General features: G+C 46.8%; 2 long non-coding RNA genes and 1 pseudogene across 2 annotated transcripts; all 3 read right to left on the reverse strand.

Moving 5' to 3' along the window:
• Positions 1 to 43011: 43011 nt before the first annotated feature.
• Positions 43012 to 44601, reverse strand: LOC124668676. The gene is made up of 3 exons (XR_006991788.1): positions 44253 to 44601; positions 43556 to 43598; positions 43012 to 43084 (listed from the first exon to the last, which is right to left on the reverse strand). It is a non-coding gene; the product is annotated as an uncharacterized LOC124668676 (long non-coding RNA).
• Positions 44602 to 45395: 794 nt separating this feature from the next.
• LOC124668672 lies at positions 45396 to 46767 on the reverse strand. The gene is made up of 3 exons (XR_006991784.1): positions 46389 to 46767; positions 45944 to 46074; positions 45396 to 45509 (listed from the first exon to the last, which is right to left on the reverse strand). It is a non-coding gene; the product is annotated as an uncharacterized LOC124668672 (long non-coding RNA).
• Positions 46768 to 46975: 208 nt separating this feature from the next.
• On the reverse strand, positions 46976 to 48613 carry LOC124662207 (annotated as a pseudogene).
• Between the last annotated feature and the right edge of the window lie 12954 nt (positions 48614 to 61567).

Genomic DNA, 61567 nt, shown 5'->3' on the forward strand with positions numbered 1-61567 from the left:
AAACAATCCTCAGATTTAGACAATAGCTTAAAACCTGGCCATGGTGCTTTGTGCCTCTAAAGTCGATGACTACGCATCGGCTGTTTTTTTTATTCTAAAGTCGATGTCTGTACATCGGCTGTTTCCCAAAAATCCCAAGAACTTAAATTTTTTTTTACTGGCCAAATTCATGTATCGGCCTCCATATCTTACTACTCATCATCCCACATGCTTGGGAAGTACTTCTTGAGATGCTGGCCATTTACAGCCACTGGGAACTTCACACCATCCAACTGTTCTAGCATGTATGCATTACCCTTTAAAACTTGGTCGACTTTGTACGGGCCATGCCAATTTGGAGACCATTTTCCATACATTTTATCCTTAGTCCCCAACGGCAATACAGCTTCCCATACCGGATCACCAACTCTGGAACTCCTTTGGCTTCAATTTCTTATTATATGCCCGAGCCACCTTGGCTTTATTCTCCTTGATTTTCTCAAGTGACCAAAGTCTAAGTTCCGTTGCATCCTCAATACTGTCGCTCATCAGGGCTGCATATTCTTCAGTAGTTAGATCATTCTGAAATGTAACCCTTCTCGACCCAGCTTTGATTTCCCAGGGTAACACAGCTTCTTGTCCATAGACCAGATGGTACGGCGAGGTTTTTATTGCTCCATGACACGACATGCGATAAGCCCACAAAGCTTCTGACAACACCTCGTGCCAACGTCTAGGATTCTCGTCGATCTTCCTCTTAATCAGCTTGATCAAACTTTTGTTGGACGCTTCAGCCTGTCCATTTGCTTGGGCGTAGTATGGGGATGATCTGATCGACTTGATTCCCATATCCTCGCAGAATTTTCTAAACTCCTTAGAAACAAAAACCGAACCTCCATCGGTCGTAATAGTCTGGGGAATTCCAAATCTGTGGATAACATGCTCCTTCACAAAATCGACAACATCTGACGCGTTTACTGCTTTCATAGGGACGGCTGACAAAGGATTAACTTGTCAATGCCTACAGATTGTAGACTAGGGTTTTGCTAGAAGTAGAGGGCAAGTAGATCTCGAAGGTTTAGGCGAAAAGTACTCGGCGATTATGAAAACTAGGGTTATGTTGACGGTAGATTCGATCCTTTCTTTGTCCCTCGACTCCCCCTTATATAGGAGGTGGAGCCGAGGGTTTCGTTTTGTACAAGTTACGAGTCCGGGACGGTTTCTAACTCATCCCGCCAGATTACAAATAACTCTTCCTATTACAACTCTAGCTTTCCTTAATATATCTTGGACTCTCGAATCTTCTTAGTCTTCGGGTAGTGGGCCTTCAGTAAACTCCGGGTACTATCTTCGGCAGGCCCATTTGGGATGCCTATGTCAGTAGCCCCCGAGATTTTGCTTGAATCGTAGAGTCAAGGGAAATCTCATCTGTTTATATTTTTTCGAGAGCTCTTATTTATGCTTCTTCACATAAAATTCTATATTGTACAGGGATAACGGTAGTTGGGGCTAGTTCATCTGACGGATCAGGTACTAGTTAACTGCTCTAGTGGCAATCCGCAAAAACCTACTTCAAGATCACGTCCCTGGACATGATCTCGGGATACTTGGTGTAAACTTCGACGGGTGCCGCTTAAGGTCTTACCATTCTGTCGAGTCCCGAGTCAAATTTATCGGGTACCTAACGCGTCCGTTAGGATTTTCTTCGTATCTGTTGATACGGATAAAAGTAGCGGAGCGCAGTCTTTGGCGATGCCACGCCCGGCGAACGGATGCGGGGTCTTACCTTCGCAAATTTGCGGCATTCAGAAATTGATCGCAACTTTGGCGTTACGAGAATATATTGTCGAGTGCTTTTCGCCTTTGGAATAGCACATTTTATTGAGTCATATTTGATGACTTTATTTTGTCTTCCCGATGGGAGTATATGTAGAGTTATACGGGTAACTCGAAATATACTCACTTCGTTTCTCTATTTTTGAAAAAATTCATCGGGCACGCGAACAGCGTTCCCGATGGGAGTAACTCCGAGGCTACAGCCAAGAACTTGTGCTTGGGTGTAGGCTCCACGAGATTAGTATCCTTTGCCGCTATATTTATAATCCTTCTCGATATTTTTATATTTATCGGGTGCGCGACCAGCGCTCCCGATGGGAGTAACCCCGAGGCTATGATCAAATGCTTGTATTTGGTCATAGGCTCTCGCCTTTTCTATCTTGTCATACTCGAAGTTTTCCATTTTTTCAAAGTAGCCCCCGAGCCTTTGGGCAAAAACTTGTATTTGATCAAAGGCTCCAAAAGTATTCAAATGATTTAACCTGTCGCCGTTCTCTTTTTATTTTTCTTGCCGACATATTCTCCTTTGTCAAATTCTCTTCATCTCTATCAATAATTGGGATTTTTTCGCCTTGTGGGTCCATTGTTCCCACCACGTTGACACGTCGTGCAAGTGGGGGACACATGTTCTCCCTTTTTCCTGGCGCACGTTACGTAACCTCGTCAATGTTAAAATACCATTGTGCCCTTGTATCCACGTGGTGATCATCTACTGCGTTCTTTTTTCATCCGACGGTTCCGTCGCTTCACCGCACCTGTATATAAGGTCCCCTTCTTCTTCCTCGAACACTTCCGCTCACGCCGTTCCTCTGATTTCCTCTGCCAAATTTCTTCCTGCGCTCCGCATCTCCCCAAGCTCTTCTCTTTGTAGCTGCCCCTTTCCGCCATTGTTGATGCCACCGCGTCGATTGACCGAGGCACGGCACACCTGACTCGTCGATGGCTGCCGCGGATCTAGGAGCGGCGGAGTGGGAGAGGTCCAAGATCACGAGCCGGGACCTCAACTCTGATGAAGAAGCGGGGATTACCAAGAAGCCTAAAGCGGTTTGCTTTCCCAGCGAAGAGAGCTACCCATCCCCTCCAATGGGGTATCGGGTAAGTTTTGTTGATCATCTCATCCGCGGTCTTTCCGCCCCCATTCACCCTTTTCTTCGGGGACTTCTTTATGTTTATGGTCTCCAACTTCACCACCTCACACCCAACTCTATCCTTCACATTTCTATCTTTATCACCCTCTGCGAAGCCTTCCTTGGTGTCCAGACCTAGCGGGCATTATGGAAGCGCATTTTCTTTTGTCGCCGTAATGGCTGCTGCCAATGTCGCCTATAATATAGGCGGCGTTGTTATTTCCGTTCGCTCCTCTGTCAACTACTTCGACGTCAAACTCCCTGACTCCGTTCAAGGATGGCGCAAGAAGTGGTTGTACATCCGTGAAGAAAACAATGGCTGCGCCGAAGACAACATTCCTCCTTTTGACGGTGTCGAGAAAATCTTTCGCCGCCGTTCCTGGGACGCGAAGCTACCGAGGAAGAAAGAACTTCGACGAGAGGCCTTGATGACTCGCATCCATGAGTTGCAAAATACTCGTGGAAAAGAATTATCGAGGCATCCGGATTACGGCGTACTTCCTTAGGACTAGGGTGCGGCCTCTTCGGGCTCGCAAAAACCCTTTACGGAATTATGCTGGCGATGAAGACACGGATCGCTCTGTCGACGAATTTGGAAGTCAAGGATTTAGATAGACTTATCCGTAGGATTTCATCTCTCAAGAAGAAAGACTCCATCCCTTCCACTTGTCGCGTAAAACCATACAGCGCCGCCCATGCGCTTCCCAAGGTAAACATTGTCGTGTAATTTGTCTATTGCCTTGATATTTATGTTGTTTCTTCTTTACGATATTCTGCCTTCTTTTATACGGGACCACCCAAATCTTGTCTCACTTCCCCTCTTCCTGAAGGTGGGGAAGTCGAAGAAAGGGCTGTTATCTCCGACGATAACGAAGATGCTCCGTCTTTTGCAAATGAACCCGCGAGTCTCGAAAATCTGCGGGATCCGACGAAAGGACGATGCCTCCGAAGCCACTACGTCGGCTCAATCTCCTCCTCCTGCTTGTTTCTCCAAAAAACAAAAGGAAAAGGAAAAGCGCCGAAAGTTCCGGCACCTCCAAGGCCGATGAAGCTGTTCCTTCGCACCAGAAGGCAGGCTATGATCCATACCTTGAAGCTCTCATCAGTTCGTAAGTGCTCTTTCTCTTGTTTACTTGTGCTCGCAGATTCTTGTCTATCTTCTTTTTTATATTGTCGACGCTTTCTCGTAGTGATGATGAAGAAGAGATACCCACTGCTGATGTGGCTGCTAGAACGAGCACGTCACATACTTTAGTCGCTTCGGAAACGCCAGTCGAAGGAGAAGAAACGTCGCCTCCTCGACAAAATGTTGGCGCTACTACTCCTCCGGCAAGCCCCCTTGTCCCTGCACCAAAAAGGGCAAGGGTTGAAATAAATCCAGAGCTCACTCTTCAATCGAGTAGCTCTTCTAATCCTCTCTTGGATGATGTAAGTTGCTAACACTCCTGTCGTTGTTTATATTTCCTCTGGTTGCTCTATATGTCGCCATTTTTCTCATGCCAACATTTTCTTTCTTTGTCTCTCCTTAACAGCCGATGATCAAAGAGCTTCTTCGCATCGGTGCCCAATTCGTTGGGTACCGTGATTACGCCAGCAAGACTGAAGGTAATGCTCGACTATTTTTTGCTTCCTTTCTGCATGACTTGTCGACGTTTATAGCTAATCTTGTCTTCCTTTTTTCAGAGAAATTGATAGAAGCCAACGAACGTGCTGACACGCTTGCTCTAAAGTTAGAGCAATGTGAAGAGGCTCGTAAGAAGGCCGAATCAGATGCAGTTGAAGCTAGGCAAGAAGCTGACAAGGCTAAGGCTGATGCCGCTGGTGTCGAGGATCTTCGGAAACGTCTGCATGACGCCGAGACTTCGCTAAGCGATCACATAACTGCGCAATCCTTTGGATTTTCCTTTTTTGCACTTGTTTGTTGACAAAAATTTCTATTTTTATGTTGTCAGGTAGGACCTCGCAAGAATTTGAACTTGAGGATCCCGACAACGATGCTCTTCTTGATGCCGTTTCATTCCTTGAGTTTCATGGGGCGGAAGCGCGTGAAGGCATGGATGAAGCCAAAGCGGGATTGTCGAAGCTTTTCCCTTACTTCTTCCCGAAGAAAGAGGAGCCCGCAACTTTCCTAGGCCTTGCCAAGTGCTTTAATCCTCCCGAGGATCTTGGGTTGAAGATGCGCCATGAGAACATGAAGGTTGCCGTGGAAAGCAACTTGTTGCCCTAGTTGTCGACGGTCGGCGGACTATTGAGCTGGGCTAAAGTCGGCGACACGGAGCGAGATAGAACAAGTCAAATGGCGATCCTTGATCAAGGCGGCAAAGCTTAACACGAAGAAGATCTTGGCCTATCTCGGAATCAAGCCATCTTCTACTCCTAGCTCTTCAAGACCGGAGGTCTAGTTTTTGCTTTCTTTATTTCCTTTGCTATTGTCGCCATTCTAGTCTTGGCGACAAATTCCCTGCCAGTCCCTTAGGAGAACTTCTTTTGTAATGGCCATGTAAATTTTCTGCAATCAATGAAATTTCTTTTGGTTCTATCTTTGATTCGGAGATTTTCTTTTCCAGTTGATATTTGATAATTACTCGACGAATCCTTCTTCTCCTGATGCCGTCCCCGCGTCTTCCTTGTCGAAGAAAATAAAAACCGATGACAATTTTCTTGAAGGTTCTTCCGGCACACCCTTGTCGGAGGATTTACAAGAACTTCGACAACGACTTCGATCCACGAAGAAACAAACTGCGGCAATGATGGAACAATCTCGGAAAGCATACGAACAGGGAACAACTTGCTCGTCGACAAGCCGAAGAAGCTATGGCTGCTAAGGAAGCTGCTGTGTTGGAAGCAAAAGGAGCTAGTGACCAGTGAAAATAGTATGCTTGAGCTGATGATGGAAGCTAGCTCGGATATGCTTTGGGTATGTGTCTCAATTTTCCAATGCCTTTTCTTTATTTTGCTTGTCTTGTCTTCAAAGTTTATCGCCTTTTTGTCTTAATAGGCTCAGTTATTGATGCTTGCGGCCGAAGATGCGAGAGTGAATGAGAGAACAAATCTTCTTGTCAACCTTTCTCTAAATCATGGCTGTTTATTTTGGGCCACTCCCGAACGAACTCAGCGAGTTGTCAGGTTTCAAGATCGTGCCTGCCAAGTACGCGAATATCTTGACTTCTGCACCAAGACCCTGTCTATGGTCTATAACTCTATGTTTCCTCGGAATATTCAACCGAAAACTCTTCCCGAGTTAATGGAGAAGTTTAAAGATGCTCATAGGGTCCATAACTTTGTCAGAGCTCAATTGGTGGCTGGCGCCCGATTTGCCCTTATCATGCTTCGGATCTGTCACTCGAAGCTTGATCTAAACCAAGTTGTTGAGAAGGTGCACGAGAAAGTACGGCGCCGAAGAGTTGGTATCGACCGCATCAACACGAAGGTTTCACCCGTAGCCGAGGAAATGATTGAAGACCTTCTTCGGATGGATGCCGACTTTTTTGCGGATGGTCATTATGCTGATTTTCTTGGCGCTGCTCTGAAGAAAACGAGTTACTCTTGACGATATATTGAATCGAACTGATTATTTTCCTTACGTAAATAATTCTCCTTTGTAAATCATGATTATGATTCTATTGTGAAGCAAACGAGCATATTTCTATATTTGTCTAGCCCCGAGTATTTTCGGTGGTTATTCGCTGTATTTGTATAATGCGAGGTTTTTAAACCAAGGCAAGATAATATACACTACTATTTTTGTTGGTGCAAGCCCCCGAGCTTTTTGTTGATCACTATTTTGTCTATATCTCTTTTTGTTTTGGCGAGGTATCTTTACCAAGGCAGGATGCTTCTTTTGCATTTGTCGACACTGTGTTTATATATATATATTGTATCATGTAGGGGAAAACCCCTGATCTTGTCGAGAAGAAGATATATATTTCCACTATCTTTATTATATTGCGGCACCGCGAGCCCGCCTCATTAAAAACCTTCTCCGGCCCCACTCGGTGCCCCGAAAAAGGAAAAGAGTGCGTCTGAAAACTCGCGGCCGTTTCAGTAAATTGTAGCTTTACAAAGGAGGACTATATTTCGACATCTAGGCGTAGAAACGCCTGAGATGTGCCACGTTCCAGGGATTTGGCTCGTCAATCCCTGTCTTCTTGTCTTTGATTCTGTATGCTCCTCCTTCTATTACTTCTTGACGATGTATGGTCCTAGCCACGGTGACTCGAGTTTTTCATGGCTTTTTTGATTGAGTCGTAAAACCAGGTCACCAACTTGGAAAGATCTTGGCCGCAATCGTCGGCGTGGTAGTTTTTCAGGTCCTGCTGATATTTGGCGACTCGTGACAGGACTTCATCTCGAGCTTCGTCGAGTGCGTCGACATCATCCTCCAAAGCTTTTCTTGAAGTTTCTTCGTCATATTCTGCGACTCGTGGAGAATCGTGCTCTATTTCTATCGGCAAAACTGCTTCAGCTCCGTGGACCAAAAAGAACGGCGTTTCCTGCGTCGCTGTATTTGGTGTTGTTCGAATACTCCACAAAACACTTTGTAGCTCCTCTGGCCAAGTATGCCTAGCTTTTTCCAAAGGTCCTAGCAGGCGCTTCTTGATGCCGTTGCAGATGATGCCATTGGCCTTTTCGACTTGTCCATTAGTCTGAGGATGCGCAACAGACGCAAAACTCAATTTAATGCCCACTTCTGCGCAGTATGCTTTGAACTCCTTGGACGTAAAATTGCTGCCGTTGTCTGTCACAATGCTGTGAGGAACTCCAAATCTGAAGACTATGCTCTTTACGAATTTGATTGCCGACGCGCCGTCTGGTGAATTTATCGGCTTTGCTTCTATCCACTTAGTAAATTTGTCGACAGACCACCGGCAAGTATTCATATCCTCCTGGCGAAGCTTTGTGCAATTTACCCACCATGTCGAGACCCCATTGAGCAAAGGGCCAAGACAGTGGGATTGGCATAAGTTCCGCTGCTGGTGAGTGAGGTCTTGCCGCAAATCTTTGACACGCGTCGCAAGTGCGCACTATTTCCTTTGCATCTTCGATTGCTGTAAGCCAATAAAATCCTGCTCTGAAAGCCTTAGCCGCGATAGCTCTGCTACTCGCGTGGTGCCCGCATATTCCTTCATGCACGTCCTTTAGGATGATTCTTCCTTCTTCGGGTGTAACACACCGTTGTAGCACACCCGAGATGCTGCGTTTGTATAGCTCCCCTTTTACCACGAGTAAAAGCTTTTGATCGTCTAATTATTCGCCTTGCTTCGATCTGGATCGTCGGGTATGGTTTTCCTTAGGATATATGATATATAAGCTTGCATCCATGGAATTTGCACCATCATGACTAGCTCTTGCTCTTCTTCTTCTTCTGCTGTGTCTTTGGCGATACTCGAGGGTTTCTCTTTTTTCTCCTTCTTTGTTTTTGCTGGCTTTGTTGATCTCTCGCTAATCTCTTCCCAGAACACTCCTGGAGGAATCGCGAGGCATTGTGACCCGATGTTTGCGAGAACGTCGGCTTCATCGTTGCTCATCCTGCTGATGTGGTTTACCTCGCAACCATCGAATAACTTCTCCGGCTCATTGTACACCTCTTTGTATGCTATCATACTTTCATTGACTGCATCGCATTGGTTCATGACTTGCTTGTGCTACCAACTCGTGAGTCGCCGAAAATTTTCGGTCGGGTTGCACCGCAAGCTTTCGCCATCTTCATCCCGTGTATGAGAGCTTCATATTCTGCTTCATTGTTAGATGCGTTTGGGAACGTCATCCGCAGAACATACTTCAACTTGTCGCCTTCAGGTGATACTAATATCACGCCTGCTCCAGCACCTTCCAATCTTTTGGACCCGTCGAAGTTCATGGTCCAAGTTCTCGATAAATCTGGAGGTCCCGTATTTTGTAGCTCCATCCACTCTGCAATGAAATCTGGTAAGACCTGCGATTTTATTGCTTTTCTTTTTTCATACGTGATGTCCCGAGGGGAAAGTTCTATTCCCCAAAGGGAGACACGACCCGTAGCTTCTGGGTTGTTTAGTATATTTGATAAGGGAGCCTCGTTGACCACTATTATCGGGTGTGCCGAAAAATAGTGTCGCAATTTTCTTGCTGTCGTGAATACTCCATATGCTAGCTTTTGATATTGCGGGTACCGCTGTTTTGACGGCGACAGTACTTCGCTGATGAAATATACTGGCCTTTGAACTCCATGAAGCTTGCCTTCTTCTTCCCTTTCGACTACTAGGGCCGTGCTGACCACCTGAGGTGTAGCTGCAATATACAAGAGGAGAGGTTCTTTCTCTTTTGGCGCCACCAATATCGGTGGTGTCGAGATTGCTCGCTTGAGATTCTCGAAAGCTCTGTCTGCTTCCTCGTTCCATTGAAATTTTTCCCCTTGCTTGATCAATGCATAGAACGGCAGCGCTTTTTCTCCTAGCCTGGCGACGAATCTGCTTAAAGCTGCGACTCGCCCCGTTAGCTGTTGTATTTCTTTCAACTTTGTTGGCTTTCTCATAGTAACGATGGCCTGTATTTTTTCGGGATTAGCTTCAATCCCCCTTGCTGATACTAAAAACCCGAGAAGTTCTCCGGCGGGAACTCCGAAAGAGCACTTTGTCGGGTTCAGCTTGAGGCAGAACTTGTCGAGGTTGTCGAAGGTTTCCTTCAAATCTTCGATCAAGGTTGACCCCTTTTTTGATGTTATTACGACATCGTCGATGTAGACTTGTACATTTTTTCCAATCTGTGTTGCTAGGCACTTCTGCATCATCCGTTGATATGTTGCTCCCGCGTTTTTCAGACCAAAGGGCATTGTTTTGTAGCAAAACACGCCATAAGGTGTGATGAACGCTGTTTTGGCTTCATCTTCTTCTTTTAGTCTGATCTGGTTATAACCAGAATATGCGTCCAAAAAGGAAAGACGTTCGCATCCTGCCGTGGAGTCGATGATTTGATCGATCCTTGGGAGGGGAAAGTGATCCTTGGGACAATGTTTATTGAGACACGTGAAGTCGACGCACATGCGAAGGACTATTGTGTGTTTTTTCGGCACCATCACTGGGTTAGCTACCCATGTGGCTTCTGTCGATATTTCTCTGATGAACCCCGCATCTTTGAGTCGATCTATTTCGATAACATAGCTTTGCGACTAGGCTCCGAAAAACGCCGCAAAGGTTGCTTTGCCTGGTCTTGCGAGAGGATCCAAATTGAGGTGGTGCTCGGCAAGTTCCCCGGGTACTCCTGGCATGTCAGCTGGACACCATGCGAAGATTTTCCAGGTGCTCACGGAGGAACTCGACGAGCGCGCTTTCCTATGCGACATCCATGTTTGCGGCAATGGACGTCGTTTTCTTTGGATTTGTCGGGTGGATCTGTACCTCCTTTGAATCCTTGGCTGTGTTGAAAGTTGGCTCCTTAGAAGATCTTCCTACCTCTGGCAGTACATCATAATCAGTGAACCGTGGTGCCGCATATTCTGCTTGCATCCCGAAAGTTTCTGATAGTCGATGAAAATCCTTGTCGCATTTATCAGATAACGCGAAACTTCCTTTGATTGTGATAGGTCCGTTGGGCCCAGGCAACCTCCACAACGGATATGTATAATGCGGCACCGCCATGAACACTGGCGTACGCTGGTCGTCCCAACAAAGCATGATACGCGTGACGGGAAATCGACGACTTCAAACTCCAAATTCTCTATCCTGTAGTTTTCTCGGGTTCCAAACTGAACGTCGAGGTTGATCTTGCCCAATGGGTAACTTGGCTTCTCTGGTGTGATCCCATGAAAACGTGTTTCAGTTGGTTTCAAATTTGCTAGAGATATGTTCATCTTCCTCAATGTATCTGCATACATGAGGTTTAAGCTGCTGCCGCCATCTATGAAAACTCTCGATACGTCAAATCCAGCGATTCATCGCGGGTAAGATAAGTGCTGATTGTCCTGGTCGCGGAACTTGCTGCGGATGGTCTGCGATTGTGAAGCCGATGTCCTGCCCCGACCAATTTAAGTACTCGACTGTTGGTGGGGGCATCTTCTCTGCCATGAACACTTGTCGCGAAATTACCTTCTGCGCCCTGTTTGATGGCCTAGCCTTCTGAATCATCGAAACCGCACCATTAGAGTTGGGGTCAACATATGGAGGTGGGTGTGGTGCTGCCGCTATTCTGAGCTGGTGTCTATTTTCTTCGGTAATTGCGGGAGGGGGAGGAAGGTGGATTTCGCTCCTTGGTTCCCGAGGATTTCTGTTATTTGCTTGGGCATTTGCGATTCCTGCGGCTCGCAGCATTGCCTGAAAATTGCGGCAGTCTTTCTGGAGATGTCCTGACTGTCTCTTTCCATTGTTGTCGAGGTAAAAGTGCATTTGGCACGGACCGTTCATCATCTCTTCGGGAGACACATAAGGTCTTTGAATCCTTGGTCCACTATTTTGCCTGTTGCCGCGAAAATCACCTCTATTGTCGCCTTGTTGCTCGTTGCTCCTTTGATAATCATCTCGACTATTTCCTCCGGGATTTCCCCGAAAACCAGCCGATATATGGCCGGGAGCGTCGTTGTTGTAGAACTGGCGAGAAAATCGCCTTCTATTTTGATAATTTCGACCACGATCCTCTTCTGGCGACCTATGTCGCTTGTTGTATATTGCGTCTTCTCCATCTGCCCATTTATTTGCTATCTCCATGAGTGCTGATATGGTCTTAGGGTTAGTTCTTCCTAAGTCCTCGACGAAATCTCCTCGCCTGATTCCTGCCACAAACGCATCTATTGCCCTCTCGTCAGATATATCTTCTGCTGAGTTCTTTATGATGTTCCACCGTTGTATGTATTTCCTCATCGACTCGTCGTGTTTTTGTCGACACGCTCTCAACTCCTCCAATGACGCAGGTTTTTGCGGAGTGGATCGGAAGTTTTTCACGAAGATATCCTCAAAGGTCTCCCAGCTGTCGATGGAACTTGGGGGAGTTTCTTTATCCAAGATCTCGCGGCACCGCTCGAGATGAACTTGGATACTTTGCATAGACTGTTGCTCTGGTTCCTCCTACCAGCTTCACCATCTCGAGATAATCCACGAGCCAATCCTCAGGATCTTGCAGGCCGTCGAATTTCTTGAAATTTTCGGGTAGCTTGAACCCTTTTGGGACTCGGGTTTTTCGAACTCTTCTCGTAAAACACGGGAGCCCACACATATCTTCGTCGGCAACTTCTGGTGAGTGCCGACGCTCCCTTCTTTCTTGTCGTGCTCTGTCCACCCTTACTTGGACTCGCTGTGTCTCGAGCTCCACTTGTTCTTGGGGGGTCTTGAACTGCTGTATTTGGTCGTGGACTATTTTGCCACGGGATTTTCTTCGGGAGGCGTTGTTGCAAACGCTGTTCCCATAACTCCTACTCCAGCCATCGCCATATTGAACAATGGTTCTCTCGGGTCCCCAGGAGGTGGTCTGGACGCGAGGATGTATGCCTGTGTTGCCATGTAACCTGCTTCTGGTGTTTTTGGGATGATATTTCCCCTTTCATCGATCGTCATGAAGGACATGTCGAGATTTTGGATTAGGTTTCCCCTTTCTCCTTCGGGTATATTTTGTAGCCGAGATCTTGCTCTCCTTCGAGCCTCTCTGTGACTATCTCCCGATGTTCCCGAAAGGCGACTTAGCTCTGCTCGGCGTCTGCTTGATGCGGAGTCGCTTCTTTCCTCCTGTTCGGGGATGCTGTCTCGTTTTTCCAACTCTCGCTTACTCGAGCAAGTCTATATTGATATGCTTGTAACTCTTGTACGGTAGCAGTAGTATTCATTGGTTACGATCCATCCATGGCTCTCGCAGCCCTATCCCACGCAGCTTGCGGGAGTTGGACTTTTGCACGAGTTGAAGATCCGGCATATTTAGTGCCTAGACCTGTCCCGAGATCGGCGGGATCGACGTATGGGTTTCCCAAATCGTCGAAAGCCTCGACGTTTGTGGTTCCGATGTACCCGTTTCTTCTATTGCACGGATCCGGTGGTATTTTGCGTATTGATTTTTGTCGGGGTTGGTGACACCATCGGACAGAGTGGTGAAGACCTTCCCGATGGCGACGGATTTGTCGATGAAGTTGAAGCTGCCGACGCTTTCGAGTCGCTGCTTATAAAGGAGTCCGCGGACGACTCGAAGGATGTGTTGCTGAAGATCTTGGCGAGCTTTCCGCTTGCCTTGCTCGTCGACGAAGTATGGCGACGAAAACTCCTCGTCACTCGACGAAAAGTTAGAATCGACCGCTGAAAATTCCGACGAGATCGGATCTTCGAGACGGTAGGATCCTTCCTTGTTGACGCCAAATCGAAATTCTCCGAACGTCATGATGATGGGCTCCTCCAGATAGGCACATGCATCCATACGGGAGGGCGGGTGAGGAATAAGATTGAATAGATCAGTTTTTCCCTTGTTACCTCGATCCATCGCGCTGCTTGCTCTTGACGATGTCGAAGATCTGGAACGTGCCATCGAGATCAGCTCCTTGCAACCTCTAATTCCCACAGACGGCGCCAATTGACAAAGGATTAACTTGTCAATGCCTACAGATTGTAGACTAGGGTTTTGCTAGAAGTAGAGGGCAAGTAGATCTCGAAGGTTTAGGCGAAAAGTACTCGGCGATTATGAAAACTAGGGTTATGTTGACGAGTAGATTCGATCCTTTCTTTGTCCCTCGACTCCCCCTTATATAGGAGGTGGAGCCGAGGGTTTCGTTTTGTACAAGTTACAGAGTCCGGGACGGTTTCTAACTCATCCCGCCAGATTACAAATAACTCTTCCTATTACAACTCTAGCTTTCCTTAATATATCTTGGACTCTCGAATCTTCTTAGTCTTCGGGTAGTGGGCCTTCAGTAAACTTCGGGTACTATCTTCGGCAGGCCCATTTGGGATGCCTATGTCAACGGCCTCTACCCATTTGGTAAAATAATCTGTAATGGCCAGAACCCATACATGACCTTTGCTTGAAGGAGGATGTATCTTGCCGATCATATCCATGCCCCACCCCCGGAATGGCCACGGCTTGATAATAGGATTCATTGCTGATGCAGGCACCATCTGGATACTCCCAAACTTTTGACATGCTTGGCACCCTTTATAGTATTGGAAACAATCTTCAAGCATAGTGGGCCAATAAAATCCCGATCGCCTGATCAACCACTTCATTTTATGAGCCGATTGGTGAGTTCCACAGGCACCCTCATGTACCTCATGCAAGAGCCGATTGGACTCGGCTGGTCCCAAACACTTGAGAAGTAACCCTTCCAAAGTCCTGTAGAACATGTCATCACCAATCAGGACGTACTTCATGGCCCTGTATCTTATCCGTTTAGGTGCCCCCCGAGCCGGATCTTTCAAGTAATTGAAGATATCGGCTCTCCAATCATCGGGCTCCATGAGCTGCACCTGAAAATCGGCTTCCTCGACCACGTCTTTGTATCCTGACGCCGTCTGTGCAAGGTCGTTTGCCTCGGTATTTTGCGTCCTTGGGATCCAATGGAAGTTGATATACCTGAACTGGGCCATCAGCTCACGGTATTTCATCCATAATGGGAAAAGTGACTCGCTCTCACACTTGTATTCCTCCGTGAGTTGAGAAATCACCAATTTGGAATCCCCAAAGATTTCCACTGCCTCCGCCCCGGCGTCCAATAGCAACTCCATTCCCTTGCATATCGCTTCATATTCAGCAACATTGTTAGTGCAAGGTGTAGATAACCTGATGGAGAAGGAGTATGTTGCCCCCCGAGGCGACACGAGTAGCATGCCGATGCCACATCCATCTTCACAGACCGATCCATCGAAGAACATGGTCCATGCACGCACGGATAGTGCCGCTACGTCCGTGTTTATTTGCTCAGCAATAAGATCGGCCAGCGCTTGTCCCTTGACTGCTTTCGCAGGTTGATACCGGATATCGAATTCCGATAGAGCAAACATCCATTTGCCGAGTCGGCCTTTCAATACAGGAGCCGACAGCATGTGCTTGATGACATCCGATTTGCATATGACGATGATTTCTGCTTTCAGTAAGATGTGCTGAATCTTGGTGCAGGTAAAGAACAGGCAGATCACAACTTCTCGATATCGAGGTACCTTGTTTCCGCATCTAACATCCTTCTGCTGAGGTAGAAAACCACTTTTTCCAGACCATCATAAACCTGCACCACCACTGACGCGATAGAGGTATCAGCTACTGATAAGTAAATGTAGAAGGGTCTGTCTTGCTGTGGTGGAACCAACACAGGTGGCTTCGTCAAGTATTCCTTAATATCGTCAAATGCTTTCTGTTGCTCTGCCCCCAGCGAAACTCCTCGTCAGACTTGATTTTGACCAGTCCCATGAACGGCTCGATTCGTCCCGACAGGTTGGAGATAAACCTTCTGACGAAATTGATTTTGCCGATGAGACAATGGAGCTCCTTCTTCGTGGTGGGTGGCTTCATTGTTCGCACCGCCTCTTGACTTTTCAGGCCGATCTCAATTCCGCGTTCATGAACCAAGAAACCCAAGAACTGACCGGCCGTCACACCAAAGGCACATTTTTTTGGATTCATTCTTAGTCCGAACTTCCTAGTTCGGTCCAGGACGCGCCGTAAATCTTCCAAGTGTCCGTCCACCGAAACAGACTTGACCACCACGTCATCGATGTAAATCTCGACCAATTTGCCGATCAAATCGTGAAAGATGTAATTCATGGCTCTTTGGTATGTCGCGCCAGCATTCTTCAGTCCAAATGTCATGACTACATATTCAAACAAGCCCACCGAGCCTGGCACTCTGAATGCAGTATTGTTTATATCTTCTGGAGCCATAAAGATCTGGTTGTAGCCGGCGTTGCCATCCATGAAGCTTAAAAATTTATGACCAGCAGCTGCATTGATCAAAGTCTCTGCTACTGGCATTGGATATTCGTCCTTTGGGGTGGCACTGTTGAGATTCCGAAAATCTATGGCGACGCGCCATCGGCCATCCTTTTCTCCACAGGTACGACATTGGAAATCCATTCAGCATACCTGCATGGCCTGATGAACCCGGCGTCTAACATCTTCTGGATCTCTTTCTTGACTTCCACCAAGATTTCGGCCTTCATCTGTCGTGCACGCTGCTGGAACGGCCGAAATCCTTTCTTCAGAGGGAGCCGATGCTCGATAATGCTCCTGTCTAACCCAGGCATCTCTGTATAATCCCATGCGAAACAATCTGGGTACTCTTTCAACAGGGCTATCAACTGGCTCCTCAGCTGTGGATCCAACTTTTTGCTGATAAATGTCGGTCGTGGCTTATCCCCAGGACCAATGTCAATCTCTTCTAGTTCATCAGCCGATGTAAACCCATACCCCAGCTTTCCGTCTCCTGCTAAATCAATGCTGAGCGCAGGCAGAAGGCATGTTGAGGCTAGCTTTAGCCGATCGCTAGGATCGGCCTCCTTTTTCATCGCAATGCTTACCGAGGGTTCACAACTTTTTATTTTTTGGGGCCAATCATGTGGACTGGCCTCCTCCTCATCTTTGCCACGGGAGCGACTGCTCTCTGGCTTATCCTCGCCATGGCGATCTGCAAGCCCTGCCATGTTGATATCAAAAGAGAAACCTGGCTCGCGTCTTATGCACTGGCTGAGATCCACCATGTTGACGTCCGGAAACGGCTGCGTGTCAACTCTCAGAGCAAACTGACCGAAGAGTAATCGGCCTTGCTCTATCGCCATTTGAATCTGTCCGCGCAAGACTTTGCAGTCGTTGGTGGCATGGGTGAACGTGTGATGCCATTTGCAGTATGGCCTGCCGTTCATCTCTTGTAACGTGGGGATTTTGTGGCCTTCGGGTAACTTCAGCTGTTTTTCCTTCAGTAGCAAATCAAAAATTTGCTCCGTTTTGCTCAAATCAAAGTAAAACCCTTTTGCAGGCCCTGGTTGTTTCACCCACTTGCAGGACACGGGCTTTGCCCCCCCAGTCCATTCAGCTACAGCGACTTCCTGATCTCCTACAGAATCCTCATCTTCTTCCATCTCGATCAGGGCGACGCGCTTGAACTTGTCCTGGTACAATTCTGGGTGGCGCTGTTCATACGATGTCAATTTCTGAACCATATGCGCCAATGAACCGTAGTCCGCTTGGAAGGTCACGTCTTTGAGCGGCGCCGACAGCTCGCTATCGCCAGCTCGACCGCTTCCTTCTCGGATAAACGAACCGAATAACATCGGTTTCGACGGTCCTGAAGCGCCGAATGTATTCGGACACCGTCTCTCCTCGCCTCCGCCGAACTCCGGGTCAGATCGGCAATGCCGGCTTCGGTAGCTTCCGAATGGTATTGTACGTGGAATTTTTCCTCCAGCTCGCTTCCACGTCCGAACCGAATCTGGTGGCAACGAGGTGTACCATCCAAAGGCCGGACCCGTGAGAGATTGTGAGAAGAACCTCACACGCAGCTCGTCTGAAGCTGAGACCATGCCCAACTGTGCCAAATATCGGCTCACATGCTCAATTGAGCTGGTTCCCTCTGATCCACTGAATTTTGTGAATTCAGGGAGCCGATACTTAGGCGGTAGTGGGATTAGGTCATAATCGTTGGGATACGACTTGGAATAGCCGATCATTCTTTTTTTCGGCAGGATGCCGAACTGATCTCTCATGATCGCGGTGATCTCATCCACCGTAGGAGCTGCAGGAGTTGAGCGTTCATGACTTGTACCGGTGGCATATTTAGTTAGCCACGCCTGTTTCTTAGCATCTGCTCCAGAACTGCTTCCTGCTCCAGCAACTACTCCTGTTCCGGCGATCCCTCCTGCCGTGGCAGTCCTTCCTGCTGTAACCTGGGTCATCCAGCTTGTTGCGATCCGGCACGTATGTGCACACGTATCCATGTGGAATCTCCTTGGGCGGCTCATACAGGAATTGGTAATCGCCAGGATCACCTCCAACCTTGTACACGACGTATGCCGGTGAACCTTGTTGCTGTGGAGCTGCCATCGTGTACGGCAGTGGTGGCCTAGTATAGAGCGGATCTCCCCCTGGTGAGTCCCTAGGGCAGGTCCTGACGGAGAGTACTTGTGCTTCATGATTTCTTGCACCACATTGAGCGCGACACGCTCCAGAGTGTTCACCAGGCTCTCAGAATGCCGATGTAGTGAGTGAGCAACGGCATAGTTAATCTCCTGTCGAAGGGCTCTGGTACGTTCGTCCGAAGGGAGAGATAGATCCAGTCCCTCTAGCGCACCTTCGGGTTGGAACCCTTTGAACTTGATCCCGTGCGAACGGGTTTTCTCAAAAGCGCCGATGAGATCGGCTTCAAAGATGGCCTTGAGATCATCATATTTCTTCTTATGCTCAGGAGGCAGATCTTCATACTTGACCGGTTCTTCTGCCATCTCGGATGTTGACGTGGTTGTTGCAGAAGATTGTCCCACCGGGCGTGCCAGAATGTGTTGCCTGCCAAAACCCACCGGCGAGCAGTGGTTAAGCAACACGAAGAGCCGGGAGGCTTCCAATACTGCAGGGGGCCCTGGTCCCTCGACGTCGTCCCGCAAATGTTCCGGCACACGTCCTAGCGGTTGCAAGGGCGTGCCACCTGACCTATACCTGGCCAGGAAGGTGTTGGATTGCTTCGATTAGTTTCCTGCATGGCAGACACGTAAACATTAAATACGAGCCCGTGATGACCCACAAGTATAGGGGGTGTATCGTAGTATCTTCGATAAGTAAGAATGTCGATCCCAACGAGGAGCAGAAGGTGTTGACAAGCAGTTTCGATGAAGGATTCACTATAAATGCTCACAGACAAGTATTCAAGGGGTTTTGATATTGAAGATAAATAAAGTACAAGTAAATAAAATGCAAGAGAAATAATTGCAGCGAGTGGCCCAATCCTTTTTAGCACAAAGGACAAGCCGGTCTGTTTACTTATAATGACCAAACGTTCTTGAGGACACACGGGGATTTTAGTCTAGTGCTTTCGCTTCATACAGCTAATTAATCTTCATTGTTTTGATAAGTGTTGTGTGGGTGAACCTATGCTAATGCACCGCCCTTCCTAGGACTAATACATACTTGTGATTATACCCCTTGCAAGCATCCGCAACTACAAGAAAGTAATTAAGATAAATCTAACCACAGCCTTAAACTCCGAGATCCTCGCGATCCCTCTTGCATCGATATACCAACGGGGGCTCGGGTTTCGTCACTCCGGCAACCCCGCAATCAGCAACCGAATACAAGATGCACTCCCCTAGGCCCATAAATGGTGAAGTATCGTGTAGTCGACGTTCACACGACACCACTAGAAGAATGACACCACAACTTAAATATCATAACATTGAATATTACTCAACCATAGTTCACTACTAACATTTAGACTTCACCCATGTCCTCGAGAACTAAACGAACTACTCACGAGACATCATATGGAATGCAATCAGAGGTGCTATGATGATGAATAACAATCTGAACATAAACCTTGGTTCAACGGTTTCACTCAATAGCATCAATAACAAGTAGAAATCAACACCGGGAGAGTTTCCCCTATCAAACAATCAAGATCCAACCCAAATCGTTACAGCGGTGACGAGGTGCAGCGGTGATGATGGCGGTGTAGATGGTGGAGATGATGATGATGATGATGATGGAGATGATGTCCAGCTCGATGACGATGGCGATGGCGTCGATTTCCCCTCCGGGAGGGAATTTCCCCGGCGGATTCCTGCCCGCCGGAGAGCTCTTTTCTCTCTGGTGTTCTCCGCCCCGCAGAGGCGGCTGTAACTCTTCGTGAGGTACCCTCTGTGGCTTAGGTCTTCGGGACGAAGGAGTACGCGAAGAAAAGGAGGCGAAAGGGGCTTGATACGTCTCAAACGTATCTATAATTTCTTATGTTCCATGCCACATTATTGATGATATCTACATGTTTTATGCACACTTTATGTCATATTCGTGCATTTTCTGGAACTAACCTATTAACAAGATGCCGAAGTGCCGGTTCTCGTTTTCTGCTGTTTTTGGTTTCGTAAATCCTAGTAACGAAATATTCTCGGAATCGGACGAAATCAACGCCCAGGTTCCTATTTTTCCCGGAACCATCCAGAACACCCGAGAGCCGCCAGAGGGAAGCCCTGGGGGCCCCACACCACACCCTGGCACGGCCAGAGGGGGGGCCGCGCCGCCCTATGGTGTGGTGGCCCCAGGCCCCCTCCGAGGCTGCCCTTCCGCCTATTTAAAGCCTCCGTCGCGAAAACCCTATGGCGGAGGACGAAACCCACAGAAACCTTCCAGAGCCGCCGCCATCGCGAAGCCAAGATCTGGGGGACAGGAGTCTCTGTTCCGGCACCCTGCTGGAGCGGGGAAGTGCCCCTGGAAGGCTTCTCCATCGACACCGCTGCCATCTCCACCTCCATCTTCATCAACGCTGCTGCTCCCATGAGGAGGGAGTAGTTCTCCATCGAGGCTCGGGGCTGTACCGGTAGTTATGTGGTTAATCTCTCTCCTATGTACTTCAATACAATGATCTCATGAGCTGCTTTACATGATTGAGATCCATATGATGAGCTTTGTATCGCTACTAGTTATGTGCTACTCATGTGATGTTATTAAAATAGTCTATTCCTCCTGCATGGTGTAAAGGTGACTAGTGTGTGCACCGTGTGGTTCTTGTCGTAGGCTATGATCATGATCTCTTGTAGATTGTGGAGTTAATTGTCATTATGATAGTATTGATGTGATCTATTCCTCTTTCATAGTGTAATGTGGACAGTGTGTGCGCTATGTTAGTTCTTGGTTTATTTTGCAATGATCTATTATGCTCTAAGGTTACTTAAACATGAATATCGAATGTTGTGGAGCTTGTTAACTCCGGCATTGAGGGTTCGTGTAATCCTACGCAACGAATGGTGTTCATTATCAAACAAGAGTATATGTAGCACAAATGAGAGAAGTTATTATTTATTATGCGATCAATGTTGAGAGTGTCCACTAGTGAAAGTATGATCCCTAGGCCTTGTTTCCAATACTGCAAACACCGTTTATTTACTGTTCTGTTGCATGTTTACTTGCTTCCATATTTTATTCAGATTGCTATTGCCACTCATATACATCCATACTACATGTATTTCACTATCTCTTCGCCGAACTAGTGCACCTATACATCTGACAAGTGTATTTGGTGTGTTGGGGACACAAGAGACTTCTTGCTTTGTGATTGCAGGGTTGCTTGAGAGGGATATCTTTGACCTCTTCCTCCCTGAGTTCGATAAACCTTGGGTAATCCACTTAAGGGAAACTTGCTGCTGTTCTACAAACCTCTGCTCTTGGAGGCCCAACACTGTCTACAAGAATAGAAGCACCCGTAGACATCAGGACTGTGGGGCCCCCACACCACAAGGTGGCGCGGCCAGGCCATGGGCCGCGCCGCCCTGTTGTCTGGGCCCACCTTGGGTCCAGCTGGCTCCCCCTTCTGGCTTCCTTCGACATCTGGAAAAAATAGGAATTTACGTGTAATTTCCTTCCACAGTTGATCTTCCGAAATATTGCGTTCTGACGGTGCTTTTTCCAGCAGAATCCTGGCTCCGGTGCTTGATCATCCAATAATGATGAAACATGCAAAATAGATGAAATAACATAAGTATTGTGTCCAAATATGAAATATATCAATGAATAACAGCAAATTATGATACAAAATAGTGATGCAAATTGGACGTATCAGCCCGATCGGCTCTCAGGTTGCCTTGTGGATCGGCTGACAAAGCCGATCGCCCCATGGTTCACGTCAGGTTAACGATGACATGGGGCTCCTGCTTGATCAGTATAAAGTTAAACCAATCTACGACAGTTTAGGGTTTTCACTGTATGATCGGAACATCCTACGCGTAGTTGAGCCTAATAGACACGAAAGATAATGGAAAACGAACCCTAAAAGAGGTCTAAAAACCAACACTAAGTTAATTCCCGGAACATCCCTCTTAGTACTAACAAACCATACCTAACGCCCTACCAGATCGTTCAACCCGTTTGCAAGGCCTAACCATACGGATATTAAACCAATCCTTGAAGAATCAAGGAGCAACTATAACGGATCGGATCTAGTAAACAACGAACAAGCAAGACGCTGCCCTTACACCTGGATAGGTGTAAGGGTAGCTAGATATCAAGGGACGGCATAGCTAAGCAGATATGCGTAAGAAAAGCATCTATGCAAGCCCCAAAACATCTACGATAAGTAGTTCTACTCGCCATCAACAACGCTTCAGCACGAGCAGCACAAGGTAAACGAATAAACGTGTGCTGCCTAGATCGCAAGATGCGATCTAGGCAGACATGATGCTTACCCGGGAGAAACCCTCGAAAGAAGGGGTGGCGATGCGCCTGATTTGTGTTTGTTGTGAACGTGATTTTCCTCCTTTTCTGATAACCCTAGATACATATTTATAGTCCAAGGGACTTTCTAATTCGGGCGTGCACCTAACCATGCACGGGTCAAACTCTATCTTTTAATTCTAAACTAAGATGCGATCTACTACATTACAGATACATGGGTAATTAAGCCCAAACTCTTCGCGCAAGGCCGCTTCAAAGACGCTCCACGTGTATATCTTTCAAGCCCATCTTCACCTACGGCCCATCTCCTGATTTGGCCAAAATCTGGTGATAACATCAGCTTACTTCATGAACCTCATGAATAAGATCTTCATGAACTTTTTAGATAAGTTTGTCGTTGTTTTCATCGATAACCTACTTATCTACTCCAAAACCGAAGAGGAACATGAGCAAAATTTGGAAATCATCCTAGAAACCCTTAGGCAGCACAAGTTGTATGCCAAGTTCAGCAAATGCGAGTTTTGGTTGAAGGAAGTAGGATTGCTGGGACATATCTTGTCTGCAGGAGGAATAGCCTTAGATCCCGCTGATGCGCGTAGATGTACACGTCCGTTGGGAACCCCAAGAGGAAGGTATGATGCGCACAGTGGCAAGTTTCCCTCAGTAAGAAACCAAGGTTTAATCGGACCAGTAGGAGTCAAGAAGCACGTTGAAGGTTGATGGCGGCAAAATGTGATGCGGCGCAACACCAGGGATTCCGGCGCCAACGTGGAACCTGCACAACACAACCAAAGTACTTTTCCCCAACGAAACAGTGAGGTTGTCAATCTCACTGGCTTGCTGTAACAAAGGATTAACCGTATTGTGTGGAAGATGATTGTTTGCGAAGAAAACAGTAAAGAAAGTATTGCAGTAGATTGTATGCGATGTAGAGAATAGGACCGGGGTCCACAGTTCACTAGAGGTGTCTCTCCCATAATATAAAAGCATGTTGGGTGAACAAATTACAGTCGGGCAATTGAAAAATAGAAAAGGGCATAACAATGCATATACATGATATGATAAATATAGTGAGATTTAATTGGGCATTACGACAAAGTACATAGACCGCCATCCAGCATGCATCTATGCCTAAAAAGTCCACCTTCAGGTTATCATCCGAACCCCTTCCAGTATTAAGTTGCAAGCAACAGACAATTGCATTAAGTATGATGCGTAATGTAATCAACAACTACATCCTTAGACATAGCATCAATGTTTTATCCCTAGTGGCAACAGCACATCCACAACCTTAGAACTTTCTATCACTGTCCCAGATATCAATGGAGGCATGAACCCACTATCGAGCATAAATACTCCCTCTTGGAGTTAAGAGCAAAAACTTGGCCAGAGCCTCTACTAATAACGGAGAGCATGCAAGATCTTAAACAACACATAAGTAATAAATTGATAATCACCATAACATAGTATTCTCTATCCATCGGATCCCGACAAACACAACATATAGTATTACAGATAGATGATCTTGATCATGTTAGGCAGCTCACAAGATCCAACAATGAAGCACATAAGGAGAAGACGACCATCTAGCTATCGCTATGGACCCATAGTCCAGGGGTGAACTACTCACTCATCACTCCGGAGGCGATCATGGCGATGAAGAGTCCTCCGGGAGATGATTCCCCTCTCCGGCAGGGTGCCGGAGGCGATCTCCTGAATCCCCCGAGATGGGATTCGCGACGGCGGCGCCTCTGGAAGGTTTTCCGTATCTTGGCTCTCGGTACTGGGGGTTTCGCGACGGAGGCTTTAAGTAGGCGGAAGGGCAGGTAAAGAGGCGGCACGAGGGGCCCACACCATAGGTCGGCGCGGCCAGGGCCAGGGCCGCGCCGCCCTGGTGTTTCGCCACCTCGTGGCCCCACTTCGACTCTCCTTCGGTCTTCTGGAAGCTTCGTGCAAAAATAGGACCCTGGGCGTTGGTTTCGTCCAATTCCAAGAATATTTCCTTACTAGGATTTCTGAAACCAAAAACAGCAGAAAACAACAACTGGCTCGTCGGCATCTTGTTAATAGGTTCACTACTAGGAAAAGGGCAATCAGTGGCGCACCACTTTTACCCATCAGTGGCGCACTAGTGGTGCGCCACTGCTATCACGCCACTGCTAACTTTTAGTAGTGGCGCACTAGTGGTGCGCCATTGCTATTTGGCTTAGTAGTGGCGCACCGGTAGTGCGCCACTACTAGCTTCATGGTGCGCCACTCCTAAACGTCTGAGGTGCGCCATCGGATAGAAAAAAGGTGCGCCACTACTAAAATTTGAAATTTCTAGATCTGGATCTGGATCGGGATCTGGATCTGGATCTGGATCTGGCACATTTTGTTTCGATTTTTTTGGCTCGTTATTTTTTCTCGTTCTTGTTGCTAGAATTATTTGTGCAATGTTCATTCTCATTTTTCTTAGCCTAGCCGCCGGTGATGATGGATGAGGGACGTAGGAGAGGTGAAGAGAGGTGAGGAGATGTAGGAGAGAATGAACAAGAGGACGAAGGCCAGAGGTAATGGAGGCTAGAGGGTCGCCGGAGGGTCATCGGAGAGTAAGGTCACCGGAGGTCACCATAGTGGAGGAGCTCGCCGGAAAGTAAGGTCACCGGAGCTCGACATAGTGGAGGAGGTCGCCGGAGTGAAAGGAGGAGAGGAGAGGAGGAGGTCGCCGGAGTGAAAGGAGGAGAGGAGAGGAGGAGGTCGCCGGAGTGAAAGGAGGAGAGGAGAGGAGGAGAGCAGGTGAATATGTGGAGGAGGAGGGAGGAGGGAGGAGGGAGGAGGGGGTTAAGTGGCCGGCTCCTCCCATTTTGAAATTCGTGGGCGGGAAGCTTAGCAGTGGCGCACCAAGGCATGGGTGCGCCACCGCTAATTTTTTTCTATTTTTTGCCCAAAATCTAAAACCTGAAAAAAGTCCTGTTTCTGTTTTCCAATTGAGGAATCCATTTTTTGTCCAAACGGCCGTAGATAGATTTTGATATAAAAAAGTTTTTCATCGGAGGCCGTATGCAACCAGAAAACCCGTTTTACCGAAAGATGACGCCATTTTGCATAATATATCAAAATTCATTTTTTTTTAAATTTCACTAAACCTAGATGACATATTACATGGGCATCTCCAAGGATTTTATTTTTTGAAATTTCTATCTATTTCTTGGGCATATTACATGGGCCACTATTAAAAATGTAGTAGTGGCGCACCTCTTCTGTGGTGCGCCACTACTAAGTGATGCCCAAACATGTCCATCATCCCCTTTACATAGCAATGGCGCACCATGTAGAGGTGCGCCATCGCTACATAAAATAGCTGTGGCGCACCTCTACATGGTGCGCCATTGCTATGTATAAGGCTGGGTCAAACCCATGGTCAAACTTAGTGGTGGCGCACCACGTAAGAGGTGCGCCACTACTACATTTTTAATAGTGGCCCACCACTTTCCGGTGCGCCACTGCTAAGTAGTAGTGGCGCACTGCCCTCCTGGTGCGCCACTAACACCCATCTTACGGCTAGGCCTTTTCCTAGTAGTGGTTAGTGCCGGAAAATGCGTAAATACGACATATAATGTGTATAAAACATGTAGATATCATCAATAATGTAGCATGGAACATAAGAAATTATCGATACGTCAGAGACGTATCAGCATCCCCAAGCTTAGTTATGCTCGTCCCGAGCAGGTAAACGATAACAAGGATAATTTCTGGAGTGACATGCCATCATAACCTTGATCATACTATTGTAAACATATGTAATGAATGCAGCGATCAAAACAATGGTAATGACATGAGTAAACAAATGAATCATAAAGCAAAGACTTTTCATGAATAGTACTTCAAGACAAGCTTCAATAAGTCTTGCATAAGAGTTAACTCATAAAGCAATAAATCAAAGTAAAGGTATAGAAGCAACACAAAGGAAGATTAAGTTTCAGCGGTTGCTTTCAACTTATAACATGTATATCTCATGGATAGTGTCAATGTAAAGTAATATAACAAGTGCAATATGCAAGTATGTAGGAATCAATGCACAGTTCACACAAGTGTTTGCTTCTTGAGGTGGAGAGAGATAGGTAAACTGACTCAACAATAAAAGTAAAAGAATGGCCCTTCAAAGAGGAAAGCATCGATTGTTGTATTTGTGCTAGAGCTTTTATTTTGAAAACATGAAACAATTTTGTCAACGGTAGTAATAAAGCATATGAGTTATGTAAATTATATCTTACAAGTTGCAAGCCTCATGCATAGTATACTAATAGTGCCCGCACCTTGTCCTAATCAGCTTGGACTACCGGATCATCGCAATACACATGTTTCAACCAAGTGTCACAAAGGGGTACCTCCATGCCGCATGTACAAAGGTCTAAGGAGAAAGCTCGCATTTTGGATTTCTCGCTTTTGATTATTCTCAACTTAGACATCCATACCGGGACAACATGGACAACAGATAATGGACTCCTCTTTAATGCATAAGCATGTGGCAACAATTAATGTTCTCATATGAGATTGAGGATATATGTCCAAAACTGAAACTTCCACCATGATTCATGGCTTTAGTTAGCGGCCCAATGTTCTTCTCTAACAATATGCATGCTCCAACCATTAAGGTGGTAGATCTCTCTTACTTCGGACAAGAAGGACATGCATAGCAACTCACATGATATTCAACAAAGAGTAGTTGATGGCGTCCCCGAAGCATGGTTATCGCACAACAAGCAACTTAATAAGAGATAAAGTGCATAAGTACATATTCAATACCACAATAGTTTTTAAGGCTATTTTGTCCCATGAGCTATATATTGCAAAGGTGAATGATGGAATTTTAAAGGTAGCACTCAAGCAATTTACTTTGGAATGGCGGAGAAATACCATGTAGTAGGTAGGTATGGTGGAAACAAATGGCATAGTGGTTGGCTCAAGGATTTTGGATGCATGAGAAGTATTCCCTCTCGATACAAGGTTTAGGCTAGCAAGGTTATTTGAAGCAAACTCAAGGATGAACCGGTGCAGCAAAACTCACATAAAAGACATATTGTAAACATTATAAGACTCTACACCGTCTTCCTTGTTGTTCAAAACTCAATACTAGAAATTATCTAGACCTTAGAGAGACCAAATATGCAAACCAAATTTTAGCAAGCTCTATGTATTTCTTCATTAATGGGTGCAAAGTATATGATGCAAGAGCTTAAACATGAGCACAACAATTGAAAAGTATCACATTATCCAAGACATTTTAGAATTACTACATGTAGCATTTCCCGATTCCAACCATATAACAATTTAATGAAGAAGTTTCAACCTTCGCCTTGAACATTATGAGTAAAGCCTAAGGACATATTTGTCCATATGCAACAGCGGAGCGTGTCTCTCTCCCACACAGTGAATGCTAGGATCCATTTTATTCGAACAAAAACAAAAACAAAACAAACCGACGCTCCAAGTAAAGAACACAAGATGTGACTGAATAAAAATATAGTTTCAGGGGAGGAACCTGATGATGTTGTCGATGAAGAAGGGGATGCCTTGGGCATCCCCAAGCTTAGACGCTTGAGTCTTCTTAAAATATGCAGGGATGAACCACGGGGCATCCCCAAGCTTAGAGCTTTCACTCCTCTTGATCATAGTATATCATACTCCTCTCTTGACCCTTGAAAACTTCCTTCACACCAAACTTCAAGCAAACTCATTAGAGGATTAGTGCACAATTAAAATTCACATATTCAGAGGTGACACAATCATTCTTAACACTTCTGGACATTGCACAAAGCTACTGGACATTAATGGATCAAAGGAATTCATCCAACATAGCAAATACGGCAATGCGAAATAAAAGGTAGAATCTGTCAAAAACGAACAGTCCGTAAAGACGAACCTGAAAGGGGCACTAGACTTGCTCAAATGGAAAAACTCAAAACTAATGAAAGTTGCGTACATATCTGAGGATCACGCTCGTAATTTTGCAGATTTTTTCGAATTTTCTACAGAGACTTATGCCAGAATTAGTGACAGACAGCAATGCTGTTTCTGCGCAGCGATCCCAAATATAACATCAACTTTAACATAGAAACTTTACTTGGCACAAAAACATGATAAGGAGAGGTTGCTACAGTAGTAAACAACTTCCAAGACTCAAATATAAAACAAAGTACTGTAGTAAAAACATGGGTTGTCTCCCATAAGCGCTTTTCTTTAACGCCTTTCAGCTAGGCGCAGAAAGTGTAATTCAAGTATTATCAAGAGTAGAAGCATCAACATTATTTTTCCTGCAAACACAACTTGTTGCAGAGGGTACTTTAGGTGCTCCATTATCTAAATTTTCTATGGTGGTGCTAGGGGTTTTAGCAATTTTAGGCCTATAATAATTCTTTTGTTTAGGCACTTTAGAGGCATACATGAATTTTTGCTCTCTACCCACATAAGCTTTCTCCTTATAGTTGAGAGAAGAAAAGGTTGAACCCAAGGTTCCCATAACTTTTTCAAGTTCATCAATCCTATTGGTTTGATTATCATGGACAACACAAGTTCCTAGGATACTAATTCTTTCATCAATTCCTTCTAAGGATTTATCAAGTTCATCAGTTTTATCAAATAACATTTCCAATTTAGTTTCAACACTTGAAAAAAATTTCTCTATGGTTTCCAATTTTTTCATAACATCTTCAAGAGAGATTTCAATTTTAACTCCATTAACAGGTGGTATTCCAACTAGACTCTCAATGACGCAGCTAGCTTCTAAAGCAGGAGTACCTAGGAAATTACCTCCTGAAAGAGTATCAAGAACATACCTATTCCAACTAGATAAACCAACATAAAAGTTCCTAAGAAGGATAGTGGTGGAGTGTTTCTTAATGCACCTATGATGAGCATTACTAATTCTGTACCAAGCATCTTTAAAACTTTCTCCCCCTTGTTGCTTAAAAGAACGAACTTCAACTTCAGGATTACTCATTATAACGATAGTAAAGGTAAACTAGGCAAATAAAGACAAGTAACTAATTTTTTTTTGTGTTTTTGATATAGAGAGCAAGACAGTAAATAAAGTAAAACTAGCAACTAATTTTTTTGTGTGTTTTGTTTAGGTGCAGCAAACAAAGTAGTAAATAAAATAAAGCAAGACAAAAACAAAGTAAAGAGATTGGGAAGTGGAGACTCCCCTTGCAGCGTGTCTTGATCTCCCCGGCAACGGCGCCAGAAATTTGCTTGATGCGCGTAGATGTACACGTCCGTTGGGAACCCCAAGAGGAAGGTATGATGCGCACAGTGGCAAGTTTCCCTCAGTAAGAAACCAAGGTTTAATCGGACCAGTAGAAGTCAAGAAGCACGTTGAAGGTTGATGGCGGCGAAATGTGATGCGGCGCAACACCAGGGATTCCGGCGCCAACGTGGAACCTGCACAACACAACCAAAGTACTTTTCCCCAACGAAACAGTGAGGTTTTCAATCTCACCGGCTTGCTGTAACAAAGAATTAACCGTATTGTGTGGAAGATGATTGTTTGCGAAGAAAACAGTAAAGAAAGTATTGCAGTAGATTGTATGCGATGTAAAGAATAGGACCGGGGTCCACAGTTCACTAGAGGTGTCTCTCCCATAAGATAAAAGCATGTTGGGTGAACAAATTACAGTCGGGCAATTGACAAATAGAAAAGGGCATAACAATGCATATACATGATATGATAAATATAGTGAGATTTAATTGGTCATTACGACAAAGTACATAGACCGCCATCCAGCATGCATCTATGCCTAAAAAGTCCACCTTCAGAGTTATCATCCGAACCCCTTCCAGTATTAAGTTGCAAGCAACGTGACAATTGCATTAAGTATGGTGCGTAATGTAATCAACAACTACATCCTTAGATATAGCATCAATGTTTTATCCCTAGTGGCAACAAGCACATCCACAACCTTAGAACTTTCGTCACTCGTCCCTGATATCAATGGAGGCATGAACCCACTATCGAGCATAAATACTCCCTCTTGGAGTTAAGAGCAAAAACTTGGCCAGAGCCTCTACTAATAACGGAGAGCATGCAAGATCTTAAACAACACATAAGTAATAAATTGATAATCACCATAACATAGTATTCTCTATCCATCGGATCCTGACAAACACAACATATACTATTACAGATAGATGATCTTGATCATGTTAGGCAGCTCACAAGATCCAACAATGAAGCACATAAGGAGAAGACGACCATTTAGCTACTGCTGTGGACCCATAGTCCAGGGGTGAACTACTCACTCATCAATCCGGAGGCGATCATGGCGATGAAGAGTCCTCCGGGAGATGATTCCCCTCTCCGGCAGGGTGCCGGAGGCGATCTCCTGAATCCCCCGAGATGGGATTCGCGGCGGCGGCGTCTCTGGAAGGTTTTCCGTATCGTGGCTCTCGGTACTGGGGGTTTCGCGATGGAGGCTTTAAGTAGGCGGAAGGGCAGGTAAGAGGCGGCACGAGGGGCCCACACCATAGGTCGGCGCGGCCAGGGCCAGGGCCGCGCCGCCCTGGTGTTTCGCCACCTCGTGGCCCCACTTCGACTCTCCTTCGGTCTTCTGGAAGCTTCGTGCAAAAATAGGACCCTGGGCGTTGGTTTCGTCTAATTCCGAGAATATTTCCTTACTAGGATTTCTGAAACCAAAAACAGCAGAAAACAGCAACTGGCTCTTCGGCATCTTTTTAATACATTAGTGCCGGAAAATGCGTAAATACGACATATAATGTGTATAAAACATGTAGATATCATCAATAATGTAGCATGGAACATAAGAAATTATCGATACGTCGGAGACGTATCACCCGCCAAGATCAAAACAGTTGAAGAATGGAAAGCCCCAACCACTCAGACTGAAGTCCGTGCCTTTCTCGGATTGGCCGGATACTACCGTAGGTTTGTTGAAGGATTTTCCAGCATAGCCCGACCAATGACTCAACTGTTGAAGAAGGACAAGTAGTTTGAATGGACGGAGAAATGTGAAGAGAGCTTTCAGACACTGAAAACAAGACTGACCACAACCCCAATCCTCATCATGCCAGATATCACCAAACCATTCGATGTCTACTGTGATGCATCCAAGATTGGTCTTGGATGTGTGTTGATGCAAGAAGGCAAGGTGATATCTTATCTGTCTCGGCAACTGAAGCAACATGAGCAGAACTACCCAACCCATGACCTTGAGCTTGCAGCCGTAGTCCTAGCCTTAAAAGTATGGCGTCATTACCTCATGGGTAATCGATGCGAGATCTATTCTGACCACAAGAGCATGAAGTACATTTTCACCCAGAAGGAACTAAACATGAGGCAGAGAAGATGGTTAGATTTGATAAAAGATTATGATATGGAAATCCATTACCACCCTGGCAAAGCCAACGTAGTGGCAGAAGCCCTGAGTAGACTGCCTTGTCAGTTGAACTCCATGATAGCAGCAGAACAACCTAGCCTACACCAAGAGTTTGAGCAGTTCAGAATGGAACTAGTTAGTGAAGGATTCCTAGCCAACATAGAGCTTCAGCCCACTCTGATTGGTCAGATCAAAGAACCACAGAAGGGAAATGCCAGCATCGACGGAATCAAGAATCAGATAGCTGCAGGGAAAGCACCAGGATTCACCGAAGATGAGGAAGGAGTTCCTTGGTACAAAGGACGCCTGCGCGTACCATCGAACTCAGAGTTGAAGCAAGTTATTCTGCAGGAAGCCCACGATACCCTTTATTCTATCCACCCCGGAGGTACCAAGATGTACCAAGACTTGAAGGAGCAATTTTGGTGGCATGGAATGAAGAGGGAGATTGGAAGCTACATTACCAAGTGTGACATCTGTCAGAGAGTCAAGGCAGAACATCAACGACCCACAGGATTGCTGCAGCCACTGCAGATTCCAGAATGGAAGTGGGATTCAGTAGGAATGGACTTTATCACAGGTCTGCCCAAATCCAGCAAAGGAAATGATTCCATATGTGTAGTTGTCGATAGACTGACCAAGGTAGCCCATTTCCTCCCCGTCAAAACCACCTACCAAGGCCCAAAGTTAGCTGAGCTGTATATCTCCAGAATAGTCACCCTGCACGGAACCCCGAAGTCAATAGTGTCAGATAGAGGATCACAATTCACCTCAAGATTCTGGCAGAAAGTGCATGAAGGACTCGGAACCCGGCTGAATTTCAGCACCGCCTATCACCCGCAGACCGATGGACAGACTGAAAGAGTCAACCAGATACTAGAGGATATGTTGAGAGCCTGTGTGCTGGAGTATGGATCTAAGTGGGAAGACTGCCTGCCTTACGCAGAATTCTCATACAACAACAGTTACCAAGCCAGCTTACAGATGGCCCCCTTTGAAGCCTTGTACGGAACGAAATGCCGTACCCCTCTGAACTGGTCGGAAGTCGGAGAAAGCCAAGTCTTTGGACCAGATGTTCTTCGAGAAGCCGAAGAGAAAGTGCACAAGATCCGAGATTACCTCAAGACTGCTCAGTCAAGACAGAAGAGTTACGCCGACAAGAGACGCCGAGAGATGACCTTTGAGATCGGAGATTTTGTCTACCTCAAGGTGTCACCGCTTAAAGGAATGCAGAGATTTCAACTGAAAGGAAAGCTTGCACCCCGATATGTCGGACCCTTCAAAGTTCTCAGCCGCCGAGGTGAAGTATCTTATCAACTGGAGCTACCAGAAGAAATGGCGGCTGTGCACGACGTGTTTCACATCTCACTCCTCCGGAAGTGCCTAGAAGTCCCCGAGAAGACCGAAGTGTTCAAGAACATCGATCACCGATCGGTGGATATCAACACGGACTTGACATACCGTGAAGTACCGATTCGCATCCTGGAGGAAGCTTACAGAACCACCCGCACCCGAAGTATCAAGTTCCCGAAGATACAGTGGAGTAACCATACTGAAGACGAAGCCACTTGGGAGCGGGAGCAAGATATGAAGAAAGAATACCCAGATCTCTTTAGTATCTAATTTTCTTTTAGATCTCGGGACGAGATGTTTTGTAAGGGGGAAGGGTTTGTAACATCCCAAATTTCAACAAAAGAAAATTAGAAGATTTCCAGAGATTCAAAATTCAGAGCCAACAAAAACTTTTATTTGCATATAGTGCCATGCATAGGACTTGTGCATTTGAGTGATATGCCATGATGTTTGTTATTGTGTTATTGTGCAAAACCCTAAAACCCTAATGTGATCAAGTGAAGATCATGAACCAAATAAAATAAAAGAGAAAGAAATCAAATAAGAAAACCCAAATACCCTCACATATGGTTTATGCCATTTTTATAAATCTTGACCCTAGACCATTTTGGTCTTCACCATTAGTTGGAGTATGTTACTAAACACTTATTACAACTTTTGGAAGCATAGAAACACAAATCAAATCAAAATCAAACTCAAATGGTGATCACATATGATGATGGTCAAATCTGCCAATTATATTCTGGTCACTACTTTGAGCCCTTGCAATTCATTTTTTCCAAACTAAACTTTCCCAATTCTTTGCACCCCATCCAAGAGCACATCAAGTTGAACAACTTTTGTAAAGACCACCATGCCAAATTCACTTTGGATCAAAATCTATGCTCATGTAAAGTTAGGACTTTTTGTTATGTGGAACAATCTCACACTTAGCAAATCTTGCCATTCTTTGAATTGGAAAATTCCACCACCACCTCTCATTCTCTCTGGTCATTTGCAAATCCCTCAAACACACCACTTCCAAATCTTGCCACCTTTTGAACCCATTCGAATTTGAGCAAATATTGCAATTTACAAATATGGTTAAATTCAACACTATTTCAAATAGTGTTCTACCCAACCCTACTCCCTATTCTCACTCCAGCATGTCCCCTGGTCCCCTTTCTCTCTCACCCAGCACAGGAGCCCTAGGAGAAACCCTAAGGAGGCAAAGACATGGCCATGCCGGCCATGTCACACACCATGCCGGCCATGCCGAGCCTCCCCTCTCTCCCTTCCTCCCCAGCACTGGCCCTGGTGCCCTAGCTCGCCACCGCACTCCTCTACCTCACCTAGCAACGGCCATGTCGACGTAGACGTCATAGCCTCGCCGGAGGACGCGCGCCCAAAACGCGCCAGGATGCCGCTCGCGTCGCGAGTGTGCACGCCGCGGACACCCCCTGGCCACGCGCCACCCCACCAGCACACGCTCGCCTTGGCCCCTCCCTCGACGAGTTGAGCATCGCAGCGCCACCACGACCCCGCCAGACACGCTCACGACCGCGACCCTAGACCGCCGCCGCCGGAGACGACGACAAAATCCCGTAGCCGCCGCGACAGACATGGAAGCAATGCGACCAAGTTTGGCACCGCCTAAGCTAGCTGTCGCCGCCAATATCTTCGCCTGGACATGCTGAACAGCGCCGCGCCATTGCCTAGCCCTCTAGCTCGCCGGAGACGCCGCGCGCATGTCGACCTCACCTCTGCCCCGCAGCACCCAAGCTTCTCTATAAATAGGGCGTTCCCTGGACGCCATTGAGCACACCAATCCCTTCTCCTCCCATCCCTGACTCTCCACCACTACTCCATTCACCAAATTTTCGCCGGAGCAAGCTCAATCGAGCGATCGGAGCCACGGAAGCCCTGGTGCAATCGTCGTTGATCCAGGCCTCCTCGAGCGACGCCACTGCTACAGGCTTCTTCCCCTTCATCGACAACCTCGCCTCGACCACCGCCGCCACTCGCTGGACCACTGGTTAGCTCTCTGACCCCCTAGGCTCTCCGGAGAAGCCACGGCATCTCGTCGGAGACGACGATGCGCGTGAGCCGTCCGATCCTGTTCTAATCCAACGCCCCACACGCCCTGTACCGCTTCGCGTAGTAAATAGAGGCTGACGGGTGGAGCCCCCCAGTCAGGCAGCCCGCGCGTGCGTGGACGCGTGGTGGGCTGGCCTTGGGCCGTTTTAATCCAATTCAGCCCACTTAGTTTTCCCGCTGGCCCTTTAATTCAAATTTGGTTTAATCAATTCAATTCAATTTCAATACTGAATCAAACTTTGAAAATTCATAGAATCTGTTTGGCTTGGCCAAATTTAACAAATTTGATATTGTTGGAAAGCTAGTGAAAGGTTCTACAACATGCCACTGGTCCCACCCCAAGATCTGTTGTAGAAATAAAATGATAAAAAGAAGAAGGCATGAACTTTTTCATATTCAAATAATTATTAAAAATCAACCAAAATAGATATTTACTTAATTCCAACTCCAATAGCTCATATTTGACTTACACTAATTGTTTATGCAAGAAAATGGTGTGGTCACTTTGCATGATCATGCCCTAGTTTAATTAGTGGACAATATGGCTAGTTTATTTAAGTGATATTGTCCAAAACTATTATGCCAATCATATGAAGTATGTTACTTCATTTAAATCTTGTCCCAAGTGATTTCATGTGATGTTTGAACCCCTGGTCAAACACTCTTAGATGAAATACTTGGAGATTTAAATCATTTGTAGAATTATTAAATGGTATGAGGTGCTCTACCTCATTTAAATTATTTTCTCAAATAATGATGATGAAGGGTTGACTTAGGTCAACCTAAATTCATGTAGGATTGTTTGAGAAATTAAATCTTAAGAAGATTCAATGAGAGGAAATTATTTCTCAAGAATTAAAAGGAAACTATCATTTACATATATAATGAGAGGAAATTATTTTTCTTAAGAACAAAAAAATATCACGCCACATGATGGCAATGTGTTAGTACTAGAATAGTTTGTGTGATTTATGTGTGTGCTTAGTATAGCTCTTGATTTGTTGAGTGATTATACCTCGTATTCCAATTTAGACGCTAGTACGGAGAATACCAGGAAGAGGAAGGTTGCTACCAAGAGGAGGAGGAGGAGAACTTTGAGAACTACCAAGGCAAGCTAATACTCTTGCAAAGTGCAAAGTTCTACCAAGAACAAGGCACACTCATCTTTTCTTATGCTTCATGAACCCATCCCAAGTTTTACTTTTCAAGTTTTCAATTTGAATATTGAAGTTTCCTTTTATAGTTAACTTTGGTCTAAATCTAGAATACTACAAGAGTATCAAACTGAGCCTAACTAGCATTACAAATAGTTAGCACCCCTCATGACTAGTTTCTAGTGCTAATACTAAAACTTGACTACTCTAGATGGGAACATGTGACTTGAAATAAAATTGAAACTTTGGAATGATGATTCATTCCATTGAATGAATTTTGAAGGTGAATATGACCAAGAGAAGATAGTGATTTTTGATTAAAAACTAATATTGGTTTGGATGCGATACCTTTCCAATTTTTGAGTACCCCCACAATACCTGATTATGGGTAACGGCTTAACTAGAAATTTATGTATCTTAGTATGGGTTCCCTCTGAACACACATCATAGGGGTTATGCCGAGGCTGCCTCCGTTGTTGAGAAATGATGTGAATTGAGGTGAATTGTACGGCCAAGCCCTGTGCAGTTCCCAGGTTGACAGTTGGTCTTCACTGGGAGGCCAAGCTCATGGGGAGAGGTGCTCATACTAGGGTTTGTAAATGAAAGGTTATGGTTGACGATCCGCGTACTGTGTTACGATGATTCAGGGTTATCCCGACGGATGAAACCAAATGTTGTGACACAAGTGTGCAACCTCTGCAGGGTGTAAACCTATTCGAATAGCCGTGTCCACGGTTACAGACGGTTGGAAAGGCCATACAGTTTCCAGTGTTAGATTCTTGAAAGTGTTGGTAAAATGAATGGTGAAATGGTGACTGGTTTTGAATCACAACAGAGTTGTGGGAATGACACTAATGTTCCCACTTGAGTTAGTTAGCACATGAATAAGTCTTTATCAAACACTTGTGAACTAAAATTGGCTTTATGCAAATAAACTAGAGCTTAGCACACCTTATTAAAATTGCTAGCACTTCCACTAGTATTAGTTTTAGAGTACTTAAAGTACTCATGGCTTTGTCCCTGGCTATTCAAATGGCCAGAGTATGAAGATGAACATAACTGCCAAGAAGATGACCAGCAGGACACCTACGACAACTAGGAGTCTTCTGACGTCAAGCGTTGGCCAGTGGACTAGAGAGTCCATTTATCTTTACGCTTCCGCTATGAACTTGTGTTTGTTCATTGATCAATAGATCAACTATTTGTGTAATATGGATCATGTGATTCAAGTTGTAAGACAATATGGTTGTTAGCAATAAGCCATGGTGTCTGTGGCGTGCATGGTGGACCGGCGTGAGCGCGCCAAGGTCGAGTCCATGCACGGCATGGTGCGCGCGTGTGGCAGTGTGTGTAGTGCGTGCGTTGTGTGCGTGTGTGTGCTGGTGGCGAGGAGCGTGGTGTGAGACCGAGCCTCACGGAGGAGTTTGTTGCTCCAAAGGTGAAGACGGCCAGGTCATGAGGAGATCATGTATGTGCGTGTAGAGCTCGGCCGGGTCATGAGAAGATCGCGTATGTGCGCGTAGATCTCGGCCGTGGACGTTGAGTGGGTGCTGGTTGCGTGGGCGCTGCGTAGCTGCTAGGCTATTTAAGGTGTACTACTTGCTTCGTTTGGATTCGAGAAATACAGAGAGAAAGAGCTCGGCTGTTCGTGCAGCAACGAGGGGAAAAACTCTACTGTCTCCATTGCTTTTCCTTCTACCTCCGTCCGTGCCTGCGAGAGAGCGAGCTAGCCAGTGCTAGCGCCGTCAATTGGTATCAGGGCGAGGCAATGGCGCTGGTTCCGTACGGTGGCGCTGGGGGGAGCGTGGTGCCGCTCTCCTGTCCGACGCTCACCCGCGACAACTACACCGTCTGGGCGATCAAGGTCGAGGCCAACCTCGACGTGCAGGGCGTCTGGGAGGCGGTGGTTCCGGCGGACCCGGCGGCGGTGGTCGATCCGGAGAAGAACAAGAGGGCGAGGGCGTACCTGCTCGGCGCGCTCTCGGAGGACATTCTCCTGCAAGTGTCGTTGAAGAAGACGGCGGCGGCGATCTGGGAGTGCCTCAAGGCGCGTTTCGTCGGTGCGGATCGCGTCAAGGAAGCTCGGCTGTCGACGCTCTGCGGCGAGTTCGACCGGCTGATCATGGCGGACGGCGAGGAGCTGGACGTCTACGCCGGCAAGATCGGCTGCATGGCCGCCAAGTTTGCAAGCCTCGGCGGGACGCTGAGCGACGCCCAGATGGTGAAGAAACTGCTCGACACCGTCCCGGAATCACTGTTCGCGGCGGTGGCCGGCATCGAGCAGTTCTGCGACGTCGAAACCATCTGCTTCGACGAGGTGCTCGGGCGTCTCAAGGTGTTCCAGGAGCGGACGGAGCGGCGCAAGGCAGTTGTTGGCGGAGAGCACCATGGGGACCAGCTGCTGCTCACAGCGGCGCAATGGGAGCAGATGCACCGTTCACGCGGCGGCGGCTACGACGACAGCGGCGGGGACAGCAACGGCAAGCGCGGCAAGTGCCACAACAGTGGCATCCGTGGCCACTTCGCCCGCGACTGCAGGAAACCCAAAAGGAAGGAGGAGGAAGAGAACCAGGAAGACAATCATCGCTGTGATGACAATCATCGCTGTGATGACAATCTTCAGAAAATTGTACATAACGCTCTGTAGGCGAGGTGGCCCGGTCGGTGGGTGGAGGACAGGAGAATGCAGCATGGGATCCAGCCCCATCGTAGACATGGCCTTTTGCAACGGCCACCTCTACGCCCTCTCGGAAGGTGGTGCTCTAATGTACAAGCTCGGCATCGACCCAAACAAGGACAATCCTCCGGCGGTCATCTCGTTCGTGAAACTAATCATCCAAAGACCCAGCTCGTTTAATCCACGATACATCTTCGAGCTTCGTGGTAAGCTCGCAACAGCCACGCAGGACACGTCGGCAAGCAAGAAGGAGGCTGAAATATTTAGGGTCTTCGAGCTCGCCAAGTACACGTGGGCAGAGGTGACGAGTTTGGGCGACCACGCCTTGTTCCTAGGGCCTGGATGCTGCAAGGCGGTGCATTTGTCGGCAGAGGGCATGCAAGGGAACGTGGAAGGGAACCGTATCTACTACTCCAAGCATCTCAATGACAATGTGGAATCAGGGTCCTTAGCTTGGTTGGACCTTGGTAGTTGCGATGTGCATTGTTACAATAGCAAAGGAGTAGCGCTCCAATCGGAGAGGATCATGTCGCATGGATATCATTACCGCGAAAAGTATGAAGGGATCAATGGTAGGAATAGTTGCTCGTGGATTTTGCCTCCACACTTTTAGTTCCTCTATCCATATGTGTGCATCATTATGATCTTACGTACGAGTAATTTCATAATCTTTTACTGTTTTTATGTTCAAGGAACTGTTATCGCATATGCCAAAAGTGATGGCAAAATTTATGGACTAGCCAGTTATACTATATTATCATAAAAACAAATTATTTAAACTCTTGCAAATTTGTGGCTATTCAATTATGATCTGATTTTGGTCCGTATACAAGAAAATAATTTATACACTAACACAAATGTAGTTATATGACAAAATTTCCCTTCACTCAGCACCTATTCACTGCGCAATATATGAGGAAACTCAACGAATCTCTACCAGACCATACGTACGTGTAATATGTTCATGCTTATAAAATTTATATGACGTAAGAAGAAGAAGGCATGAAACATCTACTCTAGATCACTTCCTGATGAAATAAACTCCTCAGCTAGCTTAAACGCATTGATTCACTAGTAGAGAAGAGGCATTTCGTCCCAAACCCCTGGGAGCAATCGTCAATGTTTTGAAGCCTTTCGTTTCGCGCGGGCGACCCCACCCATTGGTCCCGGTCCGTTTGAGGCCTTTGGTCCCGGTTTGAAATACAAACCGGGACTACAAACCGGGACCAGAGGCCCACCCTTTAGTCCTGGTTTGTGGGACTAGAGGGCCATCCTATGAAATATTTCGGAAAAGTAGCCTCTCCACTCCTCAATGTAATCCTGACTTGGCAGAGGCTGGACAGAGCTCTCATCCGAAGGATCCAAGTTTGGCAGTGTTTCCCTTGTTATCTAATAAGATAAACAAGAACATGGCAATGAAGGTCGACATTCTTTCAAATAAAATAGAACCAAAAATAGCGAAAAGTGTTTTTGGCTCCCAAGCTCTAGTTCTCTCGCCATTTTAAAAAAATTCAAGATATTTTTTAAAAGTTACAAAAAAATCTGAAAATAATTTTGGGTATTGTCAATGATACATCTCACAATCATGCAAAATCTTAACCCGAAATTATTTTTATTTTATGCTAGACAAAAATGAAAAAATCTGATATGTTTGGGGAGATTTGAAAATGACTCAGATCTATACTTTTGTCATTTTTGTGTAGATCAGAATACAAAGTATTTGAAGTTGATATTTTACAGGTTTGTGGAATACAACATTAACTACTAGTTGAATGCCCGTGCGTTGCTACGGTCTCTTTTTTCTTTTTACTATTTTACCACACCCATGCCAATATAACACACGTGAAAACTTACACCCATGCAAAAGATAATTGATCAACATAGTAATTAAAGAATTATTTGTCACCCTTGCCCCTTGTCTTTCTCAAATTGTTTACTCTGATAATCGTGACTGATTAATGCAAATATGGCAGAAACACTTTCAATCACATGGAATTTATCTACGTACATTTTTATCTAAACAGATCAAGATCAATGAGGTTTACTTTATAATATATAATTTTGTAATTTCCTAATTAGGAGAAAATTGTAATTTTCCCTGCCTTACTTATAAAAAAATATTCAGATGTATTCACAAAGTACAAAACCCATGACAATAATAAATTCTTTGTATTAATATTTCAAATAAAAATAAATCAGTCGTACATCAACTGCCATTCAGCACTTCCATTTGCTTGTTTTCGTAGCGGTATGGGATTTTCACGACAATATAAGGTCACCATATCCTTTGTCATGGAACTAACCGCGGCGTATTTTGGCTCAGAGTGTACCAACGATGTGTTCACCTCTTGGACATCATATCAGTATGCCCTCAGAAGAGGCACCAAAAGCTGAGATCAACAAATATCAGAATGGAGACTGGGGACAACCTGTAGTATTATATGGAGTTACATATTTTAGAACTTTATAGTTACTAGTACAAATGCCCGTGCGTTGCTACGGGTTCTGAAATTTTATTTCTCAATATATATATATATAATTCACAATTTACTATGAAAACTTAAAAAAAAGATATATCATAATGTACTACAACATGATAATATCGAACGCAATAACAAGATAGCAAGATAGCAATGTTGTGCATCTGTGTGGTTTCAAGTTCTAGGTGTTCTTGTTACCTTTCTGCGTTGTCGCGTTGACAGTTACGATGGTCCAGAACAAAGTATAATAAGATCTAGAACTTAGAACCACGCAGATGCACAACAATGTTGTCTTATTATTGCGTTCGATATTATCATGTTGTAGTACATTTACAACATTATGATATTACTAATTTGTTTCGAATTTTTTATAATAAATTGTGAATTATATAGGTGTATTGAGAAAGACTCGTAACAACGCACGTGCCGTGCATTTGTACGTTTCGTGCCCATGCACATACACGTTTTATGCAATGCAGAAATTAAGTTCCTATGAGCTGGCCCTTAAGCTTATGGAGTCCAAAGGCTACAAAAGGATTATTTTACAATCTGAATAAATGTGAAGCGAGACAGCAATATAAATTTGCAGTTTCTGTTTAGGGCACCAATAGATCGGTAGAAATCGCCTCCTCAACGATGCGGTCATCCTTACACATGGCCTCCTCAATTCTGGCGCCGGCGTAGTGCTTGGCTCCTCCAAGCTTGTTATAGCTGAGCCTCTCCACGTCCATGAATTTTCCTCCTTACGTATATCCACCGAATCACCTCGATCTTTCCATTAGCAATCCATGCTTCATTTGACAGACACACCAGGACATGAACATGCATATTCTTTTTTGACAAACTCACACATACGTTGCAAGTCTGCAAGACTGCAAAGTAAGTCTCAAGTTTGGGGTGCACGACCACTACTGACTAATAGATCCGAATAGCTTAAATCAAATACTGTACCATATCTTTTTTCCAAAAAGGGGAATATAAAACCATATTATAAAATCAGTACCACCACTAAAATAGAAGAAAAAGCAGTACTGCCATTAAAAAAGATAAGAAAAAACCAAATCAAATACCATATTTGTTTCTTAAAAGGAGGATAGAAGTTCATATTATCTCCAACACGTTCTCATATCCTATTGGCTCCATGCATACTCCATGAATTTGTCAGGGTTTTCTGAGAACTTCTTGTCAGATTATGAACTTGGTCTGCATATAAAGAAAATCAGCATGATGCCTTTTAAAAAATAAGTTGCGTTTGGGCGTCAATAGAACTGTAAGATGCATACACTGATTGTTTTCATGACATATGCACCACCTATTTATAAACTTGATCTGCAGATGGCTTTATCTGGGCATTCTGATTTCACTAATTTGTCATTACCCATCATAGCAAAACACAACACAGGGGTCTAGAATAATAACCATACCTGCATAGCAAGTGCTATTTAGTTCAAGAGGATTTATGTACCATTTAGACGGAGGTGCAATATCAAATTGACAATTGTGCTGCCTAGTGAAGGAACAAAAGAAAACATACTGATATCAGAAGTGATAATTTAAACCAACAACTTGGAAACCTAAAGGACAACAGGAACACAGAAGGCACATCATGCGGAGAGGAAATACCAGGAGCAACTGACTGGCAAGAGCGCCACAAGATGTCGACCCAGTCTGCCGTCCAGAGGCAGTCACAGAAGAACCCCGCCGCCATTTCCAAAGTTGTCGTGCTAAACCACTATAAAAGTATGCGAAACACGGACTTTTAAGGATGGGTATTTTCTTTTAAATTCATATGGTTTTAGTCTGACCGCGGTAAGCTAAGTTTCCTCCATCTAAGTGCCTTATGCAGCCATGTAACAGAATTACCTTTGATTTAGTTCAGAACCTCAACCTCTACTTCTAGACCAAGGCTCTAACCAGTATATGAAAATTTCCACTAAAATAAGATCATAATCTGAAATGTTACAAAGGTTCTAAGATAGTAAATACTTACTTGCCTGTAGGTGTATGAGATAAATAACCATATCGAGTCTGTAAGCAACTACTACTCAACAACGTAATTCACATGATACCTTGGATCTACCCACTCTCCAAATTAACACCTGACAGCTCCCCCTTCCCCTTGCGTATGGCCACTCTCCAAACTCCATACAATCAGCATGATAACTAAATTGCACAGGAACTTACGGAGGGACAACCCAAGTACCTGTATTTCACCAAATAGGCAGTGTGCATCGAAATCATCTTTCCTGTCATGGAAGCTAGGCAACATAAAAATCTGCAAGATAGCACCTGACCAGTAAATGGAACTGAAGCAAACCATAAGCAGTAAAATGGCGTCCAAGCATCTGTTGTCATGAGAAGATTCATGTCTGGGAGGAGTGAAGTACAATTTCGCATTCAAGCATTTGTTGTCATAAGAACCCAGTTGAACAGAGTTAACCAACATCCTTTTTATAAATTTAATTTTGTAATATTCGTCAAGAGGCATAAAAATAAAATAGCTATATTCATTTGTTTATGTACATGTGTCTCTAGATTTGGGGCATGTATAATATAGCAATATTTCAGTTCTAAATAAAAAATTCTGAGCATATATGACTTTCATGGTTACAAATTAGAACAAAAATTAAATTCAACTTTTAACAGTAATATGTTTCGCCTGCTGATAAATTAATTTAGTTGGCTTGTCAAATTACCTGGAGGTTTGGAATGCGAAACAAACATATATAATTCAATGCCAACCAACCAACCATCTTTGTGTTAGAAAATCAAACAATAGTTCATGACCTGCCTAAACAAAACAAAAGCAACCCACTAAAACTAATCTATAGAATGCAGTTTCATTAACCTAATAGACATAGTCTTGCATTTGCAAAGCATGTGCGTGTGTCTTTACTCACCTAGTCCAATGAAGAAATCCTCTCTCCCGACAAACCTCTCAAACCTGGTCTCCTGCAAAAGAAAATAAAGCTACAAAAATTGAACACATGAGAATAACCGAGAAGCCAAGCTGAGCAAAATATCAGATACCCTATAGCAAATAAAGCTGAAATGAAAATTTGAGGAGGGAGAGGTAGCATCTCGACCTGCACACATGTTGGAAGCACACCACAAAAACACACCAATCCGAGTCTCACACGATCTTCTCCACAGTGATATTTCTCAAACATTAACAGAGGTTTTGCTCTGGAACACTAAGGATGCACTGGATCTGGTCTCAGTTGGCCTCACCCATAACACTTCGACGTCCGGCAGCGCTGCAGCAAATGTTTTACTTGTGTTAAATGATAAGAAAATCAAGGAACATGCAAAATTAAATGGAAAGCTCTAATGTGAGAAAAAATGGCCCATGATCCAGGCAGCCATGGTGCAAGTGTTGCGGCCATAACATCCACTGTTTCTCCTCAGGGACTGCCACCTCTGCATCTCCGAACAAAAAATGTCTAGCAATAGAGACCATGAATGGAGGGGAAAAATGGGGAGAAAATTACCTCACCAAACTTGCCATCAGCTGCACCCGCTGGAATGCGGAGTGCCTGTCTCTGCGCCTCACGTGTGGACCTGACGACCACTCCATCGCGGAGTCGCCCCGCATCGCTCACGCTCGATTCTGGCCGGCAGCTGCCCGACAGCCACCCTTCCGCTGTCCTAGCCCGACTGCTTCACCTGACCACCACTCCGTCGCGGCGTCGTCCGCATCGCTCGATTCCGCCCGGCGATCTGCACACAAACATCAAACAACGTAGGTTGACATGGCAAAACCTAGTAGAGAGATCAGGAGATGCTCACCTTGACGTGATAGGCACCTCAAGCGAGTACACGAGACCATCCAGTGCGGACGAGTCGACGAGCAGCGCGAGGCGGTGGTGCTCCTCCTCTCCCCGTCCAGCAACCCTTGACCGGAGGTCTCCAGCCCTGCCGGATGTGGACGAGATTCTTAAGGCGGTGCGGCTCCTCCTTAAGGCGGAAGGCGGACTTGGATGGGGTCGTCGCTGCCGCCGCGGCCGTGACCGATGGCGCCGCGCTCCTACGTCCCACCTACCTCGCCGTCGGGAGACCGACCCATTCCTTTCGGTCGGCATCCTCCCCGGCCACGCACGATAAGATCTCTAGAGGAGGAGCGCGAGGGTCTGTGGGTTTCTCGGATTTCTCGGAATCTAGGACGTGGTCAGGGGAGACAAGGGTTCAGTGTAAACTTACCATGGTGTATGTACCCAAAAAAATAGTTGCTCACAAAAAGATGAGAAATAGGAAACATCAGTTCAGTGTTCATTCCAAGTTAAAGCTTAAGGTGAAAGACAGGGTGTGAAAGATCACGGTGAATGAGCAATCAGAAATCATCAGCAACGATGATAATGATGCACATACAATGAACTTACTTTGTATCCTTCAAATATTATGGTGAGTAGAAAACATAAAGGAGCGTACCTACTATAGATCAAACTATGTTTAACCACACTCTTCTTCATAGAATACCAATCCAGTTTTTAATTAAGAATTATAAACTTCTCCAGTTATTTGACAAGATTGCTATTTGAGCGCCCGAATAAGGAACAAAAAATTAAGGAAGCTATTTGAGCGCCCGAATAACCTGCAACTTCAGCGGATAGTAGTAGACAGAAAAAAGTAGTATGTCGGTCCTCGACTGCGGGACCCCCTACGGCAGCTCCACCTGTGCAGCCTCCATCCCTGCTCCGCTATCCAGCAGCAGTCCACAAATGCCTACCAAAACAAACAGTTGTACCCACTGAATGAATTAGGCAAATAAAATGGTACAGCTCACAACTTGACATCCCTAATGTCTACAAGACAACATATCTTTTGAGTGGTAGATCCATGTGATCGAATTTAAATTGTACACTGATTCGATCAGAAAGAAAAGTAACAAAACATACAGAGCATCTGGGGTATGCGACTATGTGCCCAGTCTACAAAATAATGCTCCTTATATATATCAAACAGACTGCACCTGAGACGGATCTAGCAATGTACAAAAGAAATTGGTCATAGAAATTCCAAAGGGTTGGGAACCGGACCTGTACATATTCTCTTTTCTCCCCATTGACATTCCAACAGATTGTTGCCAGCAGTATGATTACCTGCTCGAAATGGGACACAATCGAGAACAATCGATCAGTTTCAGGTGAAAGAACAGAAAAAGATGAACAAAGAAAAGGTGGAGACGAGGCAAGGGAGGTAGGTGACGCTGAGGAGGAAGTCGACGGGGCAGGAGGACGAAGCAGAGCACTATCTAAGTCGAGCTTTCTGGGCTCGTACGCGGCGGCCCCATCGGGAGTCCGGGGGACGGCCCCGAGTTGCGGAACTCCGTGAAGGCACTGCTGAAGGCCGCCGGCGAGAGGCAGCTCTTGGAGAGCATGGGGCTCCAGGGCGGCGTCCTAAGGTAGACCTTGGACTGGTCGATGTGGGGCGAGAGGGAGTCGCGGATGGACTCGAAGAGCGGGCCCGTATGTTAAATAACGGCACTAATGAATTGGTACACTACAATAAAAGATTTACTTGATAAAACATATCATTGCAATTTGTGATGCTAAATATTTTATTTTACTGGTCAAATAGTGGGACTATCCTAAAGTATACTATAACACAACAGCATGATATTACTTCAAGGATGCTTAAAGCATGGTTGGTACATGGTGGAGAAATTAAAACCATCACATTCAGCAGATGCAGAGAACATAATACTTCCAGTGACCAAAAGCGAATTATCTATTATGATAGATAAGCTGTAGGCCATGACAAAAGGGATAACCTGCTGTTTCACCCAGCTGTGGCGTTTCCCAGCCGATCTCGGGCAAAGCAATACTTGAACTGAAGAGTGCTTGAAAAACCGGCGTGTTACCTCGTCTTGTGTGCCCATTAATCCATCCTATATGTGCATCAATTCTTCAATGTCAGGAAATACAGGACCAGAACAGTACATGAATCTAACAAAATTATGGGCAGTAATTTCAGGAATATCCTCTCGATGTCGGTTATATGGTTATGACAGCAAAGTAGGTTTGTAGCAACAAGCAAATATCGGTTGTGCCATCCTTAATTATCTGAGCAACTTAACATTTGAAAATGCAAAACATATCAACTATAAGAACATTGATTGCGCTATATGCTATCAGCTCACAAAAATTATGTTGTTTATGTATAATAATGTAAAGACCTCAAGACAGCAGTTCATACCGTCTTATAGCCTAGAATACTGGTTGATGTTGGATCATCCCATACAAGAAGCAATACCCTAACACCTTCCTGTGACTTCATCTTCAACAGCTCCCCAAGCGATGGCACTTTGTCAGGTCCATCTCTTATGAGGTGGATGGTGTGGAAGACTGACCATCCGACAATGTAAATCAAGCGCCGTGCCTGGCTTATGGCAGTGTACATGTCACGCCAGCATTGGCCATGTTGGTAGCGCAATCCATGATCAGGCCAGATATCTGGGAGAGAACCCTCAGGCACATGAGCATCCTGATACAGAGTCACCTTCATCCCACGCTGCAGCGGGAAGTAAGTGTTGGGCACTCCAAGGCACTGGCAGTCCGGTCCAGCCACGACACCGCGGTGGTACATTGTGAGGCGAGCCACCGGAATGTACTGAATAGAGAGCTTCAACACGTACAGCACCCCGAGCGCACGGCTTGCCATTGGGCTCGAGCACAGGGAAGACGCCCTCAATCACCTCCCCGTTAAGGAGACTCTCGGCAGGGATGGAGACAGACCCCATGAGCTGCGCGCCGAAGACGTCGCTGTCCTTGACGACGAACTCGACCTCGGCCGTGTCGTGGGCGACGGGCACGAGGAAGTTCTGCTTCCAGACGGGGTTCTCGCTGTTGGAGACGACGTAGGTGCGTGCGACGGTGGCGTAGGAGGAGACCTGGACGGTGACGTAGGGGTCGCTCGTGAGGGAGCCGCTGGAGGCCTTGCCGCTGATGGAGCTGGTGATGCGCGCCCCGAGCAGGTCGCTGACCCGCTTGGAGAACATGTCCTTGTTGGGCAGGTTCCTGGCCTCGTGCACCCAGATGTCGAGGCTGCCGTGCAGCAGCACCACCTTGAGCGACGGCCGCACGCTGCCGTGCTGCGACGCGGCGGCCGCCCCGTACGGCACCATCTGCATCCCGCCTCCGCCGCCGTGGGTGCTCCCGCTGGTGCTTGAGAAGGAGGCGGACGGCGGCAGCACCGCGGGCGGTGGTGTGGTGTCTGGGGAGTAGTCGTAGCGGTTGGAGAGGCGCATGCTGGCGAGCACGTCGGCCAGAGGGTAGTGCGGCGCGGACGCGGCGGGGGACTCGGCGGGGGAGTGTCCGGGAGGCGCGGCGCCCGGCCGCTGCCCGCCCGGAAGGCGACCGCGCCCAAGAGCAGCGCGAGCTCGTCGGCGTCGGTCCAGAGCTGGACGTTGCCCGCGGCGCGGGCGGGGAGGCGCGCAGGAGGAGGGCGCGCGAGAGCAGGGCGGCGTCCGGGAAGGAGCGCGGCTTGCGCTTGCGCTCGCTCTTGCGGGACGGCTCCGTGCCGTAGTAGTCCGGGCGCGGCCTAGGGTTAGGGTTGGGCGAGCGGCGGCGGCGGCGGCTGCTGGACTTGGCGCGGGAGGAGCGCTTGTTGGGGCGAGGCGGGGTGGCGCGCAGGCCGGAGGCCGCCGGGCTGTCGGCGCCGTCGTCCTCCGTCGCGGCGCGCGGCGAGGGCGGTTGGAGGGCGGCATCAGCGGCGCGGGGGGGGAGCGGGGTGGGGTGGGGAGGCGAGCGGAGCGTCGATTGCGGGAGGGTTCTCCTCCTTCAGTAACGGACCTACTTGTCAGCCCGAGGATTTGTTCGGGAGGTGCGACGAAGCCGGGCGCGGAACAGACGACGACGACGAAACGACCAAACGTATTGGCAGAATAAGGAACCAATTGAGTCTTTTTAAGTAGTAGAGATTTTTATCTAGATCAACAATATACGGAAAAGAACACAGATGTTATACTTAGCTTAACTGAAGAGTAACATGTTTATAAGTTACAACCAGAGAATCGTCAAACCAGCATGAAAAATTGCTGTCACAAGAGGCACCAAAAGCTAGCAGCGTAGCCAGCAGGTGTTAGGCACCCTAACATTTCATCTTTGCACATATTTCAGTGAGAGAGAAACAAAAATTAATTTTTTAGCTCATACTATATACATAAGATTAGTTTGGTTGCCCCACCCTAAGAAATTGTTCTAGATCCGCCACTGCCAAAAGCTACCAAAAAAAAGAGGCACCAAAAGGGACATGAGGAAATAACATTTTTTAAATAGGGAACTGTAGTGTTCTTAAGCCGCATTAGCATGAATACTTAAGTAATTTTAGATTTTGATCATTTATATATGTAGATCAGTAGCATATCTTAACAAACAAAATGCATATCATGGTAGTGGTTGTTTTTAGGATTATTTTTTTACAAAATGGGAAAAAACCATTGGAAATCATGATAATCAAAATATTATTTGGTGTGTTGCAACAATATAATCATCTCAGAAGGGATCATTGAGCATGCCATCTATTATTATAAAAAATATCTTCATAGTGTCCAAGACAAAAGCGTAAAACGGAAAAAACAATTAGTTGCTTAACTTGTCATCTCCACGGCACACTATAGTAACCAAGTCAGCAAGAGGGTCAAATGTTGAAAGGGAATTCAACACAATATGTCATGAGAAACTTGATTTATTTATTATAAAACCAAAGCTACCAATGTCTGAAATTGTAAGCTTGCATTTTGACAAATCAAAATCAATCGCAAAACGTATGTGTGAGGTTTATGAGAAGTCACAATACGAGGTTGTGACGTACCTTGAAGAAATCAATGGTCACATGCATGGAGCCTTCCTCTTCGAGCGATTGCTTGAACAAGCCGTGATACGTTCTGGTGATGGCATGCACACCTAGGCAATCTCGACGAGCGTGGCCTGCTTCTTATTCCCCTAGTTGGCTAGCACCGTCCTGCTCTGCCTGATCCAGCGTCCACTGGATCACGGCCCTCCGCCCTCTGTTTGGGGTACAAATGTCACGCAAACCCAAATAGACAAACATGGAAGACCGATAACGGATAAGGCACAGAGTCTCAGAGCATGTACAATGGTGACATCTCAGCAGTGCCACGTATGATAGACGCTGAGGTGGGGGAAAAGAGAAAGATAAAAAAAAGGCTTTATCTTCTCTTAGTTAAGAGATGATTTCTTAGCGTAATTTCTCTCACCACATATTTAAAATATCTATAAGACTGAAAAGTAACCCATTGTATATTATATTTTATTGTAATATCTAAATTACATGATAGTATTAAAATATTTAGGGTGTTCGAGCTCGCCAAGTACGCGTGGGCAGAGGTGACGAGTTTGGGCGACCACGCCTTGTTCCTAGGGCCTGGATGCTGCAAGGCGGTGCATTTGTCGGCAGAGGGCCTGCAAGGGAACGTGGAAGGGAACCGTATCTAGGGTCCTTTGCTAGGTTGGACCTTGGTAGTTGCGATGTGCATTGTTACGAGAGCAAAGGAGTAGCGCTCCAATCGGAGAGAATCATGTCGCATGGATATTATTACCGCGAAAAGTATGAAGGGATCAATGGTAGGAATAGTTGCTCGTGGATTTTGCCTCCACACTTTTAGTTCCTCTATCCATATGTGTACGTCATTATGATCTTACGTACGAGTAAATTCATAATCTTTTACTGTTTTTCTGTTCAAGGAACTGTTATCGCAACTGCCAAAAGTGATGGCAAAACTCATGGACTACCCAATTATACCATATTATCATGAAAAACAAGTCAGGTAATAAAGTGTTCCGTTCCTTAAGAAATAGTTGCACTAGATTTTGCCTCCACACTTTTAGTTCCTCTATCCACATGATCTAAAGTATTTTATGGACTGCTCAGTTATACCATATTATCATGAAAAACAAAGCATATATATACTTTTTACACATTTGTGGGAATTTAATTTGGTGCCTAGACGAGATTTTTTCGTTTGTTTCACATGAAAATAATTTATACACGGATGTATATATATGACAAAACTTGCCTTTAGGTTTCTTGTGTCGCTCTTATTTTGTGGTCAGGAACTAAGATAGACATAAAGGGAAAGATGTATGCAGCTGCGAAGGAGGAGTTATAATTCTCCGATTTCTGGTCAGTTGAAAACTTTGAATTTGTGAATTTTCAGCTAGGTAAATAGGGATATTTGCATTAGTTTTTCCGCATTAATTCTTTTTTAGTGCTTTAGAGTTCACCCGACCTCAGTTTTCTCAACTAATCAATTAAGCCGATTGTCCAGCAGCAAAACTCCTACTCCGTAATAAAACACCTGTTTCCCTCTCATATATATCGTCCTGTAAATCATAAGCAGCGGTATTTTTCTCTGAAACCGGCCCATATACACACGACTACACGTTTTCTCCAGTGTGCAAAGTTATGTACTAGTAGTACTACTAGCGTAGAAATCGACGTTCGTGGACGACAGAAACTCTCATGAGCAGACCGGAAAGTAAAAGTTCACGTGCTGCCTTATATAAAGGTACCGATCAATCGATTTGGCGCATCAGGGATCGATCCTGCCAAACAAGACACGATCGGATCCACCTTCTCGCTACAATTACAACGATCGACCCAGGGACAGATCAATGGCCGGAGACGGCCGGCGTGCAAGCGTCCGACGGAGTTGGTCCGACCTCCCAGATGACATCCTCGACACGGTTTACCGCGGGTGCTGCTCCTCCTCGCCCTACGACCATGCCCGCTTCGCCGCGGTCTGTTCGTCGTGGCGCGCCGTCGCGTCCTGTCACCCGAAGCTGCCGGCTCTCCCGCTGCTCCTCCCCTTGTCGGGAGATGCCAGGCGCGACCCGTTCCTCCGGGCCTACAGCCTCGACGACGGCAGGGCACTGCGTGTCCCGCTACCGGGTTACCCCCGAGGAAGGCTTGTCGGGTGTCACGACGGTGGCTGGGTGGCCACCGTGACAGGCGCTCGGCGGCTGCTGATCGTGAATGTCTTCTCCGGCCATCGGGTCTCGCTCTCTCCTACACAAAGCATTATCGGATGTAAATTCCACCCTAGAGTCGCAAATCGTATCGCAGGTCGTGCTCAGCCCGCCGTGAAAAAGATCGTCTTCTCGGAGGACCCTTCCTCAAGCGACTGCGTGCTTGCCGCAATAACCAAATCCACAAGTTGCAGCATAGCGCTCTGCAGGGTCGGCTGCCAAGATGGTGGGTGGATGACACGAGAATGGAACGCACATGAGCAGCTCAAGAACATCGCCTTTTGCGACAAAAAGCTCTACGGCCATGGCTATCGTAATCTGTACGAGTTTCACATCGGCATTAACCAAAACGGTGCTCCGGAAGTAACCCGTGTCCACCACATTGACATGAATAGGGGAATCTTGCATGCATGCCGCCGAAAGTCCGACGAAATTTACGTCTTTCAGCTACAAGGTAAGCTGACGATAGCTATGAAGTTCTCGCACTGGATTGACGGCTATAAAACTCCCTCTTTTAGGGTGTTTAAACTCACGGATGGCGCATACACATGGGTAGAACTGACGAGCTTAGACGAACATGCCTTGTTCCTAGGTCAGGTCTTCTGCAAGGTGGTACACATGCCCGTGATTATTAATGGACGCGGCAGGGTGGAGAGGAACCACATCTACTACTTCGATCAACTGTTATGTTCCCGTCACAACACAAAGTGCTTAGAGAGATTGGACCTCGGCACGAACACCCTGTACTTCGGAAAAAGAGAAAGCGTGGATGGCTTCGAGAGAATCATGTCATCGGAATACCATTATGGTCACCAGGATGGCAATAGTGATTGCATTTGGGTACTGCCTCCCGTCTTGTAATTCCTCCATTCATGTATGTACCTCGAGTTTATGTTAAAAAGGAGAGTAGTGTTCTGATTTTTAGCTTATGTATGCCATTTTTTTATATATCTGTACGAGTTTCACATCGGCATTAACCAAAACGGTGCTCCGGAAGGGACGGGGCTTGCCTGCGGCCTCCATATGCGACCATCCGTGCGGCCTGCCGTAAATATATCATCGAACGGCTGCACATTTTCTCTTTCCGCCGTATGATAGTAGCAGAGGAAAAACTAGTATTTTTACTTCTCTTTCTCCGTATCTGTTCACGTATCTGTATTATGTATCTCGCTTGTCCCAATTACCAGTGTAGAGCCCACTACGAATCCAGAAGGGCATGACATCGTTGCTCAGAAGCGGAGCCGCTCAGCTGCTCCATGAGCTTCGGAGGGCTAGTTGAATATGTTGAAGTCTAGAACCTCAATCACGAGTAGAGTAGGGAATTTCAGATCGCTGATCGCGGCGGCGAGCAGTGGTGCAGTCCGGAGTGAAGGGAGATGAAGTGTGCTACACGGTACACGCACAAGCACCAAGCTATGAAGGGAGGAGAAGAGGAACAACCGGCAGCGGTGGACGGCATGGCGGCGTTGCAGGGAAGCTGATCGGCTCGAGGTATTGGCGGCGACACTTCTGTGCCTGCGGTGGGCCGCGTCGCTAGGATGGCGGTGGTAGCCAGATGGCCATGGTGGCTAACTACGCATTGGGCGGCGACCGGCCGGACCGGGCTTCAAGGATTGAAGGTTCGTCGGCGAGAGCACTATTGCTGGCAGACGGCATGGCATAGACCCATCTGCTTGGTGAAGGAGTCAACTGCGAGAGCTCGTTCCGTCCGTTGCGGGGTGGAGTTGGCCGGACGTGTGGCCGCCGCCGTCGATACGGCCTGCCGAGGTAGACGATCTCCAAGTAAAGGGGACTATATTCCTCGTTCAGTTTTGGCATTCCGCGTGTATCGCGCAAGGGACAAGCAGTATTATTGTTGGTATTTGTAATTTTTTTTCAGATGGAAAAGCACACACGGTGGACACGAAAAATGAAAGCCGTCGGATAATATATTTACGGCCGGGCCGCACGGATGGTCGCACAAGGAGGCTACAGGCAAGCCCCGTCCCTCCGGAAGTAACCCGTGTACACCACATTGACATGGATAGGGGAATCTTGCATGCATGCCGCCGAAAGTCCGACGAAATTTACGTCTTTCAGCTACAAGGTAAGCTGACGATAGCTATGAAGTTCTCGCACTTGATTGACGGCTATAAAACTCCCTCTTTTAGGGTGTTTAAACTCTCGGATGGCGCATACACATGGGTAGAACTGACGAGCTTAGACGAACATGCCTTGTTCCTAGGTCAGGTCTTCTGCAAGGTGGTACACGTGCCCGTGATTATAATGGACGCGGCAGGGTGGAGAGGAACCACATCTACTACTTCAATCAACTGTTATGTTCCCGTCACAACACAAAGTGCTTAGAGAGATTGGACCTCGGCACGAACACCCTGTACTTCGGAAAAAGAGAAAGCGTGGATGGCTTCGAGAGAATCATGTCATCGGAATACCATTATGGTCACCAGGATGGCAATAGTGATTGCATTTGGGTTCTGCCTCCCGTCTTGTAATTCCTCCATTCATGTATGGATTAACATATTGTATAGGTATAGGTCCTCGTGTTTTGTCAGGGTTGTACCTGTAATTGTACATGTGCCCGCCTATATATATATGAGCAGCCGGTCCTATTGGTGTCCGCCTATATATATGAGCAGCCGGTCCTATTGGTGTTGTGCAATCTCCAATACCTTTTCTACATGGTATCAGAGACCCTTCGCGTCCTGCCCTAGCCGCCGCCCTCTCCCTCTAGGGGCGCCGCCGGCCTCCTTCTCCCAGCCCTAGCCGCCGCCCACCTCTCCTCCTTGGGCGCCGCCGCCTCTCCCCACCCCAACCCTAGTCGCCGCCCCTCCCCACCCCCGGGCGCCGCCGCCCCTCCACCTCCCACCGCTGCCTCTCCCCACCCCAACCCTAGCCCTAGCTGCTTCCGCCTCCTAACACCACCACCGCTTCCGCCATGGACCGCTTCGACTCCTCCTACTCCGGCTTCGACTCCTCCGGCTCCGGCAGCAACAACCCCTTCGCCGGCCCCTCCGTCGCCGTCATTCGCGACATCCCCATCGCCGAGCGCGTGCCGGTGACGCTCTCCACCACCGCTGCCAACTTCTTCCCGTGGAAGACGTACTTCGGGCTGCTCTTCCGCGAGTATGATCTCCTCGATCACGTCGACGGCACCATCGACCTCCTCGCCATGCCGCACGACCCCGAGTGGCTCGCGATCGACGCCACCAGCATCCGCTGGTTCTACCAGACCGTCTCCAACGACATCTTTCGCACCGTCGTCCGCGACGGCGACTCCGCCCACACGGTCTGGGCTAAGATCACCGGCCTCTTCACCGACAACAAAATCCAGCGGGTCACCTTCCTCCAGTAGGAGTTCTTCGGCACCCACCAGAACGACCTGTCTCTCGATGAGTACGCCCTCAAGCTGAAGAGCCTCTCCGACGAGCTCCGTGACTTGGAGTTTCCGATCGATGACAAGATCATGCTCTCCACCCTGCCGGCGGGTCTCGGCGAGGATCTCAGAAACGCCGCTTCCAACCTCACGCTCCTCACCACGCCCACCTTCGAGCAGGCCGTGGCCTACCTGCGCCTCGAGGAGCGCCGCCTCAAGCATCTCCGGGCTCGGGCGGCTCACACCGCTTTCGTCGCCGGCTTCTCCCGCGGAGCTTCGACTCCCGCGCCTCGCGCACCCGCGCCTCGCCCCACGGGTCCGCCGCCGGTCACCAAGCCGGCCAGACCGGCCCCTGGACCGGCCCGTCCGGTCAACAGGCCGGCCAGACCGGGCCGTGGACCGGCCATGCCGGCGCCTAAGCCGGTCAGACCGGCACCTAGACCGGGCAGGCAGCTCCTTCTGGCGGTGCTCGCCGCGGCCGTCGTCGCCGTGGCGGTGGTGGCAACGGCGGTGGAAATGCTGGTGCCAACGTCCTTGCGTCTCGTCCACCTCAGCACACCGCCCCTCCGCCATGGACCGCCGGTCACAATCTGTGGACCGGGGTCGTTCACGCCTACTCCATGCCCGTGCCGCGCGCCCCTACCCGGGCATCATGGGGCCGCGTCCAGCCACCCACCAGGCGTTCTACGTGGCGCCCCAGCCCGACCTACGCTCCCCCCCGGGCGCGACCCCGTGGGATCCCACGCTCCTTACCGCCCTCCAGAGTGCCCCCTCCGCTGGGGCGTATGGTGGCGGTGGCGACTGGTTCATGGACACCGGCGCCTCCACGCATATGGCTGCGTACCCCGGTAACCTCTCATTTTCTACACCTGCTTCCACTTCCTCTCGCATCATCGTTGGCAACGGTCATGCTCTTCCCATTACTCACACTGGTTCCGTCTCTTTTCCGTCCACTTCCACTCCTCTCTCTCTCTACATAACGTTCTTGTTTCTCCTGACTTGATTAAAAATCTTGTTTCTGTTAAGTCTTTCTGTCGTGATAACCCTGTGACTGTGGAATTTGACGCTTTTGGTTTCTCTGTCAAGGATGGTCGTACCCGGATGCTCCTCCACCGATGTGACAGCCCCGGCGATCTCTACCCTGTTGGCGCGGCCTCCACCACCACCGGCCGCCCACTCGCCCTCTCCGCCGGTGTCGCCCTTTGGCACGCCCGTCTTGGCCATCCTAGCTCCGCCGCTCTGCGTCAAATAATGCAAGGCTTCTCCTTTAATGTAATAAAACGGATGCCCACTCTTGTGAAGCATGTCGTCTAGGCAAACATGTTCGCCTTCCCTTTAGTTCCTCCTCCACAGTCGCGTCTTTTCCGTTTCAGCTTATTCATAGTGATGTTTGGACCTCGCCGGTTCCGAGTAATTCTGGTTATAATTATTATCTTATGATTCTTGATGATTACTCGCATTTTGTATGGACTTTTCCCCTTCGCCGTAAATCAGATGTTGCCGCCACCCTCACCGCATTCTTCGCCTTCGTCTCCACTCAGTTCGGTCGCCTCATCCACGCCTTACAAACCGACAACGGCAAAGAGTTCGACAACATCACCATTCGCTCACTTCTCGCTGCCCATGGCGCCGTCTTCCGCCTCACCTCGTCCATACACTTCTTCACGTAACGGCCGTGCCGAACGGATGCTTCGTACCCTCAACGACTGCGTCCGTACCCTTCTGTTCCACGCTTCCATGCCCCCACGATTCTGGCCGGATGCCCTTGCCACGGCGACTCTCCTCGTCAACATCCGCCCATGTCGTGTGCGTTGGTCTTACACGCCGCATCACCTCCTCTATGGTGCGCCGCCCGCCTACGATGACCTTCGCATCTTCGGCTGCCGGTGTTATCCTAACACCGCTGCCACCGCCGCGCATAATCTTGCACCACGCTCTCTCCCTTGTGTGTTCCTCGGCTACCCCACCAACACCAAGGGCTACCGCTGTTACGACCCAGTCTCCCACCGTGTCCTCACCTCCCGGCACGTGTACTTTGACGAGTTGGTTTTTCCGTTTCAGCAGGGACTTTTGGCGACACCTCCGACGACGCCCCCGGCGCCCGCTGGCCCTCTTGCGGCCGCGCGCCAACGTCTGACCGTGGCGGCCCCCTCTATGCCGGCCCCGCCTGGTCCCTCGGCGTCTTCGTCGCCCGCGGCGCCCCCGGCGCCCCCGTCGGCCGCGACGCCCGAGACGCCTCCGGCGTCCCCATCGCCCGCGGTGTGTCCTTCGGCCGCCTCTACATCGGCTGCCTCGTCGCCCGTCTCGCCGCGAGTCAACATGTAACATGTATAAGTTTCAGCGGTTGCTTTCAACTTGTAACATGTATATCTCATGGATATTTGTCAACATAGAGTAATATAACAGGTGCAATAAGTAAACATGTAAGAATCAATGCACACGAGTTAACACAAGTGTTTGCTTCTAAGATAGAAAGAAGTGGGTAAACTGACTCAACAATAAAGTAGAAGATTGGCCCTTCGCAGAGGGAAGCATTGATTACTATTTTTGTGCTAGAGCTTTTTGTTTTGAAAACATAGAAACAATTTTGTCAACGGTAGTAATAATTCATATGTGCTATGCATAATACTTCCTACAAGTTGCATGTCTCATGCATAGAGTACTCAGATAATAAAACAACAGTTAATATTCTCATAAGAGATTGAGGTTGTATGTCCAAACTGAAACTTCCACCGTGATACATGGCTTTAGTTAGCGGCCCAATATCCCCGGTCACTGACCTTTTAAATTCTAGCTCTTTTTTGAATTCACCGACCTTTTCATCTGCGAACCGTCTCCAAACCCTATGAGGCAAAGAAAATTAAATGAACAAGAGAGTTATTAGTTACTTGATATTAGGAAATGAACGAAATAGGCCGATCGATATGGGGCCGGTCAGACCGGGCCTGGCGCCGGAGGGTCCGGTCGTGGGTCCGGTCGACCGATCGCCAACCGGAAACGTCGCAGATTTCCGTCCGGTTGGCGCCGGTACGACGCCCGGTTGAGACCGAGGGAATCCGGTTGGCGACCGGTTGAGGTAGGACTGGTGTTACATCTAACTAGAAAAATAATTCTAATAAGAAGGTATGGGTTCATTGCAACGGGGAATATATGGAAGCTTAAACATGATCTATTAGAGCTCAAAACAATTGCCAAGTATCCAATTATTCAAGACCATATACCATTTACCACATGAAGTATTTTCTGTTTCCAACCAAATAGCAATCAACGAAGCGGTTTTCAGCCTTCGCCATGAACATTAAAGCAAAGTTAAGAACACCGGTGTTCAATATGAAAAAGCGGAGCATGTCTTTCTCCAACACAAGGAATGCTAGGATCCGATTTTATTCAAACATAAACAAAAATAAAAACAAACAGACGCTCCAAGTAAAGCACATAAGATGTGACGGAATAAAAATATAGTTTCACTAGAAGTGACCTGATAAGTTGTCGATGAATAAGGGGATGCCTTGGGCATCCCCAAGCTTAGATGCATGATTAAAACACAAGTAAAAATAAAATGAGTAAAACTAGACTAAATAAAATACATGAGTAAAAACTGTAAATGGGTTGATTGTTTTTGCTATTTTAGATGCAAATAATAAAAATAAATATTTTTGTATTTTCGGATTTAAATAGTGCAGCAAATAGAAAACGGATTCTCCTAGTTTAGAGACACCAATATATGTACGGAAATAGATCTGTCTGCGGACAAACTAACACGCACCAAAATGAAGAATTCATGGAATTAATCTGATGATACATATGCAGTTCATGAATTGTGAAAACTGAAAGCAACAACAGCCGACCATGCCACAGTCGATGGTGGACGGAACGCCCCACACAGTCACGCGCAGTCGGAGGTCTGCGGCCAACACTCTGGCAGGGCTGACGGCGCGAGTGCGTGCCAAATACAGACTAATAGGTTGATGCGTGGACCACGAAGAAGAAAAATAGAACAAGGCGGAGATTACCTGCTGCATGGATGCATCGGGAGAAAACCTCGACGAGGACGACGGCCAAGCGACGTCGGCGACGAAATCGGCGACAAGGACAGCGGCTCTCCTCTCCTCGACGAGCAAGAGTCAAAGTCTAAGTCATAGTCACACGCGCAAACCGCACGCGGACTATGACAATGGGCTTGTACTTATAGAGCAAGGTTTGAAAGGTTTTGGGTCATTTGGAAATTTTAGGAGGGAACTAGAGAGGTAGGATGGGAAGAGAAGAAGATCCATGGGAGCAATGGACCGTCCAGATGCTCCGTGCAACGGATCGGTGACATGGACTGGTGGAAACTAGACCAAATATTTACTCTTGTTATGAAATGAGAGCGGCCATGCATCACCAGTCATGATATGTGGGAGAGCTCAACAGACTGGAAGGCTAATTAAGATTCAAGCGTGAAACGAGGAGTTGCCCACACATCTTTCATCGCATCATTATTTTATTTGGATGATCTTTTATGTCCATACATAGATGCATGCCCCGTGATTTGCCAGAGTATCAATTCTTGAAGCTATGGAAGCGCGACTTTTTATTAGACGGTATAACCGTGATTGGAAATCTGCTTATTTTGGCATGTTCTCAACTAACACCTCGGATAGTCTCCACTAATCTCGATTTAACTATATCTGATAGCTTGCTTGACATGAATCTTGTATATACAGAGAGAGCAAAAGCTAGCATCCTCATCATGCACTAGATCAAAACGCTGCAAATGGCACTTCAAGAAGCTTTTGTTTCGGATATGATTTTTATATACACGCACAAAGAAAGTCACGATGCCTAACTTTGTTAGGCAGACCGTGTATGAAGAGGGAGGTTAATTAGCAAGAGGGATTATGGAAATTTTTGGCAGCACATTTCTAGATTTTTGAACATTTTGATCACAAAACAAATATATGATAACAAAACGCACAACTATTGTTACATTTCGAGACCATAATTCAACTCAGAGCTTCACTTAAAGACATCACAGAACTGTAAGACTGAAAACGTAATTAGAAATGAAAAGTTTAATAATACAATTCGACTCCAGCAGTACAAGAATCAATATACTATCACCTTTGCCCTTTTTTGGTCATTCACATCACACCAGAACTATGGAACCATATTAGGTGCATATAGCCTTTAGTTCATTGTCAAACATCACAACAGCAAAGCTAACAAGACTTTCATCACATACAACACACATCTGCTTTGGATTGACCAAGCTGAGGTTCAAAAATTAAAACAACAAAAGCCAGTTCCTGTCAAAGAACCAAGTCACGGAAAGTCGGCCACCACCACCACCTCCCACGGGTACTAAGCACACAGACCCAGCTACAAGGTCGGTTAAGCTATAGACCAGCCATCTCATTTCCATACTGGAATGTCAGCTCGCCCTCTCCTGCTCGGCACCGCTGCCAGCCCCTCCTCGTGTCCGTGCACCGTCTGATGGTCGGTTCCTAGAGCAGGATGGTGCCAGCAATCCTTCCTCCAGCAGCTACACACATCAAGGAAATGCACAAGAGAATATACAAGCCATAGAAAACACTTGAATTATAATTCTCGATTAAAATGAGTAAAGCAAATTCTATAATAAGCAACATCAAGAAAATATGTGGCATGATTCACTTTTAGCACCGCACCACCACAAGTACTAAAACATACACTTCTCAACTTGCACCCATTTAAAACTCTATATAATCAAATGACTACATGCCACAAGGATACGCTTCTCAAATTGTTGATGGTAATGCAAGAATAGTTGAGGTGCTATAGTGAGGGCAAAAAGGCATACCGTGAAAAGAAGTGAAACAATAGAATACAATAA

Source organism: Lolium rigidum, chromosome 6 (genome assembly GCF_022539505.1).
Source record: "Lolium rigidum isolate FL_2022 chromosome 6, APGP_CSIRO_Lrig_0.1, whole genome shotgun sequence".
Classification (NCBI taxonomy): Eukaryota; Viridiplantae; Streptophyta; class Magnoliopsida; order Poales; family Poaceae; genus Lolium; species Lolium rigidum.